Raw genomic sequence first — 72,089 nt, 5'->3', positions numbered from 1 at the left:
CACTCCCCAAAAAGCACATGACGCAAAGAAAAAAAGAGGCGCAATGAGGTAGCTGTGTGAGTAAGATAAGCGACCCTAGTGGCCGACACAAACACCTGGCCCATCTAGGAGTGGCACTGCAGTGTCACGCAGGATGGCCCTTCCAAAAAACACTCCCCAAACAGCACATGACGCAAAGAAAAAAAGAGGCGCAATGAGGTAGCTGTGTGAGTAAGATAAGCGACCCTAGTGGCCGACACAAACACCTGGCCCATCTAGGAGGGGCACTGCAGTGTCACGCAGGATGGCCCTTCCAAAAAACACTCCCCAAACAGCACATGACGCAAAGAAAAAAAGAGGCGCAATGAGGTAGCTGTGTGAGTAAGATAAGCGACCCTAGTGGCCGACACAAACACCTGGCCCATCTAGGAGTGGCACTGCAGTGTCACGCAGGATGGCCCTTCCAAAAAACACTCCCCAAACAGCACATGACGCAAAGAAAAAAAGAGGCGCAATGAGGTAGCTGTGTGAGTAAGATAAGCGACCCTAGTGGCCGACACAAACACCTGGCCCATCTAGGAGTGGCACTGCAGTGTCACGCAGGATGGCCCTTCCAAAAAACACTCCCCAAACAGCACATGACGCAAAGAAAAAAAGAGGCGCAATGAGGTAGCTGTGTGAGTAAGATAAGCGACCCTAGTGGCCGACACAAACACCTGGCCCATCTAGGAGTGGCACTGCAGTGTCACGCAGGATGGCCCTCCCAAAAAACACTCCCCAAACAGCACATGACGCAAAGAAAAAAAGAGGCGCAATGAGGTAGCTGTGTGAGTAAGATAAGCGAATCTAGTGGCCGACACAAACACCTGGCCCATCTAGGAGTGGCACTGCAGTGTCACGCAGGATGGCCCTTCCAAAAAACACTCCCCAAACAGCACATGACGCAAAGAAAAATGAAAGAAAAAAGAGGTGCAAGATGGAATTGTCCTTGGGCCCTCCCACCCACCCTTATGTTGTATAAACAGGACATGCACACTTTAACCAACCCATCATTTCAGTGACAGGGTCTGCCACACGACTGTGACTGAAATGACGGGTTGGTTTGGACCCCCACCGAAAAAGAAGCAATTAATCTCTCCTTGCACAAACTGGCTCTACAGAGGCAAGATGTCCACCTCATCATCATCCTCCGATATATCACCGTGTACATCCCGCTCCTCACAGATTATCAATTCGTCCCCACTGGAATCCACCATCTCAGCTCCCTGTGTACTTTGTGGAGGCAATTGCTGCTGGTCAATGTCTCCACGGAGGAATTGATTATAATTCATTTTAATGAACATCATCTTCTCCACATTTTCTGGAAGTAACCTCGTACGCCGATTGCTGACAAGGTGAGCGGCGGCACTAAACACTCTTTCGGAGTACACACTTGTGAGAGGGCAACTTAGGTAGAATAAAGCCAGTTTGTGCAAGGGCCTCCAAATTGCCTCTTTTTCCTGCCAGTATAAGTACGGACTGTCTGACGTGCCTACTTGGATGCGGTCACTCATATAATCCTCCACCATTCTTTCAATGGGGAGAGAATCATATGCAGTGACAGTAGACGACATGTCCGTAATCGTTGTCAGGTCCTTCAGTCCGGACCAGATGTCAGCATCAGCAGTCGCTCCAGACTGCCCTGCATCACCGCCAGCGGGTGGGCTCGGAATTCTGAGCCTTTTCCTCGCACCCCCAGTTGCGGGAGAATGTGAAGGAGGAGATGTTGACAGGTCGCGTTCCGCTTGACTTGACAATTTTGTCACCAGCAGGTCTTTGAACCCCAGCAGACTTGTGTCTGCCGGAAAGAGAGATCCAAGGTAGGTTTTAAATCTAGGATCGAGCACGGTGGCCAAAATGTAGTGCTCTGATTTCAACAGATTGACCACCTGTGAATCCTTGTTAAGCGAATTAAGGGCTCCATCCACAAGTCCCACATGCCTAGCGGAATCGCTCCCTTTTAGCTCCTCCTTCAATGCCTCCAGCTTCTTCTGCAAAAGCCTGATGAGGGGAATGACCTGACTCAGGCTGGCAGTGTCTGAACTGACTTCACGTGTGGCAAGTTCAAAAGGTTGCAGAACCTTGCACAACGTTGAAATCATTATCCACTGCGCTTGAGACAGGTACATTCCACCTCCTATATCGTGCTCAATTGTATAGGCTTGAATGGCCTTTTGCTGCTCCTCCAACCTCTGAAGCATATATAGGGTTGAATTCCACCTCGTTACCACTTCTTGCTTCAGATGATGGCAGGGCAGGTTCAGGCGTTTTTGGTGGTGCTCCAGTCTTCTGTACGTGGTGCCTGTACGCCGAAAGTGTCCCGCAATTCTTCTGGCCACCGACAGCATCTCTTGCACGCCCCTGTCGTTTTTAAAAAAATTCTGCACCACCAAATTCAAGGTATGTGCAAAACATGGGACGTGCTGGAATTTGCCCATATTTAATGCACACACAATATTGCTGGCGTTGTCCGATGCCACAAATCCACAGGAGAGTCCAATTGGGGTAAGCCATTCCGCGATGATCTTCCTCAGTTGCCGTAAGAGGTTTTCAGCTGTGTGCGTATTCTGGAAACCGGTGATACAAAGCGTAGCCTGCCTAGGAAAGAGTTGGCGTTTGCGAGATGCTGCTACTGGTGCCGCCGCTGCTGTTCTTGCGGCGGGAGTCCATACATCTACCCAGTGGGCTGTCACAGTCATATAGTCCTGACCCTGCCCTGCTCCACTTGTCCACATGTCCGTGGTTAAGTGGACATTGGGTACAACTGCATTTTTTAGGACACTGGTGAGTCTTTTTCTGACGTCCGTGTACATTCTCGGTATCGCCTGCCTAGAGAAATGGAACCTAGATGGTATTTGGTAACGGGGGCACACTACCTCAAGAAATTGTCTAGTTCCCTGTGAACTAACGGCGGATACCGGACGCACGTCTAACACCAACATAGTTGTCAAGGCCTCAGTTATCCGCTTTGCAACAGGATGACTGCTGTGATATTTCATCTTCCTCGCAAAGGACTGTTGGACAGTCAATTGCTTGGTGGAAGTAGTAAAAGTGGGCTTACGACTTCCCCTCTGGGATGACCATCGACTCCCAGCAGCAACAACAGCAGCGCCAGCAGCAGTAGGCGTTACACGCAAGGATGCATCGGAGGAATCCCAAGCAGGAGAGGACTCGTCAGAATTGCCAGTGACATGGCCTGCAGGACTATTGGCATTCCTGGGGAAGGAGGAAATTGACACTGAGGGAGTTGGTGGGGTGGTTTGCGTGAGCTTGGTTACAAGAGGAAGGGATTTACTGGTCAGTGGACTGCTTCCGCTGTCGCCCAAAGTTTTTGAACTTGTCACTGACTTATTATGAATGCGCTGCAGGTGACGTATAAGGGAGGATGTTCCGAGGTGGTTAACGTCCTTACCCCTACTTATTACAGCTTGACAAAGGCAACACACGGCTTGACAAATGTTGTCCGCATTTCTGGTGAAATACTTCCACACCGAAGAGCTGATTTTTTTGGTATTTTCACCAGGCATGTCAACGGCCCTATTCCTCCCACGGACAACAGGTGTCTCCCCGGGTGCCTGACTTAAACAAACCACCTCACCATCAGAATCCTCCTTGTCAATTTCCTCCCCAGCGCCAGCAACACCCATATCCTCCTCATCCTGGTGTACTTCAACACTGACATCTTCAATCTGACTATCAGGAACTGGACTGCGGGTGCTCCTTCCAGCACTTGCAGGGGGCGTGCAAATGGTGGAAGGCGCATGCTCTTCACATCCAGTGTTGGGAAGGTCAGGCATCGCAACCGACACAATTGGACTCTCCTTGTGGATTTGGGATTTCGAAGAATGCACAGTTCTTTGCGGTGCTTTTGCCAGCTTGAGTCTTTTCATTTTTCTAGCGAGAGGCTGAGTGCTTCCATCCTCATGTGACGCTGAACCACTAGCCATGAACATAGGCCAGGGTCTCATCCGTTCCTTGCCACTCCGTGTGGTAAATGGCATATTGGCAAGTTTACGCTTCTCCTCCGACAATTTTATTTTAGATTTTGGAGTCCTTTTTTTACTGATATTTGGTGTTTTGGATTTTACATGCTCTGTACTATGACATTGGGCATCGGCCTTGGCAGACGACGTTGCTGGCATTTCATCGTCTCGGCCATGACTAGTGGCAGCAGCTTCAGCACGAGGTGGAAGTGGATCTTGATCTTTCCCTAATTTTGGAACCTCAACATTTTTGTTCTCCATATTTTAATAGGCACAACTAAAAGGCACCTCAGGTAAACAATGGAGATGGATGGATACTAGTATACTTATGGATGGACCAGCGACTGCCGACACAGAGGTAGCTACAGCCGTGGACTACCGTACTGTGTCTGCTGCTAATATAGACTGGATGATAATGAGATGAAATTAATATATATATATATATATATATATATATATAATATCACTAGTACTGCAGCCGGACAGGTATATATATTTATTATGTAATGACTGATGACGGACCTGCTGGACACTGTCAGCTCAGCAGCACCGCAGACTGCTACAGTAAGCTACTATAGTAGTATGTATCAAGAAGAAAGAAAAAAAAAAAACACGGGTAGGTGGTATACAATTATGGATGGACCAGCGACTGCCGACACAGAGGTAGCTACAGCCGTGGACTACCGTACTGTGTCTGCTGCTAATATAGACTGGATGATAATGAGATGAAATTAATATATATATATATATATATATATATATATAATATCACTAGTACTGCAGCCGGACAGGTATATATATTTATTATGTAATGACTGATGACGGACCTGCTGGACACTGTCAGCTCAGCAGCACCGCAGACTGCTACAGTAAGCTACTATAGTAGTATGTATCAAGAAGAAAGAAAAAAAAAAAACACGGGTAGGTGGTATACAATTATGGATGGACCAGCGACTGCCGACACAGAGGTAGCTACAGCCGTGGACTACCATACTGTGTCTGCTGCTAATATAGACTGGATGATAATGAGATGAAATTAATATATATATATATATATATATATATATATATATATAATATCACTAGTACTGCAGCCGGACAGGTATATATATTTATTATGTAATGACTGATGACGGACCTGCTGGACACTGTCAGTTCAGCAGCACCGCAGACTGCTACAGTAAGCTACTATAGTAGTATGTATCAAGAAGAAAGAAAAAAAAAAACACGGGTAGGTGGTATACAATTATGGATGGACCAGCGACTGCCGACACAGAGGTAGCTACAGCCGTGGACTACCGTACTGTGTCTGCTGCTAATATAGACTGGATGATAATGAGATGAAATTAATATATATATATATAATATCACTAGTACTGCAGCCGGACAGGTATATATATTTATTATGTAATGACTGATGACGGACCTGCTGGACACTGTCAGCTCAGCAGCACCGCAGACTGCTACAGTAAGCTACTATAGTAGTATGTATCAAGAAGAAAGAAAAAAAAAAAAAAAAACACGGGTAGGTGGTATACAATTATATATATATTATATACAATTATATATATATATATATTAAACTGGTGGTGATTAATTAAACTGGTGGTCAGGTCACTGGTCACACTATCAGCAACTTGCAAGTAGTACTCCTAAGCAGACAATCACAATATATATACTGGTGGTCAGTGTGGTCACAATGGCAGTGTGGCACTCTGGCAGCAAAAGTGTGCACTGTACGTTAAAATATGTACTCCTGCTCTCAGACTCTAACTGCTCCCCACTGTCTCCCCCACAAGTCAGATATACAGTCACACTATCACTTCAGCAAGTAGTAGTACTCCTCCTAATGCTCCCCAAAATTACTAAAGTAAATACTGTGTCTCTCTCTACTCTAGTCTCACTCTCTTCTCTATAAACGGAGAGGACGCCAGCCACGTCCTCTCCCTATCAATCTCAATGCACGTGTGAAAATGGCGGCGACGCGCGGCTCCTTATATAGAATCCGAGTCTCGCGAGAATCCGACAGCGGGATGATGACGTTCGGGCGCGCTCGGGTTAACCGAGCAAGGCGGGAAGATCCGAGTCGCTCGGACCCGTGTAAAAAAACATGAAGTTCGGGCGGGTTCGGATTCCGAGGAACCGAACCCGCTCATCTCTAATTAGAATACTGTCAATTTGCATATTGGAGAAGGTTTATCACTTTCTTATGCCTTCTCCAGGTTAATACATCTGCCCCATTGTATGAAACTGCATACCTCCCAACATGACCCTCTCCAGGAGGGATAAAATGCTCTGTTTCTGGACTTTTATCCTAATGTATGATTGCCGGCACCTGTATTGAACAGGTTAATGGATAAGAAAGGTGTTTCAGCACAGGAGATGGCAGTCATACAGTAAGAGGGAAGAGCGGGAGCAGAGCATTGTGTCCTCCTGGAGAGGTCATGTTGGGAGGTATGACATAGGTATGAGCATTGGGTCAGTATTAGGGTACAGCACAGGTGATGGTAATCATACAGTAAGAGGTAAGAGCAGGAGCAGGGCATTGTGTCCTCCTGGAGAGGGTCATGTTGGGAGGTATGACATAGGTATGAGCATTGGGTCAGTATTAGGGTACAGCACAGGTGATGGTAATCATACAGTAAGAGGTAAGAGCAGGAGCAGGGCATTGTGTCCTCCTGGAGAGGTCATGTTGGGAGGTATGATTTAGGTATGAGCATTGGGTCAGTATTAGGGTACAGCACAGGCGATGGTAATCATACAGTAAGAGGTAAGAGCAGGAGCAGGGCATTGTGTCCTCCTGGAGAGGGTCATGTTGGGAGGTATGACATAGGTATGAGCATTGGGTCAGTATTAGGGTATAGCACAGGTGATGGTAATCATACAGTAAGAGGGAAGTCCAGGAGCAGAGCATTGTGTCCTCCTGGAGAGGTCATGTTGGGAGGTATGACATAGGTATGAGCACTGGGTCAGTATTAGGGTACAGCACAGGTGATGGTAATCATACAGTAAGAGGGAAGAGTAGGAGTAGAGCATTGTGTCCTCCTGGAGAGCGTCATGTTGGGAGGTATGACATAGGTATGAGCACTGGGTCAGTATTGGGGTACAGCACAGGTGATGGTAATCATACAGTAAGAGGGAAGAGCAGGAGCAGAGCACTGTGTCCTCCTGGAGAGGTCATGTTGGAAGGTATGACATAGGTATGAGCACTGGGTCAGTATTAGGGTACTGCACAGGTAATGGTAATCACACAGTAAGAGGGGAGTGCAGGAGCAGAGCATTGTGTCCTCCTGGAGAGGTCATGTTGGGGGGTATGACATAGGTATGAGGACTGGGTCGGTATTAGGGTACAGCACAGGTGATGGCAATCATACAGTAAGAGGGAAGAGCAGGAGCAGAGCACTGTGTCCTCCTGGAGAGGTCATGTTGGAAGGTATGACATAGGTATGAGCACTGGGTCAGTATTAGGGTACAGCACAGGTGATGGTAATCATACAGTAAGAGGGAAGAGCAGGAGCAGAGCATTGTGTCCTCCTGGAGAGCGTTATGTTGGGAGGTATGACATAGGTATGAGCACTGGGTCAGTATTAGGGTACAGCACAGGTGATGGTTATCATACAGTAAGAGGAAAGAGCAGAAGCAGAGCATTGTGTGCTCCTGGAGAGGGTCGTGTTGGGAGGTATGACATAGGTATGAGCACTGGGTCAGTATTAGGGTACAGCACAGGTGATGGTAATCATACAGTAAGAGGGAAGAGCAGGAGCAGAGCATTGTGTCCTCCTGGAGAGGGTCATGTTGGGAGGTATGACATAGGTATGAGCACTGGGTCAGTATGAGGGTACAGCACAGGTGATAATCATACAGTAAGAGGGAAGAGCAGGAGCAGAGCATTGTGTCCTCCTGGAGAGGTCATGTTGGGAGGTATGACATAGGTATGAGCATTGGGTCAGTATTAGGGTACAGCACAGGTGATGGCAATCATACAGTAAGAGGTAAGAGCAGGAGCAGAGCATTGTGTCCTCCTGGAGAGGTCATGTTGCGAGGTATGACATAGGTATGAGCACTGGGTCAGTATTAGGGTACAGCACAGGTGATGGTAATCATACAGTAAGATGGAAGAGCAGGAGTAGAGCATTGTGTCCTCCTGGATAGGGTCATGTTGGGAGGTATGATATAGGTATGAGCACTGGGTCAGTATTAGGGTACAGCACAGGTGATGGTAATCATACAGTAAGAGGGAAGAGCAGGAGCAGAGCATTGTGTCTTCCTGGAGAGGTCATGTTGGGAGGTATGACATAGGTATGAGCACTGGGTCAGTATTAGGGTACAGCACAGGTGATGGTAATCATACAGTAAGAGGGAAGAGCAGGAGCAGAGCATTGTGTCCTCCTGGAGAGGTCACGTTGGGAGGTATGATATAGGTATGAGCACTGGGTCAGTATTAGGGTACAGCACAGGTGATGGTAATCATACAGTAAGAGGGAAGAGCAGGAGCAGAGCATTGTGTCCTCCTGGAGAGGGTCATGTTGGGGGGTATGACATAGGTATGAGCACTGGGTCAGTATTAGGGTACAGCACAGGTGATGGTAATCATACAGTAAGAGGGAAGAGCAGGAGCAGACAGAGCATTGTGTCCTCCTGGAGAGGTCATGTTGGGAGGTATGAAACTAACACCCAATACAGTATAATACACTTTATAATTAGTTACTGAGAGAGGTGGATCATTTGTCAAGAAAACATTTTTTTAAATGAAAAAAGACATATAGCTGTCCGTACTGGGTGTGGTTCATTAGGTCGACATGAGTTAGGTCGACATACCTTTGGTCGACCATGTTTGGTCGACATGCATTAGGTCGACATGATCACTAGGTCAACGTGGTCATTAGGTCGACATGTGCTAGGTCGACATGGAAAAAGGTTGACATCAGTTTTTTGGGGGGGGTTTGTGTCGTTTACTTCGAAAGGTGATGGGGAACCCCAATTAGTGCACCTTGCCCCCTCGCATGGCTCGCTTCGCTCGCCATGCTTCGGGCAAGGTGCCTCGCTCCACTTCCGCTGCCCTCGGCACAGGTTACCGTTTCCAATTGTAGTCCACGTGGATCGTTAAGTATGAACAAGGTCAACATTTTTTACAAATTGTGAAAAACTCATGTCGACATTTTTCCATGTCGTCCTAGTACATGTCGACCTAATGACCACGTCAACCTAGTGATCATGTCGACCTAATGCATGTTGACCAAACATGGTCGACTCAATGTATGTTGACCTAACTCATGTCGACCTAATGACCACCATCCGTCCATACTGGTTCTATGAATCAAGCAGCACTTTGTAATAGTAATAAAACGTCCTCCACTACGGGAGTATTACGTGTATTCCCAGCGAGGCGCTGTATCTAGAGGACAGAGAGAGGTGTCCTCAGACCTTGGAGGGTTGTATCCAGCAGGGGGACTGGGCACACCGCAGGTACCTGTAGCTGGATGAGATACCGTCTTGTTACCGCCGTATGTAACGTCCTCCGCCTCAATAGCACTCACTCCTGCAATTTAATGATGCACGTCCTCGCGGCTTTGCGGCGCTAGCAGCGACAGGTGTATATCTAATTTTGGATCCCAAATAGGTAAAATGCCGACATAGTCAGAATACCAGCATTTGAGATGCCGACATGCGTTTTTAAGTAATATTTGCTAAAACCAAACTTGTTAATACTTTACCATCCCAGTGGACCTGGAGGTGAAACATAATAGTGTGTCGAGCGCAGCGAGGCACCGTAACTGCGCTCGCCACGGGAGGGGATGCAATACACTTAAACGGTGTCCACGTCGACCTACGTCGACATTTACACAGAAAAACTAAATGTCTGTATTTTCATTTGTCAGCATTTCGGGCCAAACCTGGTGACAGATATAAGGATTTGAAAATCAACCATGCAGGTTACAGCAAACAAGATAAAAGCATCCAGTTATTCTATGCGCATTACATAAACTATCTGCCGACACATGCTGCTTACACGCTAACGCAATACTATGCAGTCATTAGAGCGCAAATGAAATATTTAATGGCCTACTTGTCATCACAGTCTAAAACAAGACAAGCTAGCGGAGCTGTTAATTACAAAACTCTAACACCGCTAAGTGGGGACGTTGGATTTTAAATGCTAAAAGAGCAGAAATCAACTCAAAGTGTCACAATGCCTGACAAAATAATTCTCCGGAAAATAATTTTCATTCCATCTGACAATAAAATAAAAAAAAAAAATAGAAAAAGCTTGAACTGTAACTCAATAAACCGCTTTATTCACTGATGACTTGTGATTATTGGAGATATATTCACATTTGGTTTTCCCTGCACTGATTAAAGAGCAGCACTAGATGGCGCTCTTGTCACACGCTTGCCATGTGGAAAGTAAACCAGAATTTCTTTTAAGGTTAGATTTTGATCTGTGGCAGACAGGGGTACCTTTGAGTTACAGGAACACAAGATTTATAGACTTTGAAAGCAAAATGATTTTAAGCACATAAAAAAACAACATAAAACATAAACAGCTGGAGTTAGAGTTTTCATTGCAAAATGTGTCTTTTAAAACATCTAATCCCAGTAAAATGCAAAATCCAACAGTGAGAGGTCCCCCCCCATCTGATATCAGCTGTTTATTGTACATTAAAACCGAGCTTGGCAGTTATACATGGGCGTCCTTAGCGGTTGTGAAGCTGCTGTACAGTTTGGGAGTAATGAACCCGTTTCCAGATCGGAGTAGTCAGAAGTCTTTGACGGTGACGCTGATTTGTGTAGGAAAGCGCTTTGCGGCTTTGTACCGTTAAGATTAATTGCATTTTTGTTTTTATAGGATATAAATCAAGATGTCAATGTGCATTGCAGGAGACCAATATACTGCTGGAGGCCACAAACACAGAAAATAATCAGACTGGATCCATCTTTTTGGGATAAATATGTTAAAAAAAATCTAAAGCACCTGCTCTTGTAAAAATGGAGCCGACGAGATGAATCTCTGTTTCATGTTCTAAGCAGAAACTGTATAAAGGGATCCGGTCTCTAGATCGACAGTAACTAGGTCGTCACTATCTAGGTCGACCACTATTGGTCGACAGGGTTTCTAGGTCGACAGGGTCTCTAGGTTGATATGTTCTAGGTCAACAGGTCAAAAGGTCGATATGAGTTTTTCACGATTTTTTCTTTTTTTGAACCTTTTCATACTTAACGATCCACATGGACTACGATTGGGAACGGTTCCCGGTCACTGGGGGTCATTCTCACCCGATTGCTCGCTGCAGTTTCTCGCAGCGCAGTGGTCGGGTGCCGGCGCCGCAGTGCGTTGGCGCATAGCAGCCGTCGTTGCCTAGCGATTGCCTCTGAGGCAGAGGCGGTTGCTGGGCGGGAGGGGGCTGGACGGCGGAGTTAAGCCGTCGTTTAGGGGGAGCGGTCCGGCCAACGCAGGCGTGGCCGGACCATTGGGGGGGCAGGCCGCGGCTGCTGCGTGACGTCACACACAGCCGCTGTGGACCGGGGAGCGACGAGTAGCTCCCGGCCAGCACGCTAAAGCTGCGCTGGCCGGGAGCTACTCTTGAACTGCAAAGGCATCGCCGCTGTTCGATGCCTTTGCACTTCTCCGCGCGGGGGGGGGGGGGGGGGGGGCGGCACTTAAATGCGGGGCGGATTAGCCCTGTGCTGGGTGTGCCCCCGCATGTCAGTGTGAATGATCGTAAATTTAGCACAGCTACAATCAACTCGGAATGACCCCCATTGTATGAAGAAAACAACAAAAATTAAAAACTCATGTCGACCTGTTGACCTAGAACATGTCGACCTAGAGACCCTGTCGACCTAGCATCCCTGTCGACCTAGTTACTGTCGACCAATAGTGGTCGACCTAGTTACTATCTACCTTCCATCTACCTTCCATACCACACCCGATATAAGATATAATACCCACAGTACAGGGCCACTAATAGGAAATTTGGGAGGCGTATACTAACTTCATAACTTCCAGACCTGTAGGGGGCGTGGACATGTAGTAATGGGGCATGGCTGTACATTTTGGGGGTGCGCATAGTTCATGAGAATTGTAAGGCCGCCCCCTACCCAATAACCTTTGCATTGCTACGTGCAAATTATGCCACATCACGTCACCCCCGGCCAAATCACGGTACCCGGGCTATAAGTCGATCCTGAAAAGGTCGACCACTAATAGCCGACATGCAGTAGGTCGGCATGGTCACAATGTCGACATGAACAATATGTCGACATGTAAAAGGTTGACAGATACAAAGGGTCAACAGGTGCAAATGATCGACACACATATGTCAACACACATGATCGACACAGCTTTTTGGGGGGTTTTAGCATTTTTAGCCACTTTTTTGTACTGTACCATCTACGTGGACTACGATTGGGAATAGTAACCTGCCCGAAGCGAGGAGACGCGGTACACGAATTAGGGTTCCACGTGCTTCGACGGCGAAAATGACACAAAAAAACCCTTAAAATGTTGTGTTGACCTTTTGTCATGTCGACCTGTTCATGTGTCGACTTTTTTATCTTTTCGACTATCTACGTTTTGTCATGTTGACCTTTTCATGTGTTGATCTTTCGATCCTGTCGACCTAATGCAGGTCAACAATTAGTGGTCGACTTAATGACTGTAGAATTTTTCATGTAGATCTGATGATCCGTACCCCCAAATCACGTCCCGGCCAGTCACTGAGCCACGCTTCCCCCCTGGCCACGTGATAACATGGTTACACCTCATAATGGTGACTGTGTTTATATTCTCCAGACAGCAGGAGCTTACACAAAAGTTTCAGAGCGGCACAGAGCAGCCGGTGCCCGGTCCGGAAGAGAAAGGCACCAGACCAATGATTACGCCACTGTAATGGGATACAGAAGGAGCGCACAGCTCAGAGATATAAGAAAGATATAATTCTCAATGAGGACTGTGTTGATATATACACCTGTGCAGTGCTGTGACACTCTTACACAGTAAAGAAAATGTCTGCAGTCATCAGTTTGGAGGTCGCACCTCCCTGCACACTCTGGGTCCTAGTGCCTGGAGTGTATGCAGCACAGTACAGAGTGCGGCTCTCCCAACCGAATGCAATCTTTGTCAGTTTATAAAGCTTTGATTTCCGGAGATGGGCCCCATTAGCTAACGCCATATGAAGATGGCGCTAGCTATTCTATCCCATGTTGGGAGCATGACTGCAGAGGAACCTTCTGACCCCTCCACAACAGACTCCATGTTCCTCCACTCATTTCCATTGATCATGTGTTTGGGGGGTCTAATGTCAGATAGCTTTAGGGATAACTAAAGCTGTCACTGTACTATACACCCTTCATGGGGACGTTCTCTTATCAGAGTCGCTATCCAAGCCAGAGGTTCCTCATATATAGGCTTACCATACTACACCTTTACTGGGACACATGAATTACACAGGTTCTGTGGCTGGCTGCATTTAACCTGGATGTAATCAGCCACAGAACCTGTGTAATTCATAAGTGTCCCGGATTAAAGGGATAGTATGGGAAGCTTATAAATATATCAAACAATACAACATATAGGATACCACTGGGTAAGCGCTGTCAGGAGGTCAAGGCCAAACGTATTCTGAAAGTCTTTTTCTCTTAGTTCGTCGAACCGGAAAAAGAAACAGAATTGTGGACTATAGTGCAGTACCTTAGGTTAAGGATTTTAATACACATCACACATGATAAAAAACAACATTAAGAACATCCAAGTTAAAATGACACTTTAAAAATGAACAGCATCTGCTGTTAGGCATTCTTGAGTGGACTTAATCCGACATAGATATGGCAGTGGGTAATTACCAGATGTAGGTGAATAACAGGCAAAAAGCAGTTCCACAGGCGTAAAACACCAGACTTTTCCGGCTGCAGCAGGAGAGTTCTCTGATGTGGATAGGCCTTTCTACTCTGGCATAGATGATTCCACGTTCTTCTCCAGTCAGATGAGTCCACTGGGGCACCCACGCGTTCCGACCCTGCCTGGGTCTTTCTCAAGGTCAGCTCCCTTTGTGAATGCCAAATACTCCTTTTCGTCCGGTTTAAAAGTCCCTCTCTCCCTTCTGATTGGTCCCGGCACAGCTGGTCTCTATACATTGATTGATCTATCAGTCTCTGACGCTTGTGCGCCGGGATCCACCTCCCTATACTCCCCTTTCTGAACATATCCAATCAGGACGCTATAACGTCCTGTCATTCCGTTCACGTGGTCCATAGAGGGGGCGTTGTTGTCTTTACTGATCCTCCCTCCTTCTCCCTTGATATGCTGAAGATCTCCGCCTCCGATCACATGGGAGGCGTGCGCGGATACGTCATCACGTTATCGCGTCATGTTGTTACTCGTTGTCACGGTAACTATCCACTTCCGTGGTTTATACGGCTTCAAGGGTTGTTATGGTAACCACGGGTCCCGGATAATTTAAATCATTTTCAAAGGCTCAAAGACACATCATGTGCAGGGGGTTCGCCATTCCTAATGGTCTATAGGGGTCAATTTCTATGAATGAGAAAGGTGCATATTAAAATCTTATAAAACATACGATCTACATAATAAAATTACATGTTACAGGAACCATTTCACTTCAAAGTCTAGGTTCAACCCTCCTGGTTGGAGGGTACCCATGTCGTATATAAGACGCATTTCAGCCTTTGCTAATTACGTAGAAATATCGCGTCTTCTCCAGTGTCCCTGGATCCACTGTAGGCCTACAAAACGTGTGATAACGGATACTGAACACCCATGCACCCTTTTGAAATGATTAGAAAGTGCATGGGTATCCAGGCCCCTCTTAATGTTCCTGATGTGCTCCCCTAATCTAACCTTTAGCGGCCTAGAGGTCCGCCCTATATATACCAGGTTGCATTCGCACTCTACTGCATATATGACGTTCTTCGAGGCACATGTCATAAATTCTTTTATTTCAAAAGACTTTTTATTAATGGTTATTTGACTAATTTTACTTTGATTTGGCATCTTTATTTCTCTGCAGGCCATACAAGACATACACCTATAAAAGCCCTTTGATTTGATTCTTGGAAGGTCCTTTACTGGTGGACAGGCACTCCTCACTAGATTGTTGCCTATATTGGGTGCCTTACGATATATACACACCGGTTTAGGAGGCAACACTGACCCCAACACTGGGTCCTTTTTTAGAATATCCCAATGTCGTGTCATTATTTTCTCAATTGATCTATACTGATCATTAAATGTGGTAACAAAAGCCCACCCAAATTCTTTTTTTTCCATTTTTTGGTCTTTGTTTTTATCTGTCAATAAGACTCCTCTTTCTAGAGTATCAATATCTGTTGAGGCCTTTTCTATCCAATTTTTGTTATAGCCGCAAGCCTTAAAATTATCCCTCATCTCCCCTGCCTGGGACTGATAAAGATCATTTTTAGAGCAATTCCTTTTCACTCTTTTTAATTGCCCTGCTGGAATGGAACGAAGCCAGTTGGGGTGATGGCAGCTTGCTGCATTAATATAACTTAATGAATCCGTATTTTTGGTATAGGTTTTTGTATGTAATTCCTCTTCTTCCACATAAATCGTAATATCTAAAAAATTAATTGTTTCTCGACTACTAGAGAAGGAGAACTCTATATTCAAGGTGTTATTATTTAGGTATAAGTAAAATTCATTGAGAGATCTCTCATCTCCCCGCCAAAAAAATAGAACATCGTCAATATAGCGGGTCCAGGACACCAGGCTCGCCCCGAATTGATGATTATTCCAAATGTGCTCATCCTCCCATCTTCCCATGAACACATTGGCATAACTCGGGGCGAACCTGGTGCCCATGGCAGTCCCGACCTTCTGCAGGAAAAAGTCTCCTTTAAAAGCAAAATAATTGTTCTGCAGAATAAACGTAACGGACTCAACCAAGAATTTCTGCACTCCTTCAGCTAAATCACTTCTTTCCAAGGTTTTGGTGACGGCTCTGATCCCGTCTTGGTGATCGATAATGGTGTATAATGACCGAACATCGGCCGTTACCATAATCAAGTCTTTATCCCATTTGATCTCCTTAATTAACCTAAGTACATCTTTGGTGTCTCTTAAGTGTGATTTATTCAATAGTACTAAGGGTTGCAGATGATAGTCCACAAATTGGGATAGATTCGCTGTCACAGAATCTATTCCCGATACTATAGGTCTCCCCGGTGGATCCACAAGACTTTTGTGGATCTTGGGGAGAACATACAGTACCGGGATGACAGGCTCTGTATTGACGATGAACTTCTGTTCGTCTTCATTTATTGTTTCATTTGTCTTATACTTATCTACCAGAATTTGTAATTTTTTTAGGATTTCCACTGTTGGGTCAGTTCGCAATTTCCAATAGGTAGTACGGTCCCCCAATTGTCGGGAAATTTCCGCTTCGTAATCTACCGTATTCATTACCACTACCCCCCCGCCTTTATCGGCGGGTTTAATGGTAATTTCTTCCATATCCTGTAGTTCTTTTAGGGCATTTCTTTCCTTGCCCGTTAGGTTATGTTTTTGTATTCCTTTCTTAACCCTTTTTAGGTCATCATGGACAAGTGTGTAAAAGGTTTCTATAAAGTTTCCCTTACAGAACGTCGGGTAGAACACCGATTTAGGTTTAAAAGGTTTGTATTCTACCTCTTTTGGAGTCTCTATATTCTCCTGATCTTTACCCAGAAAGAATTTCTTTACAGTTAATTTTCGGATATACCTTTGCAGATCTACAAAGAGGGAAAAATGATTAATGGAATTTGAGGGGGCATATTTTAGTCCTTTCTCAAGGACACTTTTTTCATATATATTTAACGGATGATCACTCAGATTGAAGATTTTTACTCTTCCTCTGAGTTGATCTTCATCATCTACTTGTTGATTAAGAATTCCTTGATTTGGATCTCCACAGTCAAGGACTTTATTTTTTTGAAGTCTATGATTTTTCTTTTTTCTAGGTTTCTTTACCTTATTTCCATTACCTCCTCTCTTTCCCCTTTTTCTTCTTGGGGCTACTTGTATTGCTCCCTCCTCCCTCTTTTTCCTAAAAAATGGGAATTAGTATTGTATCTTTCTTCCCTTAAAACTTCAAATCTGTTAGATCGAGGTATTTCCCTTCTCATCGGGTGTATCTCGCACCTCTGGGATTCTCTTTGTTCTTTTTCTCTCCATCTATTCCTGGGTTGCTCATTAGTATATCTTCTATTTATTGGTTGTTCATATTTCTGTTCATATTCCCTCCATTCTGTGTATCTATCTTCCCCTTTATTAATTCTTTCAGAATACGTTTGGCCTTGACCTCCTGACAGCGCTTACCCAGTGGTATCCTATATGTTGTATTGTTTGTGTATTGTGAGGGTGGAGAGACCTCAATAGTGATACCCGGACCAGCAGCTGTGACAGCGCACTGACATCTACCAAATTGGTATTTTATAAATATATCACACTGCAAAGCCATGTATTGTCTCTGTGTCGATCAATCTGCCCAATAAATTCTACGTTTAGTAAGGCCGGCAGCCGACGCAGCAGATCCTTCTATAAGTTTACGTGTAAATGCAACAGGAGAGAACGGTTCTCACATGGCGATCACTCAGGGCCGTCTTAACAGCAGTGTGGGCCCCTGGGCACAGCAATACACTGGGGCCCCTACTCATCCTCCAGCGGTAGGGGTGGGGGGTGCTATCAGCGGCAGCTTTGATGTCCCGCGGGTGGTAGGGGGTGTTCTATCTTCCACTCAGCATGTAGGACCTGGACCAGTAATTTCTGCTAATTACTCCTTTACTGAACAGATGGGGCGGGAGGGAGAACACTAAACTGTAGAAGGAGGCATTAGGCTGAATGAAGGGGCCCTGGTACATGACTTCCAGGGTGGTATGGGGTGTTTAATACATAGGGGAGGGGTAGATAGTGGAGTGGTTTAATTTTCATCATTTTCTGGTGAGAGAGCAGCTTACTTGACTGCAGATATCTCAAGTTCCTTAGCTTTGAATGGGATAAAAAAAACTAGAGAGTCCCACCTGTTAGGAGGTACTGGGACTTGGGTATCACAGTTCAGGAACCAGAGCAATCCACCAACAAATATTTAAAACTGCATATTAGGCAGGTGAAGCTGGAGCAGGGACCGGCTGCTGGAAGGCTGATATCTCTGGTTCTGGGCATAGTAGAGACAAGCTGCCAGTGACCACCAAAAGTGGAGAGTCCCAGCTTTTGAAATGTACCCTCAGAAAAACTCTAAGTCATACAGAGCCCGAGATATCTGGCTGGGAAGAGCAATTAACAGGCTTGGATGGGGACCACTGCTTTGAAGTCCGATATCTCTGGTTCCCCAGGGCCGATTTTCAAAAATCTGGTACCCCTGGAAAGAGGGGACTCTCAGCTATCAGCCTAGGGCCCTTTTACTTCTGGGGCCCTTGGGCAAGAGCCCATTGAGCCCATACGAAAAGACAGCCCTGCGATCACTTAGCCACTACTAGACAGTATGCTATACATAATAATAATGGTTCCGGTATGAATGGTCGACCATGTTATGGTCGACAGTCATTAGGTTGACCACTATTGGTCGACATTGGCGTGGTCGACATGGACACATGGTCGACACATGAAAATGGTCGCCGCGTGAAAAGGTCGACACGTGAAAAGGTCGACATGAGTTTTATTACTTTTTTATGTTGTTTTTTGCGTAAAGTGACTGGGAACCCCAATTAGTGCACCGCGTCCCCTCGCATGGCTCGCTTCGCTCGCCATGCTTCGGGCATGGTGCCTTCGCTTCGCTCGGCACAGATTACCGTTCCAATCGTAGTCCACGTGGATCGTAAAGTATGGAAAGTATGGAAAAGTTCCCCAAAAGAAAAAAAGTTAAAACACTCATGTCGACCTTTTCATGTGTCGACCTTTCATGTGTCGACCGTTTTAATGTATCGACCATGTGTCCATGTCGACCATGTCAATGTCGACCAATAGTGGTCGACCTAATGACTTGGTCGACCATGTGAACGGATACCAATAATAATAATTACGAGTAATAACATTAATTGGAGAAAATCAAATCAAGATCAGATATATTGTGTGAATTTCAGCCGCTGTTCTCTATAGCTGCACTGAACCAAACTGCAATATAACACATCTGTGCTGCGTTGTGCAGAGAGTTTAACACTGGATATCTGACTGCCAGTTGTAAGTGGGACTGAGGGGGTCATTCAGACCTCATCGCACGCTGCCGTTTTTCGCGGCGCAGCAATCAGGTCACTACTGCGCATGCACCGCAACGCGCAGGTGCGTCGTACTGGTACAAAGCGGATCAGTGCTGGACGATGGATTTAACAAAGAATCCATTCGCACAGCCAATCGCAAGAAGATTGACAGGAAGAGGGCATTTGTGGGTGTCAAGTGACTGTTTTCTGGGAGTGGTTGGAAAAACGCAGGCGTGTCCAAGCGATTGCAGGGCGGGTGTCTGACGTCAATTCCGGGACCGGACAGGCTGAAGTGATCGCAGCGGCTGAGTTGTACAGACCTACTCAGAAACTGCACAAAATGTGTTTGTACCGCTCGGCTGCACAGGTGTTCGCACACTTGCAAAGCTAAAATATACTCCCCTGTGGGCGGCGACTATCTGATCACAGTGCTGCAAAAAGTAGCTAGCGAGCGGTCAACTCGGAATGATCCCCTTAGGCTCCTCTGTAACTTAGGGCCTAATTCAGATCTGATCGTAGAGGTTTGCGATCGAATATTCGCCACCCAGACAGAGTGAATAACCACCACGTTCAAGTCTGCGTACGCCGTGTGAAAAGCTTTGCAAACGCCGGTCAGCTGCAAATCCATTCACAACTCACCATCTAATGATTTTTTCAGTCTGTGCGTAGCCCAGGATCTACTCCTACTGTGCGATAGAATCAGGCTGACCAAGGCCGGAGCTGACATCACACATCCTCCCTGAAAACGCTTGGGAACGCCTGCATTTATCCAGGCACTCCCAGAAGACGGCCAGTTACCACCCCCAAATGCCCGCTTCCTGTCAGTCAGCCTGCGCTCACCTAGCGATCAAATAAGATGCTGATTTCTTTTGCAGTTTGGCCTCGCGCCTGCGCACTACGATCCGTACACATGTACAGTCGTTCGATAAAATCGTCTGTCTTGCGATTTCGCACAACAGCTATCAGATCTGAATTAGGCCCTTAATCCGACATGGCACATCAATTTTGACAGTGATCAACAAGTGACATATCCAGTGGGCAGATAAAAATGGGCACTGACAGTAATTCTGGTACCCCAAATCCAGATCAGCATTATGAATTACAGCTGGTGCCGTTATGGCTTCTGCATCACTTTGCTGTACAAGTCTACTCCAACCATCCACGGAGCAATATGGCTTTACTGGCCACATCCCAGTTGTTAGGCTATAAAATGAATATGTATAAATGTCGCAATGCCTGGAAATCTGCAAAACGGCGAAGCAAGAGCTCCACGTGATGCGACTTCTCTAAGTATAATGATTTCACTAGTCACACGTATACAGAATATAATAATAATTACTGTTTGCATTGCCAAATTAATTTAACAGTGATGTAAGGAATTTTATAATTAACGACTCTGATTATTATAATATATTTGCTAGTGTTTTATTACTGCTACTGTAACATTCAAACAGTTTACAATGTAACAGGGCTGTTCATTTTCTCATTTTATAGCATTAAAGATGTCACTTTATATGCCTCAAATGCACAAATAAGTATGTTTGGCAACCGCATCAAAACAAGTCGTCCTTGGTGCTGTCAAAATGAACCTTGGTGCACTGCAATTACCATCATGACCTGTATAATGAACTTTGCAGTATTGTATTTTTTTGCATATTAAATACTCTATTCCATCAATAAGTATCAACTTATAAAGTCAAAAAGAAAAAAAAAGATAGTAAGAACTGTATTTATGGCGAAAAAGAGGAACTGCGCTGTGACGCTGGTCAATGTTGAAAAACTATTTTCTGAGACAAACCTTTAAAAAACCAGGGCTGTCCCTATACATTCAAACAGAGGAATATCCTAATGAAATGTTCTATGGAGAAAATTTCCATAATCTCTATACTTTTATATATATTAGGTCATAATTATAATTGGAATGCAGTTATGTGACCTGCGGTCAGGAGATGCCGGTAACATTACCGACGGCTAAATCCCACACCCCTCTAAATCTCAACAGTCGACATGCCAACTACCAGGGACTATTCTCACTCATGGGTGCAGCGTGGCGATCGCGGGGAGCCTGCAAGGGGCTTGTTGCGCTCGTCCCCCACCAGTATTCCACTGCTGGGATCCCGCAGTCGGTACGCCAACCAACGGGGTCCCCAGTGGCGGTAACGCATACCCAACCTGTATAATTCTATGTATGCTTATAAGCAGCACTATGTATCTGCTCCCCATCAAATGGCGATAAAAGGTGGCTACACGCGTTTCGCAAACAAGAAGCAGTAGATAAAGGTGGCCCTGGCCAAATTAGCTTACAATATAAGAGGTAGGGTCGGGCAATAAACAAGGTAGTGGAGTAAAAAGTGCTCCTGTTGGTGGTGGAGATCTGGTTGGCTATCTGGTAGAAGCACCAAGATTACTTTGATATCAGGAATATTTGTGTGGCTACTGGTGGCGCAGGACGGTGGAAGTGGAAGGTGGTTGGAATGAGAAGACACAGTGGAAGGTGGAGATGGGAAAGTTAAACAAGTCACTTCAGAGATGTCAACAGAGTCAGCTGCCGGTAGCCGTGTGTGCCCGTCACAATTTATCTCTGATGTGCTCCTCTCTGCTGCTGGAGAAGGCTTTTGCTTTAGAGTTGCATGGACACGCCACTGGTCATTGGCCAATTTGAAGAAATTATGTCAGGAATTATTCTTTGGCTTCATGCTCATTTACAGTCATAGAGCCAAGTTCTCAGATATTGTGACGGTTACTAACAAGAAATCAGAGGTGGGCTGGACAGGGTGACCGCCCCACAAGCTTCAATCACTCCAAGTGGCAGGCAGAGGATGATCCCAGGTCATACAACACAAATGAAGGTGCCAGGGAACACTTACTCCTTGCGTCTGGGAAAATTGCAACTTCCAGTCTGTAGGCACTCGCAGAAGGCGTGACGGGTACCGGTCATACCTAATAAATGGCTGCTAGTAACTGGTGGATGGAAGGTCTTCAAACACTGATAGTATATGGCTGGTAGTATGCACCGCAGTGCAGGAAGCTTCTAGCACCGTAAGAGGTGTGTGTGGGGGGGGGGGGGACGACGACACCTCCCCAGGGTTTAGTACTGTAATAGGACTGTGCACATAGATCTGAGGTCTGATTTTAAATGGATTTTTTAAGAAGGGGACAAATATATGTAGCAGATTGTGATAGGTCTGTATTACAGAGTTTTGGTCATCTTGTGTGTCCGCTCCCTAACCATAGACCTGGTTTAATACTAATCCTCATCATAAGGGTGCACTTACACTTACTATATACTTGGTGCAAAAGATACACTTACAGAAATCTCTGCATGACCTGCAAATCCAGAAAACACCCATTTGCAGCACAAATTCAGCCAGGAGGGAAGGTGCGGTCGAAATGCGACTTTGTATCACTGATTCATGAATACTGTCTGTTCTGGGGCATGCATGCACAGTGCAGAAACTATTGGCAGATGCCTACAAGTTGGTAGTTACATAACGGATGTGAGCAAGGAGGTTAGTCCACATGTTGACTCCAAACCAGAGTAGGTTTTATTGAGGATAACAGGATACAGGTGATAGAAGATAAACAGCAGCCAATATGATAAGATGTCAATCTCTCCTAGGCTACTGTACTGCAGCACAGCACTGAGATGCTATAAAAACTTAGTGACAGTCTTAGGCATTTTCAGACCCTGCTACAGAGCCAAGTAAACAACATGCACCTGCAGTAGAATCAGCCTGGCCTTTATGTTATTATGGCTGATGAGTCATGCATAATAACATTCAGTTAAAAGGCAGCTTGTAGCATTTAACCATTTAACTACATGTCAACAAAACAGGCAAAATCTAATTAAAGGATTGGACGGTCACTTCAGCTAGCCAGTCCTCTAATATGATTTCCCTGTGTTGGAACGCACATCTGCAGCTTTTCCTGCATACATTGTATTGCCTTTCTAGTGTATTTTGGTGATTTAGTCGTAATGTTATGTTATCAGGCAGAGATGTTTATTTTGTGGCTTGAGATACGGTACAAAGCTTCTCTCTAGATTTAATTGTATTCTATGCACAAAGTATAGCAGAGCTGTGTGGGAGCCATATCCTAAGGCAACAAAATAAAAAGCTCTGATGGTGATACAAACACATACCAGGGAAGTCTAAAGGAAGGTGGGAAGAACAAACCTAAAGCAATTTTGGTAAAGGCTGCAGAATGACACGTACCAGCCAAAAACATTCAGGTTATTCGAAAGTGGAAGATGGCCTTCAAGGGCCAGTCGAAGCTTGAGGACCTGTTACTGAATCACAATTAGCTGCTAATAGCTATATTGAGTCATTTCAGTGGTGTCTGCTTTATCCAGGAACTCATTGCTCAATGGATAATTACATCACAACTAGGTGATTCATCGCGCCCTACGGGCGCTCTTCACACCGTCGTAAGGGGCTACGCCCCCTTAACCCTTGCACACCCTTGTGGTTGTGAGGTGTAATTGGGGTGGCCTGTGGGTGGCCAAGATGGTGTGGGTGGTGGATGATTAGGCAGGATGGTGTAAGGGTGCAGTTGGGTGTGTATGCTTGGGGCTAGCATTGATGGATGTCGTAGGGAACAAAAGACATAGGAATTGTAGGAATAGTGGGTGTGGGGTGAAGGGGAATGGGTGAGGGTGTTGTAAGGTGTCATGGAAGTTTGAGTGTCACATGGTGATGGTGGGTGGTTTTTGGTGGGTATGTGTTGGGGATGGGCTTTGTGAAAGGCGAAGGGTGTGTAGAGCTGTGTGTGGTGTTAGGGGGTGATGTATGTCTGTTAAATGGGTGGTAGGTATGTATGGTGGAGATTTGTATTGGTTTTTTATTGTGCGGTGCGCTGAGGGTTGGTCAGGTGGCTGGGTTCTTGTTGTGTGTGTGGTAGAGTGGCATGGGCACACAGTGTGGAAACACAGGGGCCACAGTGAAGGTTCCAGGCCTCCCCACTAACCCAGCACAAACTGTATGATACAGGGGACTCCGTCCCACACTGTACCGTGAGCCACCATCAGCAAAACGGCGGGACCCTGTGCAGGTCCACAGCAGCGTCACCCGCAGCTGCCTGGGTGGGGGTGACAGGGATGTTGGCACTCCTGTCCCCAGCAGCAGGTGTAAAAAGAAAAGTCTCCCATTGCAGCAGTATCCTGGGGCACCCCCACCCTGCCAAGAGAGAATAAAGGCACACAATAATAGATGCCCCCCCATCCCATAAAAGGAGCAATCCCGCTGGGCCATTCTCAGTCATCTCCCCCCCCCCCCTTTATAAGGCATAACCCTCCTCCCCCTTCCCCCACAATATCAGGCATCTCGTTCTCTCTCCCTTCACTCCCTCCCCACCCCCTTCCCAAGATCAGCTTTCCTTCCAAGGTGGGGCAGGGGTGTATGCGGGTGCGCTGCTGCTGGTTCGTATGTAAGCCATGTATGATTGTGTGACTGATGGTGGTGGGGTCTGCGGGTGCATGGGGAGGGTGTTTAGTAAAGGTTGCGCTGGGTGATGCGGGAGTGGCGAGAGGCGTGTCGGGCGGCAGAAGACAGGTGTGGGTGACGGGGCTGGTGAAGGGCAGAGGGAGCTGGCGTGGTAGTGAGGGAGAGTGCTCTCCATGACAGTGTGTGCAGTGGTAGTGGGGAGGGGGGGAGCGGTATGTGCGGCTCTGTCGGGCGGCGGGTGACGGGGCTGGTGAAGGCCAGAGGGAGCTGGCGTGGTAGTGAGGGAGGCTGGCGGACTGGTGTCGGCCACCTCCGTGCCACAGTGTGTGCAGCGGTGTTGGGGAGCGGTGTGTGCGGCAGAGGTGTGGAGGGCGTTTAGCCGTGAGTGTGTGGCCGCGGCGCGGCTGCACTCTTACAGATGGTAGGGGGGTTAACGGCGGCCTCGGTAGCGGGTGTGTGTCCCGCCGTGGTGGGGAAGGTGGGTGTGCTAGGTGGTGGTGGGTGTTTGCAGGGGAGGGGTGGTGTGGGGTTTGGCTGTGTGGGTGTCCATGCTTACCTGGCAGTGTGGGGCGTCAGTGCGCTGCTGGCTTGTGGCTGGGAATGGTCTGTTGAATCTGTGGCTGCTGGTCCCTTCTGCTAATGGTGTGTGGTTTGCTACCACTGGGACAGGCCAGGAGCTGCTAAGTCCGCCCAGGTCTGTGACTCCACCCAGCGTTAGAAATGCAGGCACAGAGTCACAGGGCTAATATATAGGAGATGATTGTGTAGGGCGGTAGGGAGGGGACAGAGAGACGTGGGGTGGCAGGGAGCGGATACAGAGACACGGGGCGGTAGGGAGGGGACACACAGACGCACGGCGGTAGGGAGGGTAATCCCCAGTGAGGAAGCTGATGGAGAAAGGAGGTGAAGTAGTGGAGGGGATACAGAGACGCAGGGCGGTAGGGAGGGGATACAGAGACGTGGGGCGGTAGGGAGGGGATACAGAGATGAGGGGGGGGAGATACAGAGACGCAGAGCGGTAGGGAGGGGATACAGAGATGTGGGGCGGTAGGGAGGGGATACAGAGATGAGGGGGGGGGAGATACAGAGACGCAGAGCGGTAGGGAGGGGATACAGAGACGTGGGGCGGTAGGGAGGGGATACAGAGAGGCGGGGTGGCAGGGCGGGGATACAGAGACGCAGGGAGGGGATACAGAGACGCAGGGAGGGGATACAGAGACGCAGGGCGGTAGGGAGGGGATAGAGAGACGCGGGCGGTAGGGAGGGGATACAGAGACGCGGGGCGGCAGGGAGGGGATAGAGAGACGCGGGGCGGTGGGGAGGGGATACAGAGACGCGGGGCGGTAAGGAGGGGATACAGAGACGCAGGGCGGTAGGGAGGGGATAGAGAGACGCGGGGCGGTAGGGACGGGATAGAGAGACGCGTGGCAGTAGGGAGGGGATACAGAGATGCGGGGCGGCAGGGAGGAGATACAGAGACGCAGGGCGGTAGGGAGGGGATACAGAGACGCGGGGCGGTAGGGACGGGATAGAGAGACGCGGGGCGGTAGGGAGGGGATACAGAGATGCGGGGCGGCAGGGAGGGGATACAGAGATGCGGGGCGGTAGGGAGGGGATACAGAGACGCGGGGCGGTAGGGAGGGGAAAAAGAGACGCGGGGTGGCGGGGAGGGGATACAGAGACGCGGGGCGGCGGGGAGGGGATACAGAGACGCGGGGCGGTGGGGATACAGAGACGCGGGGCGGTAGGGAGGGGATACAGACACGCGGGGTGGTAGGAAGGGGATACAGACACGCAGGGAGGGGATACAGAGACGCGGGGCGGTAGGGAGGGGATACAGAGACGCAGGGAGGGGATACAGAGACGCAGGGAGGTGATACAGAGACGCAGGGCGGCAGGGAGGGGATACAGAGACGCAGGGCGGTAGGGAGGGGATACAGAAACGCGGGGCGGTAGGGAGGGGATACAGAGAGCCGGGGCGGCAGGGAGGGGATACAGAGACGTGGGGCGGCGGAGAGGGGATACAGAGACGCGGGGAGGGGATACAGAGACGCGGGGCGGGAATACAGAGACGCGGGGCGGCAGGGAGGGGATACAGAGACGCAGGGCTGTAGGGAGGGGATACAGAGACGCGGGGCGGTAGGGAGGAGATACAGAGATGCAGGGCGGTAGGGAGGGGATACAGAGACGCGGGGCGGTAGGGAGGGGATACAGAGAGGCGGGGTGGCAGGGAGGGGATACAGAGATGCGGTGCGGTAGGGAGGGAATAGAGAGACGCGGGGCGGTAGGGAGGGGATATGGACACGCGTTGCGGTAGTGAGGGGATACAGAGACGCGGTGCAGTAGTGAGGGGATACAGAGATGCGGGGCAGTAGAGGGGAGATATGGAGACACGGGGCAGTAGGGAGGGGATACAGAGACGTGGGGCGGTAGGGAGGGGACGCGGAGAGGCAGGGAGGGGATGCGGAGAGGCGGGCGGCAGGGAGGGGGCACGGAGACGCGGGGCAGTAGGGAGGGGATACAGAGGCGCGGGGCGGTAGGGAGAGTCTCCAGTGAGGAAGGTGTTGGAGAGCAGGGAAAGTAGTGGAGGGGGTGGACACCAGAAGCGGAGACCTAGGGAACAGAGAACAGGAAGTGATACTGCACAGGCTAGATAGGGCAGTGACCCGAGTCTGCTCCTGATCCCGGGGATACAGGTAAAGTATGGGGGGCCTGGTGGATGTGGGCAGTGGTGGAAGTGCTGTCAGCGTGATCCCAAACACCTAACCGGGGTGGCAGCTCTCTCTCCTGTCCCCCAGCTCGTACCTGTCACTCTCAGTGTTGCACTCACAGTCGGACGCACGCTGTCCGTGTCCCCGTCTCAGTGCTTTCGGGCGGCAGGGCAGGCCCTGTGCTGTGGAGTCCGGGCCTCTGGCGATGGTGGGAGGCAGCGGAGTAACTTCACGTGTGCGGAGGAGGAGGAGTCGGCGGGTGTGTGTACGCGGCGCAGGGAGGGCTATGAAACCCTTCTCCTGCACCACCCGTCCCTCGGAAATGTGTATGGCAGCGGCGGCGGCAGCAGTTGTTGTTCCCCGGCACCGCGGCCGGTGAGTGAGAGTTGCTAATGGGGGACTCGGAGTGGGGAGATGGACAGGCAGCAGGAGCAGAGACTTCCTGCACATGTGATGGACAGGCGCTGTGACTCCGCCCAGCGTTAGAAAGGCAGGCACAGAGTCACAGGGCTATTATATAGGAGATGACACTGGGAGGATTGTTGGAGACCTTTTCATTCCATTACAGTAAAAACAGAGCTCATTTCCCCTCATCAGCTTGCAGATCGACGATGGTGCTGACGCAGGGTTGAACAATTGTCCATTTGCGCAGCGTACCTTGCGCAAATTTGCGCTAAACACGCTCAGTAAATGAGCGTAAGAACATCATTTGGGTGTATCGACCCTTAAAATGAAGAGGAGGAACTGGGGTGGGAAGAGGCAGCCTCACAGAAGCAAAGATCAATGAGGGCGGGTTCACACAAGTGCCAGCGGCAAACGCAGGATTTAGTCAGGGGGGTTTCCGTGGGGATGTGTGTGTGTGTACATATATATATATATATATATATGTAGTATACACATACATACATACACTTTTTATGCACACTTCACTAGCAGCTTCGCATTCGCAGTTGTGATTACGGCTTTTACTGAGATGGAGACACTGCTGTCTCCGCCTCAAAAATAAAACAATTCGGCACATCTGGGGGGGGTTTCCAGGTACTCGGACCCCCCCCCCCCCCCTTCCTGCGTGCGCCTCTAAATGCGGCTCATGCATGCAGACCAACACAAAAGCAAAAATATGCCTGTCAGGTGGTGTATGCTTTTTTCCTAGGACAAGTACAAGTACACAGGTAGCATCTGGGAATGTCGTCAGCTCTGCATATACTGTAGGGCCTAATTCTTAGTCACACGCAATGTGCATGCAATGTCGATGTACAAGAAAGAAAGGGCATGGTCTCACGTGGAAGGGGCATGGTCACATAATAGTACCCCCAATTCAAAACCTTATTTACATATCACCATTGTTATGCACTCCAGTGTCTGCAGGAAAGTACTGGTGTCAGGACTGTTATGCACTCCAGTGTCTGCAGGAATGTACTGGTGTCAGAACTGTTATGCAAAACAGATGGACTCACAGACAAACTGGGGGATATGACATAACGTACACAGAAGGTGATAGGGTAACAAAATACACACAAAGTGAACAGAGAAGCCCAGAGGCTAAGGAACTGGGTATCTCCCTTGTATTAGAACTGCTAAGATGGAAAAAGCAAGATGTTGTGTTTTAATACGTAGAGTACCCGAAATGCTGTTGCTAAGGGCAACAGCAAAACCCTAAAGGGTTACCAACGGGTGTGGCAGTAAACTCCTTGGTCAGAGATGGAATGATAGACACAAGGAGAATCTCCACAATCCAAATTCTCACTTGCAGTGCACAGGTTTTAGCTTACTGCCACTAAACTGACCCCTGACACCTAGCACAGTGAGACAGGATTAGACAGGCAAGTCTTAGAATACAGCCGCAAACTTGCTAAGTTCACAGGGTAGTAACAGAACCCCAGCAAGCTAAACGACTGACTCCAGTCTTACTGCTAGGTCTGGATTGGCAGAGTGTAATACCAAATTCCCAGGCCTATTTGCAGTAAGCAACAAACAAATACAAAGCTACACAGTACTGGCTAACGTTCATGAACTGACTAACCAACAAAGATTCAGCAGCATCTGCTTACCCTGAAAAGAGGCCTTATAAAGCAGGTGCTGTCCACGCCCCACTCAGACCTCACAGACTGTGAGCACAAAAACCAGCACCGGATCCCCTGCCGTGCACAGAGCCTATAACCACTGCACAGCAAAAGACCCGAACCGGAGTATCAGCTGCGCTCAGGTTACTCCACTAGCACTTGTCTCCCGGTTGCCATGACGACGTGGCAGCACAGGGCAGGAGACCCTAACAGTACCCCCCCTCTGACGAGGGGTCAAAGAACCCCTACCACCGGGTTTATCGGGGAACTGCGAGAAGAAAGAGCGTATCAGTCTGGGGGCATGAAGATCACAACTGCGCACCCACGACCGCTCCTCCGGGCCATACCCCTTCCAGTGCACCAAAAATGACAGCCGACCCCGAACCACCTTGGAGTCAAGAATCCTTTCAACAACAAACTCCCTCTGGCCACGTATCAGAAGAGGGGAAGGTCTTCCACTGGTAGAAGGATTACTAATCGCCCGTTTTAAAAGGGAACAATGAAATGTTTTATTGATACCCAAAGAACGGGGCAGATCTAACTGAAATGCCACCGGATTGATAACCCTGGTGATCTTATAAGGGCCGATGAACCGGGGCCCTAACTTATGAGATGGCTGTCTCAACTTCAAATTCTTGGTAGACAACCAGACGAAGTCTCCTAATTTGAAGCTGCAGGGTCTTTTCCGCTTATCAAAAACCCTTTTGGTCACTAATGACACAGACACAAGGGCTTTCTTCACTTTCCGCCAAATACCTCTAAGGACCGAAACCACAGAGGAACCACCAGGCGTGGAGTCCACGGGGTCAAAAGAATTGGCCTTAGGATGATGCCCATACACACAAAGGAAGGGAGAGATCCCTGTAGCAGAGTGAGCCGCGTTTTTATAGGCAAACTCCGCCATGGACAGATGAGCAACCCAGTCAGTCTGACACTTGGAGACATAACACCTGAGGAACTGCTCCAAGGACTGGTTCACCCTTTCAGTCTGCCCATTAGACTGCGGATGGTAGCCTGACGACAAGCTGACAGAAATCTGGAGATCGGAACAAAATGCCCTCCAGAATTTGGCCACAAACTGGGATCCGCGGTCAGAGACCACATCAAGTGGCAACCCGTGGAGACGCACAACATGCAGCATAAATAATTCAGACAGGCGTCTGGCTGATGGCAGCCCAACCAGTGGAACGAAGTGCGCCATCTTCGAAAACCTGTCAACGACAACCCAGATGGCTGTCATCCCCGAGGATTTGGGCAAGTCCACCACAAAATCCATTGAAATGTGGGTCCATGGCTTAGATGGGATAGAGAGTGGATGTAATGGGCCAACAGGAACCCCTCTAGGAGTCTTATTTCGGGCACAGATGTCACATGCCCGAACCCACTGATCCACATCCTTAGCCACCGAGGGCCACCACACCGCCCTAGATAGCAACTCCCGAGTTCTGGCAATACCCGGGTGACCTGCCGACTTCTTGGCATGGAATTCCAGGAACACTCGCTGTCTTAACCTAGGAGGCACAAACAAAAGACCTACCGGAAGGTCTGGAGGAGCCTGCTCCTGTGCTCTAAGGACTAATGATAAGAGGTCCTGGGTAATGCCCACTTTAATACATGATGGGGAAACAATGGGCAACGGCTCCTCGGTGGTCTCCTGGATTGGAGCAAAACTCCGCGAGAGCGCATCAGCCTTGATGTTTTTTGACCCAGGGCGATATGTTATCAAAAAATTAAAGCGAGCAAAAAACAAAGCCCATCGTGCCTGCCTGGCATTGAGACGCTTCGCTGACTCTAAATATGCCAGATTCTTATGGTCAGTGAGAATTGAGACCACAAACTTAGCCCCCTCAAGCCAGTGTCTCCACTCCTCGAGTGCATCCTTAATAGCCAACAATTCCCGGTTACCCACGTCATAATTCATCTCGGCAGGCGAAAATTTACGGGAAAAGTAAGCACAGGGATGAAGGCGATTATCAGACACTCCCATCTGAGAAAGCACTGCCCCAATACCCATCTCAGAGGCATCCACCTCCACCACAAAAGGACGCTCTGGATCTGGGTGTCGCAGCACCTTGGCCGAAACAAATGCCCTTTTGAGACGGGCAAAAGCCGCTTTAGCCTCACAAGACCAGTGAGCAACATCCGCCCCTTTCTTAGTGAGTGCCACCAAGGGCGCCACTATAGACGAAAATCCAGCGATAAATCGTCTATAAAAATTCGCAAAGCCCAGGAAACGCTGAAGCGCCTTCAAACTAGTGGGCTGCACCCAATCCAGGACTGCCTGTACCTTGGAACCCTCCATTTGGAAACCTTCTGGGGAGATAATATATCCTAGAAATGCGATTTGCTGAACTTCAAATTCGCACTTCTCCAGCTTTGCCCCAAGCCGGTGGTCTCTGAGTTTCTGGAGGACTAAGCGTACATGCTTCCGATGTTCCTCCAGGGAATGGGAGAAGATTAGGATGTCATCTAAGTATACAACTAAGAATCTATCCAAATATTCCCTGAGCACATCATTCATGAAATCCTGGAAGACTGCCGGGGCATTACAGAGCCCAAAAGGCATCACCAAATATTCATAATGCCCTGAGTGGGTATTAAAGGCAGGGGGCATTCATCCCCCTCTCTTATTCGGATTAGATTGTACGCACCGCGTAGGTCAATCTTAGAAAAAATGGTGGCAGTACGAAGCTGGTCAAACAAGACCGAAATGAGAGGCAGTGGGTATGAGTTTTTAATCGTGATACGGTTCAATTCCCTGAAGTCGATGCAGGGTCGCAACGAACCGTCCTTTTTACCCACGAAGAAGAACCCCGACCCAACTGGAGACTGTGAAGGTCTGATAAATCCCTTAGCCAAGTTCTCCTGAATGTACTCTGCCATAGCCTGAGTCTCAGGACGTGACAGGGAGTACAACCTGCTCTTGGGAAGCTTAGCATTTGGCAACAAATCAATGGCACAGTCATAGGGGCGATGGGGAGGTAGTACCTCTGCAACTTTTTTGGAGAACACGTCCGCAAAATCTGCATAACACCCTGGCAATCCTGGCAAACTTAGCTGCGAGAGCCTGACTGGAAGGCTCAAGCAACTCCTGAAACAATCAGTACCCCAACTAAGAATCTCCCCAGAGACCCAGTCAAATTGAGGATTGTGGGCCCTTAACCAGGGTAACCCCAACACCAATGGGGCAAAAGTACAGACAGTCACATAAAAGGACAATTTTTCAGAGTGTGTGGCTCCAATAAACAAAGAAATCTGGCTAGTGCAAGAGGTAATTTTACCTTGGAATAATGGTTCCCCGTTTAACCCACAAATCTCAATTTCCGATGCCAAGGGTACTAAGGGAACAGAGTGTTTCAGGGCGAATTGGCGGTCCATAAAAACCCCGTCGGCCCCACTGTCCACAAAGGCCTCAGTCTTGACAGTTTGACCGAGGATCTTCAAGGTCACCGGAATGATAAAAGTCTTCTTGGGAAATTCTGACTTCTGGCCTGACAGGATATTTCCCATCACCCTCAGGCCCTGAAGTTTTCCGGCTTTTCTGGGCATGATACTACCACATGACCTTTATTCCCACAGTACAAACACAACCCCTGCTGTCTCCTCCGCGTCTTCTCACGCGAGGAGAGGCGGGTAGCCCCAATCTGCATAGGCTCCTCAGAAAATTCCTCAGAGTCTGAGGTTCCCTTGGGAAGGAAGGAAATCTCAGTCTCCCTTTCAAGCCTACGCTCTCTCAGCCGTCTATCCACCCGGATGGATAACTGCATGAGCTGATCCAAGCTATCAGGCAAGGGATATTGTACCAGTTGGTCCTTTATCTGGTTAGAAAGACCTCTTCGGTACTGGTGTCTCAGGGCTGGGTCATTCCACTGGGTATCATGGGCCAACCTCCGAAACTCCGTACAGTAAACCTCAACTGGCCTGCGCCCTTGCTTAAGGATCGAAATCTGAGCCTCGGCTGAGGCCGTCTTGTCAGGGTCATCATACAACATGCCCAGTGCCGTAAAAAAAGCATCAACACTTTTAAGCGACGGACAGTCAGGCTGCAACCCATATGCCCAGACCTGTGGGTCTCCTTGTAGCAAGGAAATCACTATGCCCACCCGCTGAATCTCCGACCCAGAAGACTGAGGCCTAAGCCGGAAGTATAGCTTGCAGCTCTCCTTGAAACAAAAGAACTGCGAGCGATCTCCAGAAAAACGATCCGGGAGATTTACTTTCGGCTCCTTAACCCCTGCAGGTGCTGCTGCTGCGGGAGCTCCGCCAGCAGCCTGGGAGGTGTGCATTTTAATGGACAAATCATTAAATTGTCGAGTCAGGACCTGCACCTGATCGACCACCTGTTGCAACGTATTTTGAGGGGTATGCTCCATATTCCCACAAAATTTCAACAGGAGTATTAGGCTGCTGAATATGTTATGCACACCAGTGCCAGCAGGAAAGTACTGGTGTCAGAACTGTTATGCACTCCAGTGTCTGCAGGAATGTACTGGTGTTTGAACTGTTATGCAAAACAGATGGACTCACAGACAAACTGGGGGATATGACATAACGTACACAGAAGGTGATAGGGTAACAAAATACACACAAAGTGAACAGAGAAGCCCAGAGGCTAAGGAACTGGGTATCTCCCTTGTATTAGAACTGCTAAGATGGAAAAAGCAAGATGTTGTGTTTTAATACGTAGAGTACCCGAAATGCTGTTGCTAAGGGCAACAGCAAAACCCTAAAGGGTTACCAACGGGTGTGGCAGTAAACTCTAGAGATGAGCGCCTGAAGTTTTTCGGGTTTTGTGTTTTGGTTTTGGGTTCGGTTCCGCGGCCGTGTTTTGGGTTCGAACGCGTTTTGGCAAAACCTCACCGAATTTTTTTTGTCGGATTCGGGTGTGTTTTGGATTCGGGTGTTTTTTTCAAAAAACACTAAAAAACAGCTTAAATCATAGAATTTGGGGGTCATTTTGATCCCAAAGTATTATTAACCTCAAAAACCATAATTTACACTCATTTTCAGTCTATTCTGAATACCTCACACCTCACAATATTATTTTTAGTCCTAAAATTTGCACCGAGGTCGCTGTGTGAGTAAGATAAGCGACCCTAGTGGCCGACACAAACACCGGGCCCATCTAGGAGTGGCACTGCAGTGTCACGCAGGATGTCCCTTCCAAAAAACCCTCCCCAAACAGCACATGACGCAAAGAAAAAAAGAGGCGCAATGAGGTAGCTGTGTGAGTAAGATTAGCGACCCTAGTGGCCGACACAAACACCGGGCCCATCTAGGAGTGGCACTGCAGTGTCACGCAGGATGGCCCTTCCAAAAAACCCTCCCCAAACAGCACATGACGCAAAGAAAAAAAGAGGCGCAATGAGGTAGCTGTGTGAGTAAGATTAGCGACCCTAGTGGCCGACACAAACACCGGGCCCATCTAGGAGTGGCACTGCAGTGTCACGCAGGATGTCCCTTCCAAAAAACCCTCCCCAAACAGCACATGACGCAAAGAAAAAAAGAGGCGCAATGAGGTAGCTGTGTGAGTAAGATTAGCGACCCTAGTGGCCGACACAAACACCGGGCCCATCTAGGAGTGGCACTGCAGTGTCACGCAGGATGTCCCTTCCAAAAAACCCTCCCCAAACAGCACATGACGCAAAGAAAAAAAGAGGCGCAATGAGGTAGCTGACTGTGTGAGTAAGATTAGCGACCCTAGTGGCCGACACAAACACCGGGCCCATCTAGGAGTGGCACTGCAGTGTCACGCAGGATGTCCCTTCCAAAAAACCCTCCCCAATCAGCACATGATGCAAAGAAAAAGAAAAGAAAAAAGAGGTGCAAGATGGAATTGTCCTTGGGCCCTCCCACCCACCCTTATGTTGTATAAACAAAACAGGACATGCACACTTTAACCAACCCATCATTTCAGTGACAGGGTCTGCCACACGACTGTGACTGATATGACGGGTTGGTTTGGACCCCCCCCAAAAAAGAAGCAATTAATCTCTCCTTGCACAAACTGGCTCTACAGAGGCAAGATGTCCACCTCATCTTCACCCTCCGATATATCACCGTGTACATCCCCCTCCTCACAGATTATCAATTCGTCCCCACTGGAATCCACCATCTCAGCTCCCTGTGTACTTTGTGGAGGCAATTGCTGCTGGTCAATGTCTCCGCGGAGGAATTGATTATAATTCATTTTAATGAACATCATCTTCTCCACATTTTCTGGATGTAACCTCGTACGCCGATTGCTGACAAGGTGAGCGGCGGCACTAAACACTTTTTCGGAGTACACACTTGTGGGAGGGCAACTTAGGTAGAATAAAGCCAGTTTGTGCAAGGGCCTCCAAATTGCCTCTTTTTCCTGCCAGTATAAGTACGGACTGTGTGACGTGCCTACTTGGATGCGGTCACTCATATAATCCTCCACCATTCTATCAATGTTGAGAGAATCATATGCAGTGACAGTAGACGACATGTCCGTAATCGTTGTCAGGTCCTTCAGTCCAGACCAGATGTCAGCATCAGCAGTCGCTCCAGACTGCCCTGCATCACCGCCAGCGGGTGGGCTCGGAATTCTGAGCCTTTTCCTCGCACCCCCAGTTGCGGGAGAATGTGAAGGAGGAGATGTTGACAGGTCGCGTTCCGCTTGACTTGACAATTTTGTCACCAGCAGGTCTTTCAACCCCAGCAGACTTGTGTCTGCCGGAAAGAGAGATCCAAGGTAGGCTTTAAATCTAGGATCGAGCACGGTGGCCAAAATGTAGTGCTCTGATTTCAACAGATTGACCACCCGTGAATCCTTGTTAAGCGAATTAAGGGCTGCATCCACAAGTCCCACATGCCTAGCGGAATCGCTCCCTTTTAGCTCCTTCTTCAATGCCTCCAGCTTCTTCTGCAAAAGCCTGATGAGGGGAATGACCTGACTCAGGCTGGCAGTGTCTGAACTGACTTCACGTGTGGCAAGTTCAAAGGGCATCAGAACCTTGCACAACGTTGAAATCATTCTCCACTGCACTTGAGACAGGTGCATTCCACCTCCTATATCGTGCTCAATTGTATAGGCTTGAATGGCCTTTTGCTGCTCCTCCAACCACTAAAGCATATAGAGGGTTGAATTCCACCTCGTTACCACTTCTTGCTTCAGATGATGGCAGGGCAGGTTCAGTAGTTTTTGGTGGTGCTCCAGTCTTCTGTACGTGGTGCCTGTACGCCGAAAGTGTCCCGCAATTTTTCTGGCCACCGACAGCATCTCTTGCACGCCCCTGTCGTTTTTTAAAAAATTCTGCACCACCAAATTCAAGGTATGTGCAAAACATGGGACGTGCTGGAATTTGCCCATATTTAATGCACACACAATATTGCTGGCGTTGTCCGATGCCACAAATCCACAGGAGAGTCCAATTGGGGTAAGCCATTCCGCGATGATCTTCCTCAGTTGCCGTAAGAGGTTTTCAGCTGTGTGCGTATTCTGGAAAGCGGTGATACAAAGCGTAGCCTGCCTAGGAAAGAGTTGGCGTTTGCGAGATGCTGCTACTGGTGCCGCCGCTGCTGTTCTTGCGGCGGGAGTCCATACATCTACCCAGTGGGCTGTCACAGTCATATAGTCCTGACCCTGCCCTGCTCCACTTGTCCACATGTCCGTGGTTAAGTGGACATTGGGTACAACTGCATTTTTTAGGACACTGGTGAGTCTTTTTCTGACGACGGTGACCGTGAACTACCGTACTGTACTGTGTCTGCAGCTAATATAGACTGGTTGATAAAGAGAAGATGTCTATGTAACTATGTATGTATAAAGAAGAATGAAAAAAATCCACGGTTAGGTGGTATACAATTATGGACGGACTGCCTGCCGAGTGCAGACACAGAGGTAGCCACAGCCGTGAACTACCGTACTGTACTGTGTCTGCAGCTAATATAGACTGGTTGATAAAGAGAAGATGTCTATGTAACTATGTATGTATAAAGAAGAATGAAAAAAAATCCACGGTTAGGTGGTATACAATTATGGACGGACTGCCTGCCGAGTGCAGACACAGAGGTAGCCACAGCCGTGAACTACCGTACTGTACTGTGTCTGCAGCTAATATAGACTGGTTGATAAAGAGAAGATGTCTATGTAACTATGTATGTATAAAGAAGAATGAAAAAAATCCACGGTTAGGTGGTATTACAATTATGGACGGACTGCCTGCCGAGTGCAGAGACACAGAGGTAGCCACAGCCGTGAACTACCGTACTGTGTCTGCTGCGACTGGATGATAAATGATATAAAAAATATATATATATCACTACTGCAGCCGGACAGGTATATATTATATATTATATAATGACGGACCTGCTGGACACTGTCTGTCAGCAGAATGAGTTTTATTTTTATAGAATAAAAAAAAAAAAAACACACAAGTGAAGTCACACGACGAGTGTTTAACTTTTTCAGGCAATCACAATATAAGTATACTACTAACTATACTGGTGGTCAGTGTGGTCAGGTCACTGGTCAGTCACACTGGCAGTGGCACTCCTGCAGCAAAAGTGTGCACTGTTTAATTTTAATATAATATGTACTCCTGGCTCCTGCTATAACTGGCACTGCAGTAGTGCTCCCCAGTCTCCCCCACAATTATAAGCTGTGTGAGCTGAGCAGTCAGACAGATATATAATATATATAGATGATGCAGCACACTGGCCTGAGCCTGAGCAGTGCACACAGATATGGTATGTGACTGACTGAGTCACTGTGTGTATCGCTTTTTTCAGGCAGAGAACGGATATATTAAATAAACTGCACTGTGTGTCTGGTGGTCACTCACTATATAATATATTATGTACTCCTGGCTCCTGCTATAACCTATAACTGGCACTGCAGTAGTGCTCCCCAGTCTCCCCCACAATTATAAGCTGTGTGAGCTGAGCAGTCAGACAGATATATATAATATTATATATAGATAATAGATGATGCAGCACACTGGCCTGAGCCTGAGCAGTGCACACAGATATGGTATGTGACTGACTGAGTCACTGTGTGTATCGCTTTTTTCAGGCAGAGAATGGATATATTAAATAAACTGCACTGTGTGTCTGGTGGTCACTCACTATATAATATATTATGTACTCCTGGCTCCTGCTATAACCTATAACTGGCACTGCAGTAGTGCTCCCCAGTCTCCCCCACAATTATAAGCTGTGTGAGCTGAGCAGTCAGACAGATATATATAATATTATATATAGATAATAGATGATGCAGCACACTGGCCTGAGCCTGAGCAGTGCACACAGATATGGTATGTGACTGACTGAGTCACTGTGTGTATCGCTTTTTTCAGGCAGAGAACGGATATATTAAATAAACTGCACTGTGTGTCTGGTGGTCACTCACTATATAATATATTATGTACTCCTGGCTCCTGCTATAACCTATAACTGGCACTGCAGTAGTGCTCCCCAGTCTCCCCCACAATTATAAGCTGTGTGAGCTGAGCAGTCAGACAGATATATATAATATTATATATAGATAATAGATGATGCAGCACACTGGCCTGAGCCTGAGCAGTGCACACAGATATGGTATGTGACTGAGTCACTGTGTGCTGTGTATCGCTTTTTTCAGGCAGAGAACGGATTATAAAGTAAACTGCACTGTCCTCACTAGTAAACTCTCTCCACTCAGTCTCTACACTTCTACAGTAACAGTACTCCTCCTAGTCAGCTCCAGTAAATCTCTCTCAGTCTCTTATAATCTAAATGGAGAGGACGCCAGCCACGTCCTCTCCCTATCAATCTCAATGCACGTGTGAAAATGGCGGCGACGCGCGGCTCCTTATATAGAATCCGAGTCTCGCGATAGAATCCGAGCCTCGCGAGAATCCGACAGCGTCATGATGACGTTCGGGCGCGCTCGGGTTAACCGAGCAAGGCGGGAAGATCCGAGTCGCTCGGACCCGTGAAAAAAAACATGAAGTTCTGGCGGGTTCGGATTCAGAGAAACCGAACCCGCTCATCTCTAGTAAACTCCTTGGTCAGAGATGGAATGATAGACACAAGGAGAATCTCCACAATCCAAATTCTCACTTGCAGTGCACAGGTTTTAGCTTACTGCCACTAAACTGACCCCTGACACCTAGCACAGTGAGACAGGATTAGACAGGCAAGTCTTAGAATACAGCCGCAAACTTGCTAAGTTCACAGGGTAGTAACAGAACCCCAGCAAGCTAAACGACTGACTCCAGTCTTACTGCTAGGTCTGGATTGGCAGAGTGTAATACCAAATTCCCAGGCCTATTTGCAGTAAGCAACAAACAAATACAAAGCTACACAGTACTGGCTAACGTTCATGAACTGACTAACCAACAAAGATTCAGCAGCATCTGCTTACCCTGAAAAGAGGCCTTATAAAGCAGGTGCTGTCCACGCCCCACTCAGACCTCACAGACTGTGAGCACAAAAACCAGCACCGGATCCCCTGCCGTGCACAGAGCCTATAACCACTGCACAGCAAAAGACCCGAACCGGAGTATCAGCTGCGCTCAGGTTACTCCACTAGCACTTGTCTCCCGGTTGCCATGACGACGTGGCAGCACAGGGCAGGAGACCCTAACAACCATACAGCAATGTCCCTTAATCACATTATGCCACACAGTAATGCCCCTTACACATTATGCCACACAGTAATGCCCCTTATTCACATTATGCCACACAGTAATGCCCCTTATTCACATTATGCCACACAGTAGTGCCCCTTACACAGTATGCCACACAGTAATGCCCCTTACACATTATGCCACACAGTAATGCCCCTTACACATTATGCCACACAGTACCGTTTGCAATGCCCTAGTTACAGACCTGTAAGATGATTTACATAGTTGTCAGAGAATATTTACAAGGTGCATAGGTCTACTGAAATAAAATACAATTTAATCAGCTATGCATCAAAAAGGTATTTTATTTATCACACATGGTGGGGGATAACATTGCAGACAAAAGCCACATTTTGCGGCCGTTTGAACTGTGTGAATGCGGGCTGAGGATGTCCGGCAAGGGGTGAGAGATGCAGTGTCGTTCCTGGCGTTTCAACGCCTTTGCAACTTCAACTCGCACCTGTCACCCGCAATTACATTCCCCACTTAGAATATTACAAATAAGATTAGAATACTTTATTTTTATGATAGATTAAATATCTATGTTTTATATAAACCCCAATAAACTGGAATCCTACTATATACAGTAAAAAAAAAAACTATCAAAATAAATTAAATAACATTAAAAAGAAAATATACTAGAAATATGTTATAGAAAAAAATTATTGAGTGATATTAAATATAGGACTTTTGATAAATATCACCCCCTGTGGAACGGAGTGTGTGTGTGTGTGTGTGTGTGTGTGTGTGTTCGGTTGAACAAGTGCTTCCATCTCTGCAATAGCCTCCGTGGGTTCTGTTATTTGGCTCCAGGCAGTGACGTCATTAGGGTGTGTGCCACCCAGTGCAGCCTACTTAACCTGTCACCCTGCCGAAGGCACGTGCTCGCAAAAGGGGGCATGGTCTCAAGTCTGCCAAGCCCCGCCCACTGTGTTATGACATTTGCCACACCCCCACTGCACAGTGCTCCAGGAGTTTCTCGGCAGCCCCTATCCTCTCACAGTCACACTGTTGCTTGGTGACACCATCCAAGGGGGTGACACCATAATAGCAAAGCAGATCTATGATGTGTGAGGGCAGGGCCAGAGGTGTCACTAGGGGGAGGGGGGGGGGGTGCAGGGGAAGCGGACCACATCTGGATGTCACCCTTCCAGTACAGGCCCCAGAGTGATGTAAATGCAAGCTTCCAACTAGGCCACGCTCCTTCCAGTGAGGCCTATTCGGGCAAAGAGGAGGAAAATAGTGGCAGCAGGAAGCCACAGACTAAGAGTTATAAAGTGGAAGGAGCAGGGTCCCCAGCAGCACAGAGTAAATCAGGAGATGAGTGATACGTCAGTGAGGACAGGGCTGTATGTGACAGGGGGCAGTGACATGATGTGAGGAAAGGAATGGAGGCAGCAGGAAGCCACAGACTGAGAGTTATATGGTCAGAGAAGTGCGGTACCCCGAAAGGTGGTGCACATGCCCCTGACACACAGATCTGCAGCAGCACAAGGGGGGAGAGTGTGGGAAGAGGAAAGGAGAAGTCGTGGTGTGGAGAAATTAGGTGCTGGGATGCTTGCAGCACACAAAGCGGGAGCTGAAGACAAGTGACAGCCACGGGATGCTGGGCGGTGAGAGCAGTGCTGCAAAAGTGCAAGCAGCGGGGTGATGCCAGAGAGCCAAGTGCCGGGTGAGTGGGTGGCGAAATGCCACAGCCGGAGACCAGATACCACCAGGCCTGAGGAGAGGCATGGATGCTGCAGCCATCTTGGGATTGAAGGAGCCATCTAGGACTGGCTGAGCAAGGGAACACCTCCATGTAAGAGGGCCTGAGTGAGTACTTTAGTGAATAAGTAACAAAAGCTTCAGGCAAGCTAGATACCTAAATTAAGGAAACACTCTCACTATTTGTGTAATAAATAGGGTGCAGATGGCAAAGTGCCACATTCCACAAGCAAAACACTGCAAGGAGGGTTTTGGGGCAACCTTCTTCCCCATTAGCATTGATACTGTAGGAATATTCAATACTGAGGGGGTAATTCAGAGTTGATCGCAGCAGAAAATTTGTTAGCAGTTGGGTAAAACCATGTGCAGAGGGTTAGATTTGGGTGGGGTGTGTTCAAAGTTCAAACTGAAATCTAAATTGCAATGTAGAAATAAAGCAGCCAGTATTTACCCTGCACAGAAATATAACCCATATAAATCTAATTCTCTCTGCAAATGTTATATCTGCCCCCCCGCAGTGCACATGGTTTTGCCCAACTGCTAACAAATTTGCTGCTGCGATCAACTCTGAATTACCCCCTGAGTTGTGTTGTCAGCAGAAATTTTGAAAGATTGAGTTTGTGACAAGTTTGAATACAGCCCTGTATACAGAAAAGAGACAGAGTTTGTTCCATTGCAAAGACCCTAATTTCTAAGTGATTTGAATCTGTTGAGAGACACTACCATCCCTTTGCTAGGTACATTCTTTATGTATAGAAATGTGAACATTTGTCTCTTTACCACCCAGGATTTCCCCTTTCATTTGTGTGCCAATCCCCCATTGATATGTTGTGGCACAACAGACATCTATAGGAGCTCCAATGTTTAATGCTGGTGAAGATTGTCATTCCTTGGCTAGGGAAAGCTAGAAGATTAGTGTTTGCTATTACTGTTTGTGTTTTTCATTACTCTCGTCATCACCACATTATAGATTGTAATTTAAATGATCTTATGCCAATAATTGTGATTCTAATTAACGTGTTCATCTGTGATTCCAATTATATTCTGCCATTCTTTTGTGGTTCAAATTAATAGTCTTTTGCATATTGAACTCTCCTTTGTGGTGTGAACTGTAGCCAATTGTCTTCTCTTTGTCCACCTTTCATGCCCAATTTCTTCTTTTTCGTGATTATTTAAATTCAATGCAAATTAACCAATCATCATTTTCAATCCAGAGTTCATTGCAGCTCAATAAAGACATCCTGCTGGAATTGCTGACTCACTCCTGTTTCGTATCAACCAATCCTACCTCTCTGAACACGGTACAGTGTATAGCAACACTGGCTTCCAACTGGTGCCTATGACTGGTCAGTACAGTGGTGAAAACAATGGAAATGTGTGCTATGTTTATGGCAAAATGTTTACATTGAACAACTCAGCATCTGCAGAATGTCAACATTCATTCTGCAGGGACTGAATGGTTGGTCTTAGGCTTTGGCAGCAGAGGGTTAGGCTATGAAAGAAGAGGGTCATGGTCCTACAGGAAGGGTTAGGATTTATCATTAGGGGTCGGCAATATACTCACTGCTGGAAGTACCACAATAACTGCCAGAAGTCATCAAAGTGTCACCAACTGACCCGGAAGACACAGATGGAGCTGATGTAACCACTGTACCAGGAAAGTCACCACTAGACCACTAGGTATGTTGTGTCGTCATTATAATTATGCCGAAATTTAATCAGTGTCGACATGTCAGCAAAATATAACATCCTTAAATTTGCTGCATATTTAAACCGGGATCCGGATTGAAAGTCGACAGTAACTAGGTCGACAATGTCTAGGTCGACCACTATTGGTCGACAGTAACTAGGTCGACTGGGTGTCTAGGTCGACAGGGTCTTTAGGTCGACATGTTCTAGGTCGACAGGACAAAAGGTCGACATGAGTTTTTCACAATTTTTTTCTTTTTTTGAACCTTTTCATACTTAACGATCCACGTGGACTACGATTGGAACGGTAATCTGTGCCGAGCGAAGCGGTAGCGGAGAGAAGGCACCATGCCCGAAGCATGGCGAGCGAATCGAGCCATGCGAGGGGACGCGGTGCACTAATTGGGGTTCCCGGTCACTCTACGAAGAAAACAACACCAAAATAACATTAAAAACTCATGTCGACCTTTTGACATGTCGACCCAGAAAATGTCGACCTAAAGACCCTGTCGACCTAGACATCCTGTCGACCTAGTTACTGTCGACCAATAGTGGTCGACCTAGACATTGTCAACCTAGTTACTGTCGACTTTCAATACCACACCCATTTAAACCTTCGAACTGCTGAAAAATAAATTTGGTGGTTTGGATAGCAAAATTGCTGGCAATGTGTCTCAATGTAAAACCAGCAATTAATAAATCCGCCCCTAAATCTTGCATCTGGGTAGCACTTAGGACAGAAAATGATTTCCCTTCCAGCAGACTCAGCCTGATCAACCCCAGGAATTCGGTGGAAACGTCCAATGTTACACTGCAATTTTCTCCACATCTATTTTCACTTAAAGTGACTACTTTAGAAGTCAGTGCATCTCTGCTCAGTAGGCTGCCTGGACTTTAAGTCTGTTTTTCACTGTGTTGCCAAGTGGACAAAGCCATGCGCTTCTTAATGCTGCAAAATATATATGTTTATCTTACTTTTGCAGATTTCCTCTCTGAAGAGACTTTTTCCGGATCCTCTTAAAAGTCGCATTTATTTTATCCCCAGATTAAGATTGCAGAATACAAAAAAGTGTTTCTAAATCACGTTTATCTTTAAAGATTCTGTCGCCAGGCAGCGACTGGCCGAGACGCTGGGGACCGGAGTTCTATCTCAGACATAAGATCTTCTTATTTCCTAGTGTGATGTGCTTGTCAGCTGACATCAGGCTGTAGCACACTCAGCAGTGAGTTAGCGATGCATACATTACATCTCCCGAGATACAGAGCATTACTGTTATTCTTTTACAGCTGCAAAGCCAGATTCCCTGAATGTAAGCAAGCTGGATTGGTTCTGCTGGGCACAGATACAGTGTTTCCAGCCATCGAAGGAGATATTCATTGGTTTTACTCTTACGTCATCTTTATGCCACATCAGAAGACAATTTCCGCTGATGTGAAGCTTTTGTTAGGGGTTAAATGGGCAAAATACACCCTATATAAATATCACCTGGATCCTATGTGGGATTCATTATGATATCCCAGCTGTCGGGATCGCGTGTTCACTGCGCTCACCATGCTTCGGGCCCGGTGGCAACCTTTGGTTTGCCACAGGGTTATATTCCCCACCTTGGGTGGTGGAGTGGACCACCGCCTTAGTGGTGGTTCCGCCCTGCGGTCGGGATTCCAGCGTTGGTATCCTGACAGCCAGGATCTCGACAGCTGGTATATTGAATGCTTCCTCCATGTGTTCCCAATTGCTATATACAGTTGGCCACAGAAAGACTGTATAACACTACAGCCCCTGGGCATCTTCAGTAGGTCAGTTATGTTCACTCCTCCTATGGCAAGCCCACTCCACCATATCTTCTTGCCGGTGGCATTAATGTAGTGCAAAAAGCAATTTGCGCTTCCCAATTCGATCCACTTGTGTGCAATGCGGAAAATTGGGGCCGGGGGTTCATATATTTGGCCTTTCAAAATTTGTTGGAAATATGAGCATACAGGCTTGAGGACATAGCGGAGTTATATAGGCAAACACCAGTGGATGACTCAAACTGTGAACAGCCCAGTTACTTCACCAGTGGTGTTGGCTAAATAATAGATATCAGGTGCAGCCGTACTCACTGTTACATGTACACTGGCGATGGAGCAGAACTTTGGTTTCATAGAGCTCACCAGCCAGTGAGTGTATACTGCAAATGGCTAGAGGTGCAGGGATGCTGGAACAGCTTTATAGCAGATGTTAACCGGGTCTCTTATAGGAGCTAAGCAGGAGACTTCTGTCTCCCGTCATGTCACTTTACACAGTAAAGACACATGCTCAATAGCGATCCTGGCAGCCATCTTGGGATAGGGCATGAAGCCAACCTGGAGAACAGGTAGATTGGAGTCATGAATATCGGAGGAGGTATGTGCCAAATACACTCTAGATTATCGGCGGCATGTAATGGCATCCGAGATCGCTGGAGATGCGTTATGCCGGCCAATCTCGGATGAGGAAGAGGCAATCACTTACAAGGCAAAACCATGCCTTGTAATTGATCAACCCTTTAAAAAAAATGTCTGAGATTGGCCGGTATCCCACACCTCTGGTGATCTCGGACTCCATTACATCCCGATGTGTATATGTGTAATCTAGAGAGTGCGTAAACTGTAGAGAGTGGAGAATAATGTGAAAGTGGCCTCGTGGTAAGTGTAGCCAAATTTGCAGTAGGCGGAATCAAATCAACAGGAAGTGAGCAGGTGGGTGGGTGCTGCCTTGCATTATGTGGTGGTTGGACAAGCTCCAACCACTTCCCCTTCAACATACTGGAAACTGTGACAGCAACGGTGGTGCATGTGGCTCCCCCTCTTCAAGCAGAGTAGTGTAAAGAACATACCCCTGATTGTCCTGAGTGCACAAGACAGTACCACGCAGTGGCGACTCCAGAGGTGCGGCTGTAGCACATTCCAAAAATTCAAATACGGGAACCACACCAACTGCCAGTGAGTCCCGGCCAGGGATGTTTAGCAGTGTTTGGAGTGGCAGTTGGTGTGACTCCCCTATTTGAATTTTGGACTTCGCTGCAGCCCCACCTCTGGAGCCGCCGCTGGTCCCACCACATCCGGAAGATTTATCAGACAGTCTCTCTCCTACCAGTTCTTGCAGCTACACTACCTTCTAGCGTTGTAAGAGCAGTTGCTGAATGTTGAGGCTCTGTGTGGAAAAGGGATAGATACAACTGAGATTTGTGGAATGCAGAGCAACTAAGAATCCTCCAACCAGCTTAAAATTAAACCAGTACTATACTATACCTATTTCACAAAAGGGCCTATTCCTCCTAATGGCCCACATTACACACCACTACATCAATAAATACTAGTGATGTGCACCGGAAATTTTTCGGGTTTTGTGTTTTGGTTTTGGGTTCGGTTCCGCGGCCGTGTTTTGGATTCGGACGCGTTTTGGCAAAACCTCACCGAAATTTTTTTGTCGGATTCGGGTGTGTTTTGGATTCGGGTGTTTTTTTCAAAAAACCCTCAAAAACAGCTTAAATCATAGAATTTGGGGGTCATTTTGATCCCAAAGTATTATTAACCTCAATAACCATAATTTCCACTCATTTTCAGTCTATTCTGAACACCTCACATCTCACAATATTATTTTTAGTCCTAAAATTTGCACCGAGGTCGCTGGATGGCTAAGCTAAGCGACCCAAGTGGCCGACAGAAACACCTGGCCCATCTAGGAGTGGCACTGCAGTGTCAGACAGGATGGCCCTTCAAAAAAATTGTCCCCAAACAGCACATGATGCAAAGAAAAAAAGAGGCGCAATGAGGTAGCTGTGTGACTAAGCTAAGCGACCCTAGTGGCCGACAGAAACACCTGGCCCATCTAGGAGTGGCACTGCAGTGTCAGACAGGATGGCACTTCAAAAAAATACTCCCCAAACAGCACATGATGCAAAGAAAAAAAGAGGCGCACCAAGGTCGCTGTGTGACTAAGCTAAGCGACACAAGTGGCCGACACAAACACCTGGCCCATCTAGGAGTGGCACTGCAGTGTCACGCAGGATGGCACTTCAAAAAAATACTCCCCAAACAGCACATGATGCAAAGAAAAAAAGAGGCGCACCAAGGTCGCTGTGTGACTAAGCTAAGCGACACAAGTGGCCGACACAAACACCTGGCCCATCTAGGAGTGGCACTGCAGTGTCACGCAGGATGGCCCTTCAAAAAAATACTCCCCAAACAGCACATGATGCAAAGAAAAAAAGAGGTGCAATGAGGTAGCTGTGTGACTAAGATAAGCGACCCAAGTGGCCGACACAAACATCTGGCCCATCTAGGAGTGGCACTGCAGTGTCACGCAGGATGGCCCTTCAAAAAAATACTCCCCAAACAGCACATGATGCAAAGAAAAATGAAAGAAAAAAGAGGTGCAAGATGGAATTGTCCTTGGGCCCTCCCACCCAGCCTTATGTTGTATAAACAGGACATGCACACTTTAACGAACCCATCATTTCAGTGACAGGGTCTGCCACACGACTGTGACTGAAATGACTAGTTGGTTTGGGCCCCCACCAAAAAAGAAGCAATCAATCTCTCCTTGCACAAACTGGCTCTACAGAGGCAAGATGTCCACCTCCTCCTCATCCTCCGATTCATCACCCCTTTCACTGTGTACATCCCCCTCCTCACAGATTATTAATTCGTCCCCACTGGAATCCACCATCTCAGGTCCCCGTGTACTTTCTGGAGGCAATTGCTGCTGGTGAATGTCTCCACGGAGGAATTGATTATAATTCATTTTAATGAACATCATCTTCTCCACATTTTCCGGAAGTAACCTCGTACGCCGATTGCTGACAAGGTGAGCGGCTGCACTAAACACTCTTTCGGAGTACACACTGGAGGGAGGGCAACTTAGGTAGAATAAAGCCAGTTTCTGCAAGGGCCTCCAAATTGCCTCTTTTTCCTGCCAGTATACGTACGGACTGTCTGACGTGCCTACTTGGATGCGATCACTCATATAATCCTCCACCATTCTTTCAATGGTGAGAGAATCATATGCAGTGACAGTAGACGACATGTCAGTAATCGTTGTCAGGTCCTTCAGTCCGGACCAGATGTCAGCACTCGCTCCAGACTGCCCTGCATCACCGCCAGCGGGTGGGCTCGGAATTCTTAGCCTTTTCCTCGCACCCCCAGTTGCGGGAGAATGTGAAGGAGGAGCTGTTGACGGGTCACGTTCCGCTTGACTTGACAATTTTCTCACCAGCAGGTCTTTGAACCCCTGCAGACTTCTGTCTGCCGGAAAGAGAGATACAACGTAGGTTTTAAATCTAGGATCGAGCACGGTGGCCAAAATGTAGTGCTCTGATTTCAACAGATTGACCACCCGTGAATCCTGGTTAAGCGAATGAAGGGCTCCATCCACAAGTCCCACATGCCTAGCGGAATCGCTCTGTTTTAGCTCCTCCTTCAATGTCTCCAGCTTCTTCTGCAAAAGCCTGATGAGGGGAATGAACAGACTCAGGCTAGCAGTGTCTGAACTGACTTCACGTGTGGCAAGTTCAAAGGGTTGCAGAACCTTGCACAACGTTGAAATCATTCTCCATTGCGCTTGAGACAGGTGCATTCCACCTCCTTTGCCTATATCGTGGCCAGATGTATAGGCTTGAATGGCCTTTTGCTGCTCCTCTATCCTCTGAAGCATATAGAGGGTTGAATTCCACCTCGTTACCACCTCTTGCTTCAGATAATGGCAGGGCAGGTTCAGGTATTTTTGGTGGTGCTCCAGTCTTCTGTACGCGGTGCCTAAATGCCGAAAGTGGCCCGCAATTCTTCGGGCCACCGACAGCATCTCTTGTACGCCCCTGTCGTTTTTTAAATAATTCTGCACAACCAAATTCAAGGTATGTGCAAAACATGGGACGTGCTGGAATTTGCCCAGATGTAATGCACGCACAATATTGCTGGCGTTGTCCGATGTCACAAATCCCCAGGAGAGTCCAATTGGGGTAAGCCATTCTGCGATGATCTTCCTCAGTTGCCGTAAGAGGTTTTCAGCTGTGTGCGTATTCTGGAAAGCGGTGATACAAAGCGTAGCCTGCCTAGGAACGAGTTTGCGTTTGCGAGATGCTGCTACTGGTGCCGCCGCTGCTGTTCTTGCAGCGGGAGGCAATACATCTACCCAGTGGGCTGTCACAGTCATATAGTCCTGAGTCTGCCCTGCTTCACTTGTCCACATGTCCGTGGTTAAGTGGACATTGGGTACAACTGCATTTTTTAGGACACTGCTGAGTCTTTTTCTGAGGTCTGTGTACATTTTCGGTATCGCCTGCCTAGAGAAATGGAACCTAGATGGTATTTGGTACCGGGGACACAGTACCTCAATCAAGTCTATAGTTGGCTCTGAATTAACGATGGATACCGGAACCACGTTTCTCACCGCCCAGGCTGCCAAGGCCTCAGTTGTCCGCATTGCAGCAGGATGACTGCTGTGATATTTCATCTTCCTCGCAAAGGACTGTTGTACAGTCAATTGCTTACTGGAAGTAGTACAAGTGGGCTTACGACTTCCCCTCTGGGATGACCATCGACTCCCAGCAGCAACAACAGCAGCACCAGCAGCAGTAGGCGTTACACTCATGGATGCATCGGAGGAATCCCAGGCAGGAGAGGACTCGTCAGACTTGCCAGTGACATGGCCTGCAGGACTATTGGCTTTCCTGGGTAAGGAGGAAATTGACACTGAGGGAGTCGGTGGTGTGGTTTGCAGGAGCTTGGTTACAAGAGGAAGGGATTTACTGGTCAGTGGACTGCTTCCGCTGTCGCCCAAAGTTTTTGAACTTGTCACTGACTTATGATGAATGCGCTGCAGGTGACGTATAAGGGAGGATGTTCCGAGGTGGTTAACGTCCTTACCCCTACTTATTACAGCTTGACAAAGGCAACACACGGCTTGACACCTGTTGTCCGCATTTGTGTTGAAATAATTCCACACCGTAGAGATGATTTTTTTTGTATTTTGACCAGGCATGTCAATGGCCATATTCCTCCCACGGACAACAGGCGTCTCCCCGGGTGCCTGACTTAAACAAACCACCTCACCATCAGAATCCTCCTTGTCAATTTCCTCCCCAGCGCCAGCAACACCCATATCCTCATCCTGGTGTACTTCAACACTGACATCTTCAATTTGACTATCAGGAACTGGACTGCGGGTGCTCCTTCCAGCACTTGCAGGGGGCGTGCAAATTGTGGAAGGCGCAAGCTCTTCCCGTCCAGTGTTGAGAAGGTCAGGCATCGCAACCGACACAATTGGACTCTCCTTGGGGATTTGTGATTTCGAAGAACGCACAGTTTTTTGCTGTGCTTTTGCCAGCTTAAGTCTTTTCTTTTTTCTAGCAAGAGGATGAGTGCTTCCATCCTCATGTGAAGCTGAACCACTAGCCATGAACATAGGCCAGGGCCTCAGCCGTTCCTTGCCACTCCGTGTCGTAAATGGCATATTGGCAAGTTTACGCTTCTCCTCAGATGCTTTTAATTTTGATTTTTGGGTAATTTTACTGATCTTTTGTGTTTTGGATTTTACATGCTCTGTACTATGACATTGGGCATCGGCCTTGGCAGACGACGTTGATGGCATTTCATCGTCTCGGCCATGACTAGTGGCAGCAGCTTCAGCACGAGGTGGAAGTGGATCTTGATCTTTCCCTATTTTTTTAACCTCCACATTTTTGTTCTCCATATTTTAATGCGCACAACTAAAAGCCACCACAGGTATACAATGTAGATGGATGGATAGTATACTTATATACGACGAGTGACGACACAGAGGTAGGTACAGCAGTGGCCTACCGTACTGCTATATACAGTATAATAAATGGACCTGGTGGACACTGTCAGCAAACTGCTAAACTAGTATTAAGAAAAAAAGCCACCACAGGTATACAATGTAGATGGATGGATAGTATACTTATTATTATTAATGGATGACGAGTGACTGACGACACAGAGGTAGGTACAGCAGTGGCCTACCGTACTGCTATATACAGTATAATGGACCTGGTGGACACTGTCAGCAGACTGCCAAACTAGTACTACTAGTATAAAGAAAAAAAGCCACCACAGGTATACAATGTAGATGGATGGATAGTATACTTATGAACGACGAGTGACGACACAGAGGTAGGTACAGCAGTGGCCTACCGTACTGCTATATACAGTATAATAAATGGACCTGGTGGACACTGTCAGCAAACTGCTAAACTAGTATAAAGAAAAAAAGACACCACAGGTATACAATGTAGATGGATGGATAGTATACTTATGGACGACGAGTGACGACACAGAGGTAGGTACAGCAGTGGCCTACCGTACTGCTATATACAGTATAATAAATGGACCTGGTGGACACTGTCAGCAAACTGCTAAACTAGTATTAAGAAAAAAAGCCACCACAGGTATACAATGTAGATGGATGGATAGTATACTTATTATTATTAATGGATGACGAGTGACTGACGACACAGAGGTAGGTACAGCAGTGGCCTACCGTACTGCTATATACAGTATAATGGACCTGGTGGACACTGTCAGCAGACTGCTAAACTAGTACTACTAGTATAAAGAAAAAAAAGGCACCACAGGTATACAATGTAGATGGATGGATAGTATACTTATGGACGACGAGTGACGACACAGAGGTAGGTACAGCAGTGGCCTACCGTACTGCTATATACAGTATAATAAATGGACCTGGTGGACACTGTCAGCAAACTGCTAAACTAGTATAAAGAAAAAAGGCACCACAGGTATACAATGTAGATGGATGGATAGTATACTTATGGACGACGAGTGATGACACAGATGTAGGTACAGCAGTGGCCTACCATACTGCTATATACAGTATAATAAATGGACCTGGTGGACACTGTCAGCAAACTGCTAAACTAGTATTAAGAAAAAAAGCCACCACAGGTATACAATGTAGATGGATGGATAGTATACTTATTATTATTAATGGATGACGAGTGACTGACGACACAGAGGTAGGTACAGCAGTGGCCTACCGTACTGCTATATACAGTATAATGGACCTGGTGGACACTGTCAGCAGACTGCTAAACTAGTACTACTAGTATAAAGAAAAAAAGGCACCACAGGTATACAATGTAGATGGATGGATAGTATACTTATGGACGACGAGTGACGACACAGAGGTAGGTACAGCAGTGGCCTACCGTACTGCTATATACAGTATAATAAATGGACCTGGTGGACACTGTCAGCAAACTGCTAAACTAGTATAAAGAAAATAAGCCACCACAGGTATACAATGTAGATGGATGGATAGTATACTTATTATTATTAATGGATGACGAGTGACTGATGACACAGAGGTAGGTACAGCAGTGGCTTACCGTACTGCTATATACAGTATAATGGACCTGGTGGACACTGTCAGCAGACTGCTAAACTAGTACTACTAGTATAAAGAAAAAAAGCCACCACAGGTATACAATGTAGATGGATGGATTGTATACTTATGGACGACGAGTGACGACACAGAGGTAGGTACAGCAGTGGCCTACCGTACTGCTATATACAGTATAATAAATGGACATGGTGGACACTGTCCGCAAACTGCTAAACTAGTATAAAGAAAAAAAGGCACCACAGGTATACAATGTAGATGGATGGATAGTATACTTATGGACGACGAGTGACGACACAGAGGTAGGTACAGCAGTGGCCTACCGTACTGCTATATACAGTATAATGGACCTGGTGGACACTGTCAACAAACTGCTAAACTAGTATAAAGAAAAAAAGCCACCACAGGTATACAATGTAGATGGATGGATAGTATACTTATTATTATTAATGGATGACGAGTGACTGACGACACAGAGGTAGGTACAGCAGTGGCCTACCGTACTGCTATATACAGTATAATGGACCTGGTGGACACTGTCAGCAGACTGCTAAACTAGTATAAAAAAAAGCCACCACAGGAGTGTTTTTCAGGCAGACAAACGTATACTGGTGGTCACTGTCAGCAAAACTGTGCACTGTACTCCTGCTATAGCTGCTCCCCAGTACCCACAATTAAGCAGTGTGAGCACTCAGCACAGATATATCATGCAGCACACTGAGCACAGATATGGTATGGAGCGTTTTTTTCAGGCAGAGAACGGATAAAAAAAAACTGGTGGTCACTATCAGCAAAACTCTGCACTCTACTCCGAATCCTAACAGCTGCTCCCCAATCCTCCCCACAATTAGTAATAAAACAAGCAATCAACTGTCTCTTCTACAATTATAAACGGAAAGGACACCAGCCACATCCTCTCCCTATCAATCTCAATGCACGTGTGAAAATGGCGGCGACGCGCGGCTGCTTATATAGAATCCGAATCTCGCGAGAATCCGACAGCGGGATGATGACGTTCGGGCGCGCTCGGGTTAACCGAGCCATACGGGAGAATCCGAGTATGGCTCGGACCCGTGTAAAAAGGGTGAAGTTCGGGGGGGTTCGGTTTCTCGGAAACCGAACCCGCTCATCACTAATAAATACACACCCTATACACACATTACAACAATCATCAAACATAACAGCAATATTTCCCATGCTACGTGTTAGTGCTATCTGTGTTACTGCTGGCCCCACATTACATCAATACCATCCCCATATAACCACACTGTTCCTCAGCAAAACCACCTCCATAACACTACAGTAATACCTCCACCACCCCCACACTAAAGTAATACCACCACCTCCACATTGTGTCACATATAATAATATAAAACTACTGCAATTGTAAGTGAGACTCTACAGTGTGCCAGAAAGAGAACTATTACAGGCAACAAGTCATTAATTCTGCACATAGAAAGGATACCCACACCCAAACATAAATGGGGGGAGGGTGCAGAGAGGGTCCCGGTTATGTAACTGGAGGCTTGGCCTAAATTGGGGGCGTGTCTACAGTGTTACACCCCTGAAAGAAATAATTTATTAAAGTATTAATTGCTACAGGGGATGCCATTTATTCAATGGGGGGGGGGGGGGGGGGAAGGCACCCACTTCCTACCGTGCTTGGCATCTGGGAAGATAGAGCATGTACACTAGAGAGTACAGTGCCAGAGTATTTGCTTTCAATGTGCTACGGCCAGTTGTCACTGGGAAGATGGCGCCGCCCAGCACCACCAGGAGTAAGTATATTCGAGAAGGGGGAGGCATACCCTGATGGGCTCCTCCAGCAGCCTGTGCCTGGGTTATTAGTACCAGTCCCCCCACCCCTCGGCACCACTGCATACACGCAAAGAGGGAAAGCTATGGCAGAGACACAAAATCTGAATTATTATGAGAATAGACCCCACGCAGCAGTTGTGTCCCGCTGGAGCGAGGTGAAGGCACCGTCTCCACCCGCTACAGCCCTGGGTGAATGGTGAGATTGGCCTTGGACTTGCTTACAGCTATGTGGATAGAGGGAACTGTCACTGCGCAGCTCACACAGCTGACAGCAAGATGGTGGTGATTGAGCGGATAACAGTGTCACGCAGCAGACATGCAGGAATGTGAGGGACCGGTCAGCACAAGGTGGATGCTGGCGGACTTTGCAATAAGATGCCTGATCCCTGCATGGAAGCCAGCCACCAGGGGAGAACAGCAATGCAGGCCCTGCACCCTGAGTGGCAGCACCACCCGCACACCCCTATTAACGACCCTGTGTTGTTGACCCATCAGCCATGCCCATGATAATAAAAGTGAAAATACAGTAAAAGGAAGTGCTGTCCCTGGTGCAATGTGTCTGCGCGCCAGGAATGTAATGCAGCTACTTTCAGCTTCCACTCTGTGAAAATCTGTTCTTCTGCTAATTAGCTGCTGACAATGCAGTTAGTTCCTCTTTGTTTGCTGTTCCTTATACAAACATCTTTTGTCAAAGAACAAAGTTGATAACTTGCAGTTACGTATTGATGGCTCTCGCTGCCTTTGTCAAGTTTAATTGATTATCACATTTATACAAATTTAGTCCCTGGAAACTGTCACTTTTTTATAGCCTGCAGAATAAATGTAATACAAAGTGAAGAACACAAGATCAGAGGCGTTTAGTAAACCCGTATATGTTCTATATTTATTTACTTATTTTGTGTGTTCAGGGAAACCGTCATACCGACAGTTCTGATAAAGTGAAAGTGTCATATCGGCTCTTCTAATAAAGCGAAACCATCATACCGGCACTTCTAATAAAGCGAAACCATCATACCGGCACTTCTAATAAAGGGATAGCGTCATACCGGCAGTTCTGATAAAGGGAAAGTGTCATATCAGCATTTCTAATAAAGGGAAACCGTCATACCGGCACTTCTAATAAAGGGAACCGTCATACCGGCACTTCTAATAAAGGGAAAGCGTCATACCGGCACTTCTAACAAAGGGAAACCGTCATACTGGCCCTTCTAATAAAGCAAAAGCGTCATACCGGCACTTCTAATAAATGTAAACCGTCATACTGGCACTTCTAATAAAGGGAAACCGTCATACCGGCTCTTCTAATAAATGTAAACCTTCATACCGACACTTCTAATAAAGGGAAAGCATCATACCGGCGCTTCTAATAAAGGGAAACTGTCATACCGGCACTTCTAATAAAGGATAAGTGTCATCCTGGCACTTCTAATAAAGGGAAACCATCCTACCGGCACGTCTAATAAAGGATAACCATCATACCGGCACGTCTAATCAAGGATATTCGTCATACTGGCACTTCTAATAAAGGATAACCGTCGTACCGGCACTTCTAATAAAGGGAAACCATCATACCAGCACTTCTAATAAAGGAAACCGTCATACCGGCACTTCTAATAAAGGAAACCGTCATACTGGCTCTTCTAATAAAGGATAACCGTCATACTGGCTCTTGTAATAAAAGATAACTGTCATACCAAGACTTCTAATAAAGGGAAACCGTCATACCGGCACTTCTAATAAAGGGAAACCGTCCTACCGGCACTTCTAATAAAGGGAAACCGTCATACCGGCACTTCTAATAAAGGGAAACCATCATATCGGCACTTCTAATAAAGGATAACCGTCATACCAAGACTTCTAATAAAGGGAAACCATCATACCGGCACTTCTAATAAAGGGAAACCGTCATACCGGCACTTCTAATAAAGGGAAACCATCATACCGGCACTTCTAATAAAGGATAACCGTCATACCAAGACTTCTAATAAAAAGGAAACCGTCATACCGGCACTTCTAATAAAGGGAAACCGTCACACCGGCACTTCTTATAAAGGGAAACCATCATACCGGCACTTCTTATAAAGGGAAACCATCATACCGGCACTTCTAATAAAGGATAACCGTCATACCAAGACTTCTAATAAAGGGAAACCGTCATACCGGCACTTCTAATAAAGGGAAACCATCATACCGGCACTTCTTATAAAGGGAAACCGTCATACCGGCACTTCTAATAAAGGATAAGTGTCATTCTGGCACTTCTAATAAAGGGAAACCGTCATACCGGCACGTCTAATAAAGGATAACCGTCATACCGGCACTTCTAATAAAGGATAACCGTCATACTGGCTCTTCTAATAAAGGATAACCGTCGTACCGGCACTTCTAATAAAGGGAAACCGTCATACCGGCACTTCTAATAAAGGATAACCGTCATACTGGCTCTTCTAGTAAAGGATAACCGTCATACTGGCTCTTCTAATAAAGGATAACCGTCATACTGGCTCTTCTAATAAAGGATAACCGTCATACCAGCACTTCTAATAAAGGGAAACCGTCATACCGGCACTTCTTATAAAAGGAAACCGTCATACCGGCACTTCTAATAAAGGGAAACCGTCATACTGGCACTTCTAATAAAGGGAAACCGTCATACTGGCTCTTCTAATACGTCTAATTCACCAGTTTTTCTCCTAATTTATTTCCAGTGTTTGGGGTTCATCTAAGAAGGTCTGTAACTTTCTAAAGCCATCGTATTTGTTCTTACTCACTTGTACCAGCATTGATTGATTGTAATTATTATTTTATTATTACAATTTATTTATAAGGCGCCACAAGTGTTCCGCAGCGCCATACATACGACACATTAGAACAATACAGGTTACACAGAACTTACAATTACAGAAAAACTAAAACGGCACATGTAACAATTAGCAGCACAGTTCTCAGTACACACTACAGCCGAGATGTGGCACACTACGAACAGTCATGAGAGAGAAGAGATGCGGATATAAACATTCACTGAGTAGGAGAGAGCTGTTATTGAAGTGCAAGAGAACAGGGCTGTGAGAACAGGAGGGAAGCGGACTCTGTTCCAAGGAGCTTACAATCTAGGGGGAGGGGGGACATATACAGGTTACATGAGGCACAAACAAGGTTGCCTGGTGGCAGGAAGTAAGAGAGGCAGAGATGGCTAAGGCATCAGGATGGGAGAGCGGCCTCAAGACTGGGTTATGCGGAAGAGAGGGCCCTGCTCGTGAGAGCTAGCATATCTAGTGCATATCTAGCACAATCTTTCAATTGACAGTGGGGAATTCAATTAGGTGCAAATTTGCAGAATGCAATCTCGCACACTTCACCTTCATGCGCGCACCCGAGAGTCGCACAATTCAATTAGAAATGGCAATTCGCACTACTTCCAGCAAGGTTGTGCGAATTTTGTCCAAAAAGTGAACTTGGAAAAGAACATAAAAAATGGGGAGACCTTCCTGGACCCCAAACAAGTGACAACTTCATGAGCAGGACCATATAGAGGGCTGTTAGTGGACATAAGGAAAGTACTGAAAGAAGTCAAATGGCTGATTGTGCATTTAAAAAAAAAGGAAAATCATGTAATAAGCTTACGAATTTAATTTAATTGCAAAGGAATTAAATGAAAATCCAATAAACAAAAAAAAAGTAGAAAAAAAACAATGTGATTTGGGGGTAATTTCATTTTTTTAGAACAAAAACTAAAAAAAAAATAAAAAAAATATTTTTCATTGTAATAATACTTGAAAAAAATTTTTGGGGTGCATAAGATGCCGAAAATGTTGATTTTGGGGTAATCTGAGGCCATTATTTTATTTTAATCCCAATAATGACATTTAATTATTGGCCCAATTAACCTAATGGAAAACTTCCAAATGCCTAATTAATTAGTCATTAGGGGGGCGTCCAAGAGGTTCTGAAGCAAGTTCCTACATTTTTACCTTAAAATAATTCACAAAGCAAATTTGCCGTGAATTTAGCTTGAAGGACTAAACTCGCACCTAATTGAACTCCCCCCTTAGATGCTGATTGGTTGCTTTGGACAATTACTCCACTTTGTCTTTCTCAAAGGCTGTTTTTGGGGAATAGTATGGACTCAGACCCAAGGAGTGCCAAAGGCAGAAAGCCGCACAGGCACAGTTCTGTAGAAGTGAATGTGAGGGGGTGATAGGGGGAGGAGAGATGACAGCCATTATAAAATATTTTTAGGCTGAGCTGTATCAAGACTTGGAGTGAAAAATTGTCCAAAGCAACCAACTTATCAGCTCTATCGCTCTCCAGGAATTGATACATCTCTCCCCAATGTAACCAAACTCTCATGAATGATTTGAGCCATAGCTCTGAAAAGTCAATGGTACTTGAAGAATAATCGTCACCATACTAGTATATAGGGACACGTTACACATCAGGACTGTGCTGTGTGCAGGAGATTTTACCCCTTTTCATCCTTTTAGGCATAGCCAGATTAACGGTGGGGGGATGCAGGGCATACTGTACCCCAGGCCTCCCTTTGTCAGGGGCCCCCCGGCCAAAGCACACTGATATCACTAGCTTTCCCTCTTAATGTGAGAGCCAGAATGAGAGCAGGACAGTATGCAGTGCAGGTAGAGACACAGGAATATCATGTTTCATGAGCTACCGACAGAGCTTTCTGACCAGTGGAGATTGAGAGATAGGAGGCTGGAGAGAGCTGTAATCCCAGCTTCTCCTCCTCCTCGCTTGGGTGTCTGAGTCCTGTGTAAACTTTTATGCAACTAAACTATTTGGGTCTAGATATAGAGACACACACAGAGAGTCCTCCTGAGTCCTGTCCCAGTGTGTAAGTAGTACAGTGGCTGCTGCTGTTAGTGCACGTGACAAGATAAATTATTTTATTTTTCTATGTGTATTTTAAGGTTAAGTTGCCTTTGTTCCACTACAAGAAAATGTTATTAAATAGTTGTCTTTCAATTAGGTGGAGCTACTGTATAAACAGAACCCAGGCATTAAACTATTAGTTTAAAACTAATATACACCATTGGTTTAAATTTAACATACACACAATCGATATCTCCCACCATGACTCATTCCTGGAGGGACAAAATGCTTTCTACCTGGACTTCCTTCTTAATTTATGATTGCAATCACCTGTGTTGAAATACCTTTCTTAGCAATTAAATAGTTCAACACAGGTGACATCAATCATATATTAACAGGAAAGTCCAGGTAGAGAAAATTTTGTCCCTCCTGAAATGGGACATGTTGGGAGGTTTGCACAATCTAATATACATCTCCCACCTTCCACCGGGGCCCCCCTGTCTTAAGTGCCCCGGGCACCCCCAAGGCTTAATCTGGCCCTGCCCTTAGGAGTCGAATTAAAAAAAAAACCTGCTTAGTGGGTGGCTGCAAATAACTGTCACAGTTTCCAGACAACCCAGCAGGTCACATGTTCCAAGTCACCCAGCAGGTGAACAAGGAGAGGTCACCAACGGTCACATTTTCCAGAGCACAATGGTGATGCATTATAAAAGGCAGGTGGACAATTTGCCACATAACTCCATAATGAAGCAACCAATTGCAACACCACATTATTCTGCAAATCTGCGGACCAAGACCTTTAATTTGGTATATGATGTACCCTGCTCAGACAATGGCATCATCCTTCTGCTATTAATATTTAGATAAAGGGACTAATCCAGAGATATACACAAACGTGATGGTTTACGTACATCTGCGATGAGATCTGCGTATCCACAGGATATGTACTACACATGTGCAGGAATCTTTCTGCGACTACGGCATGACTGAGTCCCCTGACACAGATTTACTGGCCTGACCTACAGAGATGAGATGACCATTCTGAGTAGCCTTAGGCTCACTCAGATAGTCGATGTCACCACTGATGGTCGCAATGCTGATCTGATACTGCATCTGCGGACCCAGCGCTCGGATCTGAGGTGCCGTCAGGTGGCGTCTTTTGTCCTCAGACGTCTCCTGTAGCATGAGCATATTTCCAAAGATGCTGCAATGTTGTAAATAGCACCAATCTCTGAATGAGGCCCATTGTCATGATTTGCAGGCATTCATCTGGGTCCTTTCCTCACTGTCCCTACACATTCATCTATAATGTATGACTACATACTGTACTCTGTAGATAAGAACAAGCCAAACTTTATAGAATTCTCCAAACTTTAATCCTCAGGTCTCCGCATTTCAGAATGTTTATTTTAAGACTTCTACGCTCCGAGCGGCCTCTGTTTTGCTAGGGGAGGAAATAAATGTCCGTTGCCATAGCAGTTTTTCCTTTAAATGGCTTTAATATATGTTCCTTGCTAGTCCATTAGCAAAAATATATTTACCCTTCAGAATAAAAATGGCATTAGCTAGCTTCTCCTATATCAGATACTGTCTGGGTAATTTTACTTCTGTTCTGTTCTGTTCCATGGCTGTGCAAGACATTACAAAGCATAATTGCTGCTGTGTAGTAATGGCTGCTGACGGTTGTGTTTCCAGCCCATTCCTCACTATGCAGTGACAGTAGAAGTCAGAGGGTCACAATACACAAAGTTTCAGCGCCACTGCAGAAGAAATCTCTATGAATTATTTTCAGAGGATTAATTGCACAGTCATTTGCATAATCGTGGCCTGCAGACTGCGGCGTGATGACACTATTTGCATTAACACGCCGTGGGTTGGGTATTCTGACGCAAGACACGTCATTAAGCCCTGGGAGCCGCCATCTTTGCAGAGCTATCTCCAGAATCACTGGAGGTCAGATTCAAAAAGCAGCTAAGTATGAGTTAACAAATAGAATCCATTTTCAACTCCAGTAATCAGTTGTATGTAACCATTATAACTTTTAACATTTCATATGCAGTGGAATATTTTCTGTCTGTTTTCCGTGCATGCCCGGAAAGCTGTGACAAAGTGCGCATGCGCAAACGGCCAGGAGGAGCACAGCGCAGCACAGACCGAGCGCAACGGCGATAGGAGAACTCTGTGGCCGCAGCGGTGATGAGGAGGGAGAAGAGAAAGCAGACTGGGAGCTAAGGGGTAGCGGAGCGGTGACTCAGATCGCGGTGAAAACGGCAATTAACGCGGCAGTGGAGGTTAGTACATCCCGCTCTATAACATGGCAGGAGCAGATTCACTGGGCCTTAATCTCTCTCCACTTTATATCTCTCCAAGGAAGGTTTAATACATCTCTCCCTGGAGGAGGTACTGAATGTGGCGGTTGAAGAAGAGCACGGAATTGAGAATAACGCCAAGACAGCGAACGTGTGGGATAAAACAGATAGTGATGTTATGAATACATATTGAAATTGTGGGAGGTGAGGGGACTTGGGAAGATGTTCAGCTCAGTCTTAGCTCTGGGACATCCAGGAGGAAATAGTAGAGATTCAGCTGGAGCAATGAGTGAGGAGAGAAGAGCATGGAAGAAGAGGTCAATCTGAGTATCATCAGCGTATAGATGATATTGGAGGCCAAGGGAGCTAATGAGCTCACCCAGGGCTAATGTATAGAAGGAAAATAGAAGGTGACCAAAAGCAGAACCTTAGGGGACACCAGCTGGTAATGGAAGGTGTGGAGATCTGGAGCCACGAGAAGATAGAGAGAAAGAACAATTAGAGAGGTAGGAGGACAGAAGAGGGCAGTGTCACACACACACACCAAGGTAGTGAAGGATTTGTTGGAGGAGAAGATGGTCCATGGTGTCATAGGTGGCGGAGAGAGCTAGGAGAATGAACAGAGAGTAATGGCCCTTAGTGTTGGCAGAAAGAAGGTCCTAACTCACTTTAGTGAGGACAGTTTCTGTAGAGTGAAGAGCACAAAAGCCAGGCTGAAGTGGGTCGAGCACGGAGTGGGAGGAAAGAAAGTTGAAAAAGTGGCTATAGGCAATGGTTGCTTTTAAGGATAAGATGGACAGGGGCTCACTTGAATGCAGAGGAAATGGTGCCTGAGGAGAGGAAGGGTTGAACAGGTGAGCAAGAGAGGAGGAAGGAGGGAACATTGCATACATAGCGAGTCAATTAGAAGTTGATGATAACTTAGGGCCTAAACATATCTATAACATGTGGGGCTGTAAAATTGCGCTTTTACATGAGAAATTTTAGTTGAATGTACTTTAAAATATGTTCAACTCAAAATTTCATTAGAATGCAGTCATATTAAGATAAGGTTAAAGTGCCTCAATATATGATATAATACTAGACCCAGCAGTCATCACAATCAACAATATGCAATCAAGCAAAACGTCATTGATACCTCCAAGTGGAATTATATACACAATTATCCAATCAGGCGGTCTTTCTCACGCTCCGGCCAATCATAGCAAAACTACTATGATTGCTTAAAGGCCCCACAAGGAGAAAGTATTTGTTTGTTTTTTCTTATTAAACATTGGATCACCAAAGAAATATAAAAGAAAAAAATAAAGGTAGATTAACAGAATATAGCAGATATCATATTAACTAAATGTACAATAAAGGAAATAGCGGATAAAGGCAGCTAAGTATCGGGGGAGTTTTCAAATTAATTAATTTTGTATGGTGTGTGTTTGTTTAATTTATAGTATTTTATTAACATTCTGTTTTATTTAATTATTTAGTTGCTTATTTAATCTATTTTTTTTAATACTGCAAAGATCATCAATGTGTAACCTAGCAACAGGAGATAAGCGCCTGCAAGAGATTCACCTCTGTAGAACAGGCCTCATCACCAGATAAGGCCCATGGCAGTGCTGCGTTAGTGTCACCGATAGTGGCTGCGTACAGAGACACACAAATAGGAGGCCATACAAAGACGGGGAAAGTGCACCTACAGTACCATAGGGCTGGGGCAAGTTTTGATGGTGCGACTGATGGTGGAGTCTAAAGATGCTTCAATCAGTATTTCAGCACCTATGGGAGCTGACAGTGAGCTCCTCAGTACTCGCACGTTTGGACACACAAATGCGCAAGGACTGAATTTATGCAAACACCAGCTTCCTAGCATAAATCAGCAGATGCAGCAAAGGACACAAGGACTACTGCTGATGGGTCCGATGCAGAATCAGTTATGTATCTGACAAACCAGTTGTTATAACTGCTACATATTGTACACTTATATTCATTTAAAAAGATGCTTGTATCATTACTTAGCTGCAAAGTATCCTTATTGGAATATTTTTAAGTTAAAGCAAACAGATCATTAGGATGACAGGAAGGATATAAAACCTTATCTCTCAGTTAGACAAACCAGGGAGGGGGAAAAGGGCAGAACACACAATCCGAGCCGGCCTTAAGCATAGGCAAACTAGGCAAATGCCTAGGGCATTTGGTATGCTTAGGGGCACCAGCAGCTTCTGCTGATTAAAATGATATGCGGCATGCCTATATTCTGTGTGTGACTCTGGCTGTATCTGCATACGAAATGCTACGTTGCAGTGTATTCCTGGAAATTACTGTAATGTAGCATTTCGTATGCAGATACAGCCGCAGTTGAACACAGAAGAAAGGCATGCAGCATATCATTTTAATCAGCAGAAGCTGCTTGTGCATCCTAGCCACATAGTACTGCAAATAAGATGCATTTTCATAAACAAAAGCGCCCGACGTTAGCAGAGCTGCCAGCTGACTCATGCCAGGCACCTCCTGCAGAACTAGCGGTGGTGCAAGGGGGCACCAGCCAAAATCTTGCCTAGGGCATCATATTGGTTAGGGCCGGCACTGCGCATGGTGGGGGCCTGTCCATGTCTGACTTGCTAGGAGGTAAGGGCAACAAAGCCAGAGGTCAGATAACATGAGCATTCCCTATGCCACACTCTGCCTCTGTAATAGCAGAAAAGCTTGGTAAGCCTGTGCTTTCCTACGCGGTAATGTGAATGGTCACCTGCACAGTGCCACCTCTCTCTCTGTATACAGAGTGTAGGACCTGATTCAGAGCTGATCGTAGATGTGTTAAAATTAGCACATCTACGATCAGAATCCCTGCCATGCGGGGGGACGCCCAGCACAGGGCTAGTCCTCCTTGCATGACAGGCCCTCCTCCCCCTCCCCCCCGCCTTCACTGGTGCAAGAGCATCACACGGTGGCGATGCTTTCGCACCCGGTGAGTAGCTTCCTGTCTGTGCAGCCTAGCTACCCGCCATGTTTTGGGTTGCAGCGGCTCTGTGACATCATGCAGCTGCCTGCAGCCCACCCCAGCAATGGTCACAATACGCCTGTATTGTCCGCCCCCCCCCCCCCCCAACGCCATTCTAACACCATTGGTACACCCCCTCCTGCCCTGCCTCTGCCTGTCAATTAGTGCTTTCACATCTCACTGGGTGCACGTGCGCACTCCACAAAGGACTTCAGAGTGCGATCGCTGCCGTTGCCATGGATTTTAAGAAGAGAAAATATTTTTAGTTACTTTGATGCTTAAATGTGCGCAATCGCAATCCCATGTCCACCGCTGCCCTTTGCTATCAGAGATGTGATGATGCGGCCTGTTTTTTGGCCAATCCCCATCTCACCCTCAGTCACCCTCTCTGTGTTAGTGAACTGCCCTTAATAACAGAACCCATCACCAGATTTTCCAGTGCAAAATGACATCTGAGAGACGGAACGAGCAGTTTATAAGTGAGCCAAACCTTGGCGTGTGGGAACTGCCATAATACTATTGGCACTGGGGCTGGGTGTACTCAGGAGGGAGGGCCCACACGCTGTTGCGTAGACCTAACATCCCTAAGGAGATCAGCGCTAGTGCCAACTGGCCTTGGACCCCAGCTGGTGAGGCCTATTTTAGTAGAACATCGTGCCCACCACGTACATTTATAAAGAATCCAAGTCTGCAGAGATACTATGGGTCTGGTCTGCCTGCTCTGGACATACCTGCCTCACAGAGGTAGGTCTTTTATTTGGATGGGTTTGGAGCTAAGTAAATATGGAGTTTCTTTTCTTCTAATGCTAAAAATATGAATTGTCATTCAGCGTTTTATTCTAAAATGTGGTTTCTCCGTTGTCTTGCCACAAACCCACCATGACTTTAAATACGCAGATTAGTAAATGTACTCCTTTGTCTTATTTTCAGATCTAGATTTGGTGCAAAAATGGGGTTTTGCCTTGATTTGGTACAAAATTCAGTTGTGATGGATTTAGCGGAATTCAAACCACTTGTCTCTACTAGAAACTTCCCTGTTCCCATGTATAGCTTAGGACAGGCTAGGCTGGGGTTGAAATGCCAGTGGGCAGGGTGGCCATCAGTCAGAATACCGACCGCGGCATCCCGCTGTATAGATTCCCGACAGGGGTCGGGAAGCAAGCTACACCTCACCCCCTTACCCCCTAACCCTCCCTTACTGCAGCCTATCCCTCTATGGTGGTGCCTAAGCCTTCCTCCCCACAGCCTGAACCGAACCCTCACCAGGGGGGGTACTTAACCCTAACCCCCCCTTCCCTCAGCCTAAGCCTAACCGCCCCACACACACACGCGGCTTACCTCTCCGACATCCCGACAGTCAGTCGATCAGGCTTGTGGCTGTCAGGATGCAGGCGATACTTGTGTGACAAACCAGGTAAGTATCGGGTTTGGACGGATATGATGATTGGTTGAGTTACCTTTTTATTCCTGCCGCCTGGACCTTTAGCAGTATAGAACTTTGCTGAGAGGTGTGTCGGACAACTCCTAAGAAATAACCGTTGCCTTTAGTTGCTTAGAATTAATTTCAATTTATTGATATAGCAATGGTGCTTAAGAAATTCCTGGTAAGTTAAATAAGTATTAATTCGATAAACCATCACAATACGGTTTCATTGTCAACAGAATAATTAACTTTACAGTTAGTAACCGTGTTTATTACACTACTCCGTGCTGTCAATTCCGCCTGTAAATAAATGGATACCCAACTTTCTCTAATAACATGCCGGTTATAAGTGAATACAAGCATAAAACATTTGGTAAAACTCTAACAGACCAGTATTGCTGGTTAAATGTACGTACTACAACTGTGTAAGATTAGTACATGTATCACATCCCCGGTACTCCCCAAGTCTGACTTCAATATGCAGTTCAATTGGGTACTACTTTTATCATGTTAATTGAACTTGTCCTTAACGATGGACGAATACAGTTACCACTCTAATATGGGTGACGTCCCTCGGTGGATCTATCACAATTAATTCCCGTACAAGCTATAGTCTCTCGTTCAGAATTTACTGTTGAGATCTGTAAAACGCCCTGTTACTCTAAATGACTGTAAGTGCCTTAATGAAGGTATTTATTAGTCACTCCATTACCAAGTCACTGGTATTCCTCTCTCACTGGGTGGACATGCACATCTATGTAACTTGACGGATTCAGTTCATTCTCCTGACTTTAGGACGTATTACACTGACTCCCTCTCTTTGTTGTTAGCATAGTAGGGTAGCAGAGGCGTGATTCCTGACGGAAATGTGATAGCTCTTAACTGCGATACGATCTTCTCTCCTATCGATGCTTACTAGTTGTGTCGATTGCTGCCTCCGGACTACTATATGAACGTGTTGAATCAATGCTGAATTACACTGCAGTGTGTCTTTTACTACTTTTCAGTCTGTTTAATAAGTGCACTTATTGCTATTTGCAGGTAGCTTGACTCTCTGTGTGGTGTGCCTGCGTGGAGTTGTAGGATTAATAAAGTTAAGGTACCTTTCCTATACTCTCAACTCTGGCTGACTCTTTGTTTCTTTTTATTATAGATGGCTCCGCCTCCCTGGCCGTCACTCACCAACAGGCCGCTCCTCTCCTCTCCCTCCGGATCTCTGCGTCACTGCAAGCCGCCTCAGCTCAGCTCCTCACCACCGCCGCTGGAGGCTTGCGTCCCGGGTCCCGCCGGCGTGGATTTTCCACTCACTGCTGCCGAGGGAGAGCTCACATCGCTACTGCTGCTGGGTGCCAAACACCGGGTGAGTGTCGCTGATCGCGAAGGGAGACCAAACCCTGTCCTCCAGCTCCGTAGTCTTACAGCGCTTCCCCTGCTTCGTTAGCTCAGACCCTCTCTCTTCCGTTGCTCAACTGCCAACTGACCAGTCCTCACTCCCCTTCACCTCCTTTCCCCGAGTCCCCGTATCCTTCCGCCGGGACCCAACAATTTTATTCTTGCGCAGGGTCAGTCTCTCTCCATATCCCCCATGTGCGGGTCCCCCCAGACTATTGTTCATGCAGCACAGATTTTTAGATACAATAAATTCAATACAATAAATACAATAAATTTAGATACAATAAATTCACTGCTCAGTGGGTGACAACAATACCACTATATTTACTACCGTGGTGCACAATTATCATCTTCACGGCAGTGGGGCACCACACTTGGTGCAGATAATAATAGATATACCTGTAGAACTGAATTACGGTACTTACAATTCTTGTCTATTCTTAAACAAGAGATAAATTCTACAGCTCTCCACAAGGCAAATAAATATATGTTGCAGGCGGCACAATCACTCTGGGTAACAATGTATCCTACTAGAAAAGGAACCCAAGTGCAACACCATAATCACAATTTATTGAACTATCTATTTAATGAGCCACGGTAACGTCTGTCTTAATAAATTGAGCTCTGATTCATCCACATCCCGTCGGCGCGGGTGTTAGCTCTATGTAAACTCCACAGTTTGTCGCTGAAACCGGAACAGATATGATGAAATTAACACTACGGGGCTCAAGTTTGGCGCATAATGATTTAGATTAATTGTACTCTTAAAGGGGGATTCAATTATCCGCAATAACCTTTTTACATGTGTAAAAGTGTTTTTGTGTTTTTTTTTTGAGACAGGCGAATTTCGGGCAGTTCAGTTAATCGTGACAAGCGTTAATCCTCCCTAGGAGTTAACGCAAATTATTGTTCGTGTACCAAAAGTTGGTGCAAATTTTTGAAAAATTCCTATTTTAAGGTAAAAATATCGGGACTTTTTGAATTAACTTCATTTGCCAAAAAATGGTATGTCATTTTTGGGGAGACATTCTGCAAAGGGCAGAATAATGGGTTGCAAGAAAAGGGACCACTAGTGTATATGGGGCTACTGTATGTATGGGACAGGTGTTTTTACAATTGCAGGTGGGAGTTACAGGTGTTTTTTAAAGATATTTTTTTTTTTATGTGGCTTAAAATGACACAGACATAATTGAATGCATTTTCTGGCACCCCTAATTTAAGTAGAGCATTTCATTTGAAGAAAAACATTTGCTTTCTACAATTTTTTCACTGTTATCGAAAACATTTTCTAATTGAATTGCACGTGAAACAGGAGTGCGCATACAGGCGTGAAGTGAAATTAGCAGACGATAGGCACACGAAACTTTAACACTTTATTGCCTTTTATTGAATTCCCCCATTAGCCTCCTTATGCTTAAGAGGTCGGGATGGAGAACGGAGTGGGCACTGAAGTACAGTAAAGACATGTCTGTGTGTGTACCTGAGGTGCGTCCCGCTCTGCAAGATGAGCAAAATGCATCTTTCTAGCACTTTTTTTGCACAAAATACATCCGACATGACATCCAATGTATTGTATGTGGTCCTGACACCCTGAAATGCTGCTAGTGGAATATACTTGTTTGCCCCTGGAACGCCGGACCGAATCCCTGCAGCAATCTATGGATATAGTAAAGTGTGTCCCCGTCCAGGGGTGTCTTGTCCCGGGAGCAGAGCCGGCCATAGGCATAGGCAAACTAGGCAATTGCCTAGGGCATTTGATATGTCTAGGGGCATCATCAGCTTCTGCTGATTAAAATGATATGCGGCATGCCTATATTCTGTATGTAGCATTTCATATGCAGATACAGCCGCAGTCTCACACAGTATATAGGCATGCTGCATATCATTTTAATCAACAGAAGCTGCTTGTGCATCCTAGCCATAGCAATGCAAATAAGATGCATTTTCATAAAAAAAAGGTGCCCAACGTTAGCATTGAGGCAAGATTTATGAGGACACATCTGTATCCAAGAAGAGGCAGAGGTAACAGTGTTAGTGGAAGTGTGAGTGCTGTGTGCATGTGAGTGGGTTGGTTGTGCAGTAGTGTTCAGAATATGTGTATGGAGCATTATGTGTGTCATGTAAAAATGCATTACTAATGTGCAACATATGTGTAAAGGGCCACTATGTGTGTCATTATGTTTATAAGGGCATTAGTAATGTGCTGCATATGTGTAACAGGGTACTACTGTATGTGTGTCATTATGTGTATAGGGGCACTAATAATGTGCAGCAAATGTGTAATGGGCACTATGTGTGTCATTATGTGTATAAGGGCATTAATAATGTGCGGCATATGTGTAAGGGACATTAATTGTAAAAGGGCATTAATAAAGGTTGTCATAATGTGTAAGGTGCATTATGTTTATAAGGACATTAATGTGTCTCATATGTGCAAGGGGCATTACTGTGTGGAATTGTGTATAAATGCATTACTAATGTGTGTCATTATGTGTATAAGGTGCTCTACTATGTGGCGTTGCATATAGAAAGGGCACTACTGTGTCATCTAATGTGAATAACGAGCAATAAGGTGTGGTGTAATGTGAATAAGGAGCAATTCAGTGTGATGTAATGTGAATAAGGGGCTCTACTGTGAGGAGTAATGTTTATAAGGTAAAGTGATACTACTGTGGGATGTAATATGAATTATGGACACTATCGCAAGATAAAATGTGAATAAAGTTGCAGTACTGTGTGGCGTAATTGGAATTGGGGTTACTATTGTGTGGCCATGCCCCTTCCCAGCAAGAAGATGCCCTTTTTGGGCTGTGCGTCAAATGTGCGAACTGTTCCAATTTAATATATAGGGGCTACAAGGACTGCTATGGGTGAGGGGTGATGGTGCTGGGAAAGAGGTACAAGGTCAGAGGCAGAACCAGCGGTAGTGCTAGGGGACACCAGCCAAAATCTTGCCTAGGGCATCATATTGGTTAGGGCCGGCTATGCTCGGGAGTTATATATGACAGAAGTCACCGGGGAGACAGGGAGGGAGATTACAGCCTTTCTGTATGATCCAGGGATGTGGTTAAATATTGAAAGGTCCGGACCATATACGGAGGCTGTAATCTCTCTCTCTCCCCGTCTCCCTGGTGATTGCCGACACATACAAATACCCCCCCAACACAATTCCACCACCACAATGGCTGAAATAGCTGCAGGAATCCGGTCCGGCGTTCTGGTGTCCAGAAAGTTCTGTCTTTTACTAAATCCCCCCGGAATGCTCCTTACACGTAATGCCCCCATTAGTGCCAGTTACAAATAATGCCCCCAGCAGAGCCAGATACACATAATACTCATAGGCGTGCGCAGAAGATTTTATTAGGGGGTGCACCGTCGGAGGGGTGTGTTTAGCACCACCTACTGGGCATGTCTAGCACCGCCTATTGGGTGTGTCTAGCACCGCCTATTGGCACTCAAAGCAATATATATCACATACCACAAGGGGCGTGGCCACTGCAAATGTGAGCATGTCAACATGACACACCACCTGTTTCTCATCACTCTGGGAGCATTCCTTTCCATTCCATATGCACCTTACTTACAGTATATGGTGGTTTCTCACAATGGGGAACCTCTGAAGAAATGTCCTCCCTGGGCAGACAGCATCTTCTATTATTAATCACTATTCATGTAGGAAATTACATGGTCCAGAAGATGCTGTTTTGTGTAGGAATATAACCAAGATCATCATAATGTCACAGAGGTTCAACCAGACTCATGTCACCTCCTACCCCCTGCGTCTCTAAGCAGCAGAGGGCACAACAGGGGGCACAGCAGCAGAGGGCACAACTATTGGGGGCACAGCGACAAGGGACACAACTACTCAGAGCCGGCCCTAACCAATATGATGCCCTAGGCAAGATTTTGGCTGGTGCCCCCTAGCACCGCCGCTAGTTCTGCAGGACATGCTTGGCATGAGTCAGCTGGCAGCTCTGCTAACGTCGGTCGCCTTTTGTTTATGAAAATGCATCATAATATTTGCATTACTATGTGGCTAGGATGCACAAGCAGCTTCTGCTGATTAAAATGATATGCAGCATGCCTATATTCTGTGTGCGACTGCGGCTGTATCTGCATACGAAATGCTACATTACAGTGATTTACAGGACTACACTGCAACGTAGCATTTTGTGTGCAGATACAGCTGCAGTCACACACAGAATATAGGCATGCCGCATATCATTTTAATCAGCAGAAGCTGCTGGTGCCCCCAAGCATACCAAATGCCCTAGGCATTTGCCTAGTTTGCCTATGCCTAAGGCCGGCTCTGCAACTACTGGGGGCAAAGCGACGGGACACAACTACTGGGGGCACAGCAACAGAGCACAGCTACAGGGGGCAAATCTACTGGGGGCAAATCAACTGGAGGGCACAACTACTTGGGGCAAATCTGGGGGCATAACTGTGGCCACGCCCCTCCCCTA

At 46.6% G+C, this 72,089-nt stretch overlaps 1 long non-coding RNA gene across 1 annotated transcript; it reads right to left on the bottom strand.

Moving 5' to 3' along the window:
- Positions 1-13,684: 13,684 nt before the first annotated feature.
- LOC134956643 (uncharacterized) lies at positions 13,685-67,693 on the bottom strand. Its single transcript, XR_010186048.1, has 3 exons — positions 67,414-67,693; positions 66,147-66,332; positions 13,685-14,535 (listed from the first exon to the last, which is right to left on the bottom strand). It is a non-coding gene; the product is annotated as an uncharacterized LOC134956643 (long non-coding RNA).
- Positions 67,694-72,089: the final 4,396 nt, after the last annotated feature.

The sequence above is a fragment of the Pseudophryne corroboree genome, chromosome 9 (assembly GCF_028390025.1).
Source record: "Pseudophryne corroboree isolate aPseCor3 chromosome 9, aPseCor3.hap2, whole genome shotgun sequence".
NCBI lineage: Eukaryota > Metazoa > Chordata > Amphibia > Anura > Myobatrachidae > Pseudophryne > Pseudophryne corroboree.
The sequence above is the reverse complement of the archived record's forward strand: the minus strand, read 5'-3'. Positions and strand labels throughout refer to the sequence as shown.